Here is a 51,960-nt window from a genome sequence, read left to right as displayed (position 1 = left end):
CTGTAACAGATTTAAAGCTAGAAAACTAACATAAACTAAAACATTAAAAATTGCTCGTATAAGTATTAAAATGTAGAGTTTTAAGGACTAAAACAAAAGATTGGCACACATATAGGGACTAAAGATTAATTAAACCTACTAAAAAAAGGTGTGCAAAAATTATTTTCTACTCTTTAGATTGTTTTGGGCCGACAATGAGGCTAGGCCCGAAGTTAAAATCAGCCTGCTCCAATTCATGATCAGGATCATTGGTTTAGTAAGACTTCTTTCAGTAGGAAATAATTATTGTTGCAAATTTTGTTAATACAAAACTCATATACGAATGACATGGGATAATCACTTTCTCTAATTTAATCCGTCTATGAACTTAAAAGATTGTCCAATGAAAAAGTAAACAAATAAAATTCGTGCAAGTTTGTACTAAAATTTTTGTAACAAATAGTAATGTTGTTCTACCTCAATCACTACTACTTCCCCTCCACGGTTTTAGAATTTTAGTATCATGCTATGAAACAAAAAATCAATAATTATTCAAAATTGACATCCTGCCATGGCAATTCAATGTATACAATGTATCAGTGCTTGCAAAGGCAGAACGCATTAACTCCAAATACATACATATATACTGTTCATTTGTTTGGGAGGGGAACCAATCATTAAACCACATATGAACAAGGCCTCCTCCACATACAAAAGAAGTAATGAGAGAAAAAAATAAAATCAGAGGAAGAAAAAAAAGAGAGAAAATTTTGCTTTTGTTTACAAGAGATATCTATCTTGCTGTAGGCTGTGCAATTGATTCATCAATTGACAGGTAACTCTCAGCTCCACCTAGATCCATTGACCCCATGTTCATGGAAGAATGAAAAGAATTTTTTGACATATCATCTGAGTTGCCTTCTCTTAATGCTTCTGCCTGTCTCTCAATAGATATTGCATCTTGGATCTCCTTTAGAGCTTCTGAAATTGATGGTCGCATATGTCCGTGGGGCTGAACACACATCAATGCTTTCTCTGCTATTTTCCACATCGATTGAAGGTCATAGTCATTCCGCAACAAGGGATCGATAATACCTTGTATATCTCCACTCTCAATGTGTAATTTTGCCTATGAAAAACATCGATGCAGGCAACCAAAATTTAGTTTTAGATAATTTAACATATATAGTTTAAAAATATTGCTAGGTTAATTTTAGAAAAGAAGCATATAGCTTGCCAATTTCATAAATTTACACATGCATTCTTGTGCATGTTAAATGTTAATATGACTTACTTTTTTCAGTCTTGCAAATTAAATACTATACAAATCATTTGAGGGGAAAAAAACTAAGATGGCTTTCTTTATACTCTTAAAAAATTTATGTTGCAGAGAAATCAAAACTTACCCATTGAACTATGTTTCGGCAATTTACACCGAAGCTTTCATTTGATATTGCTTCTTGACCAGATATGAGTTCAAGAAGAATTACACCAAAACTATAAACATCACTCTTGTCGGTCAGCTGCTGGGAAATATAGTACCTGTCAAGAAAAGATTTCAAGGACAAATTTGAGGTTACTGAGGCAAAGGCGATTTGAGCTTAGTCATCCAACTAAGATCAAGGCACAAAAACATTGTTTGCTTAAACACATAAATTCACTAAAATTAGATAAAGGCCTTACTCAGGATCCAGATATCCTACTGTTCCTCGAACTATACTTGAAACATGGGAAACTCCATCAACAGCAAGTTTTGAAAGACCAAAATCTGAGACCTTGGCTCTCATGTGCTTGTCGAGAAGAATATTGCTGCTTTTTAAGTCTCTGTGGATAACGACAGGAACACAACCCGTGTGAAGATATTCAATCCCTGAACAAGCATGCGAATATATTATAGTGTGATTGATCATAAGAGAAGGGACATTCAATCAGAAAATTAGAGAAAAAATAATTATATATTCTTAAATGCATTAGCTTAATAATTCAAAAATCATAAACCTTTGGCAGCATCTTCTGCAATCTCAAGGCGCTTAATCCAATTGATACTCCGTCCATGCACTAATGGGCCTACAAGAAGTTTGACATAATTATGAACATATGGATTTCTGCTCCTTGATTCAAATCATGCAGGCTTACCATAAAGATGTTCCTTTAGAGTGCCATTATGCATGAACTCATAAACAAGCATACTATTCTCTTCATCTCGACAATAACCAAGCAGCTGCACCAAATTTCTGTGGTGTATTCTTGAAAGAAGAGTAACCTGGATCAAAGAAAAACATCAATTCAATTACAATAGAATTTAGTAAGAAAATTGCAACTATTTTATCTACTTTATGCTTTATTTAGAAACAAAAGAGGGCAGGCAAAAAAATAGAAAGAAATGGTAAATGATGAGAAAACTGCAAACCTATAAATTCACCTGTGAAATAATTATCTAAAAATATCACAAACTCATTTTTTATTTTCTCTCAACTCTTTCTCTTTTTTGGAGAGGTAGTATTTTATGGAACTAATGCAAAATGCCACCCCCATTTCGTTTGATCTCATTTTCTTATCTTTTCAAACAATGTAATCAGACTTTCAACCTAAATTTTATTCCTCCTTTGTCAATTCCTTTCCTCCCATCATCCCAAACAAGCTCGGAGAGGCCATTCTAAATTCATTGGTGATTGATAGGTTTAAGAAGAAAACTTGAAGTTTAACTGCAGAATAGATTGTGGATACCAAATAACTTAATGGTACCACTTTGTTCTAGTCCATAAGCCAAAGCTCTGTAATGCAGATCTAAGTTTAGAATAGTGCACTAGAAATGTTTGGTAATGATGTCTATCCTCCAGTTTGTGTCAATAATTGACCTGTAAAATAAAGGTTTCTGGAAGACAGATGGGTTATTTTAAAGTTCTCTGCACAATTTCAGTCATTATAAATTTACTCATGCAACATTGTAAAACATGTTTCCACTTTGGGACAACAGTTGAACTTAGATGATAAATACCCAAAAAATATGCTACAATTTTCTGCAAGGGCAACTTTCTGTCCTGTTCAAGAACATGGTTTTACTCAAGGTTTTTATTTATTTTTAAATAAGCTGTTTTAAGATGATTAGTGTATGAGTAATGGCCAGAGTATATTCATTCATTTGTTCTTTTAAATTAGATTAAAAACATTTTTGCCAATTAGCCACAACCTACTTTTATTTCTCAAGGGATTGCTGCAAGAAATTTCCGTTGGTCCATGCATTATTTCAATTATTGACAAATATGTTTTACATCCATGAAACAAAGCAAAATCTCAAAGATCATAAAAAGAAAATGCCACACGCAAAATAATAAGTTACAGTGCAATGCTGGAATACTTCGAGAGGTTTATTAAATGCAGGTTACCTCGTTTGAGAACTCTCGCTTGCCTTGATAGGAATTACTGGTTAAAACTTTAACTGCTATCTCTTTTCCATCTTTTAGCTTCCCATAGTATACAACTCCAAAACCACCAGAACCAATTTTTTTCTCAAAGTTATTTGTAGCATTTTCAATTTCAGAATAACTGAAGCAGTGAGCAGCTTCTGCAGGATCATCGCTCTTCCAAGAAGCCAGCCTTTGTGTAGGGAGAGAATCAATGCAGCCTATAAAAGTGTAAACATATAAACCATGTTTTATCATCTCAAATATCTAACAGACACGATAAATAACTGTTTAGAATTCTACCTTGCTCATGATATCTTCTCTTCCCTTTATGCATATATAAGCAAGATATAATAGTAGCCAAAAGTAGAACAGAAGCTCCAACTGATGAACCAATGATAACATACATGTGTCCCTTTATTCTACTTTCTCTGTGAAGATTTATATTTCCAGAGTAGCTGTTCAGAAAAAAGAGTAGTGGTTATCACATAAATATGGTGAAGAGATAATTAGAAAATTTGCAACAAAAGAATAAACAATGATTTACAAGAAATATATTTTCAACTAGATTTGAAGTAATTTCATTCTGAGAGAAAAAAATTCAAGCATACTAAAGTAGCATCCAATATTACTAAGAAGATTAGCTCATAGATACTAAATGTTTATCTAAGCAATATGACATTCAGCTGAAAGTCCAAAAGATTAAACGAGAATCATCTAAAAGAAAGAGACAAGGATAAATATGAAAGAACAAAATACAGGAAGAGTAGGGGAAGAAAGTATGATTGGATATTAGCCCATTGACATGAAACTTTCTTTTAAAACACACACACACACACACTCTAGGCCTTTCTCCTAAATAATCTTCACCTTAATGGATCAAACTTGGCTTGTTACTTTTTCTAGTTACATAGCAGCCAAATTTGTTTCATGTTGTTACAGATATCAACACTAAGCATGAACCAGGAAAAGATTATAACATCTAGAAGAAAATAGTTAACAAGATAGAAATGTTTATCAATTATCCTCTAAGATGAGACCTGCCAATACTTTCCTCCATTTTCTATTATAGTAATGTTGCATGGTCCCAACTTATGCTTAAGATACAATGTTGAAACTGTACTCACTTCAAAACCAAATCTTTGCTTAGAAGTTCTGATGGTATTGTTCCAGATAACATATTATTTTGCACATACCTGCAAATATCATAAGCATTGCATAATTATCTCAAAATAAAGCAAAAAGTATAAATCATAATAACTTAAGTATTATTTTAAACATGACTACAGTCACCAGGGTCATCAACAGAGGTATATATTCTATTTAAGATCATAACTGGATGTATCAGAAGTATAAATGTTTCCAATTTGATAAAACGACTGATATATAAGTTTTAGAAGGCTTACAGTTCCCTCAAGCTAGGAAGGTTTGTCAAAGAGGTTGGGAGCACACCTGTCAATTGATTGTTTTCAAGATGACTGCAAAGGAAAAAATTGCACTTAGGTAACTATTACATACACCATAACATGACAAGCGGAAGAAATTATCAGGGATTACATGATCTTTAAGTCCATGCATCCAGTAAAATCTGGAAATGGACCGGTCAACATATTTCCATCAAGCCATCTGCATTAAAGGATTAAATCATATAATGGATCAAACATGAAACATTGACAGCTAAGTACCAAAAATATTATAAATTAAGATGATGAAACTTACAGTTCAACCAAACCAACCAATTTGGTGATATCCAAAGGAATATTTCCAGTTAAGTTTTTATTGGATAACAAGCTGTCACCACCATGAAAACAAATTAACTATAAGATCACTTGCACTTCTCTATCAAGTTTTAAAACATATATAAACTGAACTTATCCTTTCTCTTTTCCTTTTTGGGCTAGAGAAGGAAACCATACATAAGCAAGACTATAACCTAAAAAAAATTAACCTTTACATTGAAACTATTCTTGGCTGTGGATCAGAGTTACATCGAACCCATGACCATGGAACAGGCAGACATGGATCACCACCTTCTTGGAGCCAGTCTGCTGCAGAGTAGTGTGAAAGTATATTGGAAATTGTTGCTCCTACAAAAAATCCCATTCACATAGTACATAAATTAATCCACATGGTACAACAAATTTTCTAAATAGTTATTCTACATTGTTGCGAGTTAGTTAAAAAAACACACACATGTAGTTTCTTATTAAAGAACTAACCATCTAGAGAGCCATCATTTTTCTCCAAATACATATTTATCTCCATGGCATTTAGGAGAGGTCCCCTAGAAGAATCATATGTCTTGCCAAATCTAAAAGAGAGCACAAAGGGTAAAGATATATTGGTAAATCCTGGTTCATAGAGGCGATATTTCCCTTGAGCATTTTCTTCAATATTTACAACAGCCTTGCTAATATCTGGCTGACCCGGAAGTACTAGCCTGAATTTTCTAGACTCATCGGGATCCAAATCTTCAATCTCTGCAAAATAGGTGAATGCCCAACCAGTACCCGGAAAACCATCCAAGTTCAACCGGTAAGTTAGAGATCCATTAGTACCCACTACAGCTGTTTGCATCACTTTCACTGGAGGCATTTCATCTCTGTTGACATCAATTGGTACTGTTGTAGAAATTTTCTCAGTTCCAGCAGCAACATCAACAAGATAATTAGCTTTCTTCACAGAATCTGACTCCCAAATTCTATCAAAAGGGTCATCAGGATACCTGAAATGACAAAGTTGTGAAGTTCTGAAACGAAAGGAAAGTTCTATGATTTTACCTAGTCGGCTAGTCAAGAGGGATATCAATATGTAAGGGACGTGTACATGTTTAACAATATGGTTTGTTGACCCTGTAATACTCTTACATACTCAATCCATCAAAATTAATCCATATCCACACACTTATAAAAAATTCTTTCAAATGTTAATGAGTAGGAGAACAGATTATGAAGCAACATATAGAATGACTTAAGTACCTAATTGGAGCATCACTCTCTGCACCAAAATTTATCCTTGCAGAGACACTAAGGTAGAAGTGTTGCTCAAATTGTGTATAGTAAACCGAACCGTTGAACTGCCGAAGTTCTAGTGTAGATATAAATGGTTGTCCTGTTGTTGCATTCGATAAGCATACACTTACTGTAGGACTCGAAGCCAAAAATATAAGCTCTCGCATTTCTATGCTATTAGCATCAGATATAACGATAGTAGACCAATGCGTAGCCCCAACAGAAATGTCAAATTTCGGATAAACATTGTTATTGTCAAAGTTCCCGTATAAGAAGCTTGCCCTCAATAGGTATCTCGTCCTGCTAACAACTTCAAGAGTGTAGCAGTATTTCCTGGAATCAGCGGGAAAGTGTCGAAGTGTTGTGTATTGCTTCCGTGTCTCGTTTGCAACTGATATAGTGCTTATTTGTCCATACGTAAGCTTATCATCAGGAGTCCAATGAAGACCAAGTTCATCAGTAAATTTTTCTGTACCTCCACAGTCCAAACTTACAAAACCTGCTTAAAATGACATATTTTGTAATTCATAGCAGCCTAAATAAATAGAATTAATTCCAAACTCTACCAAAAATATTGCAGACAAAGTCCAGGAGATTAACCATCATAAAAGTTTTCTAAACAGAAACAAACAAAGCTTCATATAAAGATTCATTAACCATTATAAAACTCGATCTTAACCGATGATCTCATATCCAACCGAACCAGTATGAATCAATTTATCAACTGTCATCGAGGCTTAGATCTTAGTATTTTTTTTTTCCTATTCTGTTTATTGTTAATGTATACACTGCGCAAAAGCATCAATAATCACCGCTATCTCTCTAAAACAGGATGGTAAATAGTAAATAAATTTATTTTGCTCCATAGGATCCAAAGTATAAACCAGAAAGACATTAATTTTTTTAGAGAAATATTGATAAAAGCAACTGCTAAGGAGTTCTCAGAATTCAGATTTTCATCCAAAGAAGAACACCTTCGGGCACAGCACAGACGCGGAGAAAAATAAGGAAGAAAATAAAAAGCAGAAATATTAACAAACCGATAAGCAGAGGCAGAGAACTACAACAACTGCTAAAACAAGACGTCATTTGCAGAGTAAATAAAAGTGGTGGAGCTGGAAAAGATTTGGTGTTGAGAAAAGACAAGAAGAGAATTGAATGAAGAAAGAAAGAAAGATACCTTGCATGATCTGAGCAGAGGAAAAAGAAGGTGAGTGGAGTAGGAGTGAGAGGGAGAGTGCAAACTTGAAGGAGGAGAGGAAGATACTCTCCATTTTTTTCTAGGGTGTGTGGCTTTGCTAAAATGAAACCATAGAAATGTGAGAAACCAATACAGAAAGTGAACTACTCTCTCAGTTTGTTTCTAGGCAGAAGAAGAAGAAGAACATACCAGAATAGAAGTTGGTATCGCTTTTCGCTGTTAGTCGCATTCTACTACACTAAAATTAAATAATAGATGTTGATTCTTCATAGTGTACAGATGAAAAGAAAGTGTTTTTCTAAATTGGTTAAGAATTTTTTTTATAAAAAATATTTATTATCAAAATCATAGATAAATGTTAAAAAAATCATAAATAATTTTATATATTTCAATAAAATAATTTTTTTAATTTTTTAACTAAAATTCTTTGGACATTTGTTAAAAAGAAAATAGATATTGATAACAAGAAAAACTCTTCCATGCCCTTTGGGCATTCGCAATGTACAGCCCGAAAAGTGAGAGATATTTAAAAAAATCATTTATTTTAAAAAATTGGTGTGTCATGCATTTAAAAGACTAAAATATTTTACCAATAAATACCAAAAAAAGAAAATCAATACCAATAACGACAAAAAAAAACTTGTATAGATATTACATTTATTTTTTTATTTAAAGGGTTTGGATAAATAAAAATTTGTTCAGAATCTCATATTAATATTATGATGATAATGTTTTTAGAATGGTAACTTCAGAGAAGTTTTATTTAGTTAATGCCCTCCATCATCTGTGGATTAATAATTTAATATCACAGTTTTATTTGTGAAGATTTTTGGTCATAGACAAAAAAATTATTAAAAGAAAAAGATAACTTGCAAATTTTATAACTTATAATAATATTATTTAATCAATTATTACATTATTTTCCATGCACAATAAATTATTAAAAAATTCATCATTAGTTTTTTATCGTAAATAAATTTTAATTTGGAATCTTTGTTAATGTTTTGTCTATGAAGGTAATAGTTAAGAGTTTCAATTTTCATTAAAAAAAATGAAATTAAATTTTAGTATATTTTCATTTCATAAAAGAATGTATTATTTATTTTGGTCAACCAAAAACTATATAATACTTTGTTTTCTTTTGTAAGTTTAAAGTACATTCCGCGAGTATTCTAAATTTCTAGTATAATGATTTATGAAAGAGAATTTGGGAATTGGGATAGTGGTACTCTGGTGGTAGTAGCGTTAGCACGGATAGGGATAACAGGTTTCACTTTTCAGTGTCGTATTTGTGCTTAGTGGTGCGTGGGTCCCACAGCTTGACGACAGAGTGTCATATGAGGACCCATGTCGTATGATGAAGTGCGAGACTAGCCTAAGTCAAGAAGATCGCATGAGTCGTTTACACTGTCACATGATCGTGTTTTTTTTTTTTTACATGGACTTTACCCTTTCTTATTCAATATTTACTCTTTTTCTCTTTTAATTTTTTTCTCGATTCTTTAATGAGGATTTCATTGCACTATTTTGATAGTAATGTATCTCCCTTATAGAGGAGCTAAATAATTCATCCTATGTTTGTTTTTGAAAAAAATTAAGTTAAATAAAACAAAATGTAGAAGAAAAAAAATTCTTCATTTTATCTTTCATTTAGTATAAGTGTATGAATATCGAGTGTGTGGAAAATTAGCGTGAAATTTTTTCAATTTAATTAAAAATTTCATATTCAAAATTTGGATATATAATTACATTAAATATTCAAAGATTTTTTTTATCATTTATGATGATTATATTCGGAGTAAAATTATTTCTAATAAAAAATAATATAATTTAGAAAAAAAATAATTAAGTGTATGACATTTCTTTTTACAGCACAATAAGTGTATGGTAATAAGTGTTTTTGTGTGTAACTACGTAAAAAAACATCTAGTCAAGTTAGGGACTTTATGTAAAAAAAACAATTCTTTGTTTTTATTTTTATTTTTTTCCCCTCTTTTTTTCACGGAGTTCATGATTTTTTCATTCTTATTTTTATATAAAAATGGAAATGTTTTTACACATTTTTTTTATATCTTTTTATTCACTCTTCTACTCATTTAAATAAGGTGAACTGAAGAATTTTGTTTTCATTATGTCTTATTTTTATTGGTCTAAACAATATATTGTTTTTTATTCCTATTTTTTATGTCGAAACAAAAAGCTTAGGTAGTGAAAAAATAAATTCAAATGGTATCTTCCCATAAGGCACTAATAATTAATAAGGTTTTAATATTACTATTTTCTTATATATATATAAAGTTAAATAAAATAAATTATTTACTTTATTATTATGACAAATTATAATGTTTAATTGGAAAGGCGCGGTACTTACATTTCATATTCAACTTGTTAATTAAATAAAGTAACTGATAATAAATTATAAAGTTTAGAGTTATATAAGAGATACTGAGGGGCCAAAGCCCGCCACACAAATGATACCAGTTTTTCTAATATCATACTAATTATTAATATGAGTTTGTAAAAAAATAAAAATACTGTAATAAGGCATGGTATTCTCTTATTTTATTTACATTTACCACCAGTACACTACAGTCACAATATGTTAAATAATGTTTTATATTTTTGCTCCTTAGTCCTTAATTACAACGTGGGATAACCCATGAGTAACCACTTGACATATAGTTATCATAATTCATAGGCCTCCCAAAGTCCAAACTTTGTGATAGAACCACAGAAGTGAAAAAGAAAAGCCATAAGTTGAAAGAGAAAGTGGGTCATTTTGGTGTTGCCCGAATCTACATCTCGATCCTGTGAGTCTCTGACACTTTTAATGTTGATTTATGGAAGGTCCAGCGACCAATATCACTCAATTTGATCATTTCAATGTCATCATCATAAGAGGATGGAAGAACAATATCCAAGTGTCAAAATAAAATGTTGAACTAGTTGCCAACATGAAATGAACTAAATAAATTGATGGGTGAAGTATATATTATGTTATGTCTACCTGAGTTCTTACTATTATAATTTTGATTAATTGGTCTTTTTCGTTTTTTAATCTTTTAGCTATATTGATTTGTCTTTTTTATTTTAATAGCAATTTGGGTTCCTTTTAATTTTTTATTCACACTTTTACTTTTAGTCTCCATATTTTTTTCCTATGATTTTAGTTCTTAAATGTTAGAAAATTCATTATTTATTCCCATAACCAACTTTGCTTACGTTGATTGTTTGACTTAATAATTGACTATTGATATGTCAGTATTCTAATAATGTGTAAATTAACATTTAATAATTAAAATTAATTAATTAAAATATAAAAAAGAAAAGAAATAAATTTACGTAAAATTGTGGATTGGAAAATTTTTGTAGATTTTTTAAAATCTGATAATATAAATTGTAAAAGAAAAAAAATCAAAATTCCAAATAAGAAATTAAAGAATGATAAAAAAAAAACTATTTATATATAATTAAATATATATTTTTAATTTCTCATAACAGTCTCAGTCTCAGACTCTCACTCCATACTCCTATTTATCACGTATAAGGTTTAATAATACTGATCACTATAATTCATAGGTTGAGGTGGATTACTGAATAGTACCAAATTTTGAGCATTTTTCAAATGCATGTTGTTACTCAAAAGTTAATTAACTTAAGCCTTAACACATGTTATATTGACGGATTTAATTTATCTAAAGTGGACAATTCACTTTAAAAATCAATAATTAATATTATTATAATATTTCTATGATTAATTATATATACACATAATATTAATAATTGTTTTTCTTATTAACAACTAAAGTTAATTACTTTATTTTATAAAATAAATTAGTCACTTTTAAAGTATCCGGATGTAAAATTGTGAATCCCACATAAATAAAGTGCATTGAAGTATTGATTGCAAATCATAATGTTACCGGTACGGGCATTAGGAATAGTGGAAGACATTTGATTACTTTGAATGCTCGCACCTCGAGGACAAGTTTGGCCAGAACTATTTTTCCAAGGTCCAAGTAAATTGGACAAGTTTGATCCACAATTGCTTAAAAATATTTTTATTTTCCTCTATTAAATTTGAACAACTTTTTTCTCATGTCACTTTCTCATAATTGTTAAAATATATTCTTTATATGTCACCTGCCACATAAGAGGAATCCACAACTAAATCTGAAAATATAAGATTGATGGAATAATTAAAAAGGAAAAAATAATAATAAATTTGATTTTTCGTATTAATAAATTAATTATTAACATTTGGATAAAAAAAAAAACACTAAACCCATACAATTTATTTCCATGTTATGTTAACATCAATGCATCAAACATGCTTTGAAAATAAACTTAACCCTTAAGTCACAGAAAGCCAAAGTGGACAATAATTTTGAAACATATCTAAAAGTATTTGACTTCCATTGCAGTATTATACTTTTCATTGTCAAAATGAATCAATTAACAAAGTTTTATAAACAAACAGCATACGTTATATTGTATGTTTCTTAATTTACACGCTGACATTATAATAAAGAAAAAAGATTCAATGGCAAATGGATGGTTTGCACAATTGCATCTTGCAAGTTTACGTGACGAACAGAAGGAAGATGCGGGGAATGAAACAAAATGGTCACTAAAATTTAAAGATCCCCACATACCTTAATTCTATCGTGTTTAGTCACTTTGGTTGGTGACTTTCTGAAAAGCACGATCGATCCATTTTCTTCTTTTATTGACAAAACTAAGAACAATTGAATTTGATATATGAGCACGGCCTTTAGCTTTCAAAAAGATGACAGAATTATAATGGTTTTCAGTGGCCTTCACCTTTTCCACTTTTGCTTTTGGACTTTCGATGGAATCAAAAACATATTAGAGGCACGTATTTTTTTTTATTTCTAAAATACTAGCTGGTCGCTTTTGCGTTTTCCTTTTGGTTTAGGATTTCAAATGGTAATTCCAACGAATATTATTACTATATATTTTGGTCAAATGTGATTTTATTTTTGATAAATGTGATTAAATATCGCTTTTATTGTTTGATTTTTTTTATTGATTTTGTTTTTTTTAATTAAAATTTAATAAATGAATTTTACATTTTTTACCGCTACTTACTAATGATATAAAATGCATGCTAGACAAGACACATTATACGTTATATCAGGATAGTTACTAATTGGTATGACTAGATGGCTGCATCACTATTACGTAAAGACATGATTTTTTAAAAAAGTTATTAAGAAATTGATAAATAAAATTAAATGACTAAAAATAAATTTAATCATATCTACAAGAATTAATAATATGCTTAAATTTTACAAGAATTAAAAAAATATTTAAATTGATATCTTTAATAATAATTAAAATTCCTTAAAATTAAGTAAGTATAGAGAGAAACCTTTTTTAATTTTAATTTTTAAACGTTTTTACTAACTATTTTTCTTAAAGACAATTGTCAAAGAATAAATAAAATAATTGTTGCCAACCAATTAAATTGTACCAGTTTAGTTTCACCTAATCTTTAACCAACATAAAGCAACACCTTCAACTGGTGTCGCTGGTCGCTGCCATTGGATTCTTATGATAAAAGTCAGGGGCTTTAACCATTTTTATTGGTCAAACAATTATGTTCCCTTTTTTTTTACAGAATTATGTTCCCTTTTTAAATTTATAAAATCTGATTCATATATTGTATCAGTTTACTTCCACGTAACTTTTAACCAACACAAAGTAACAGCTTGAAGCATTTCAATTGGTCCTTCATTAATCAATTCCCCACTGCCATTGGATTCTTATGATAAAAGGTAGGGGCTTTAACAAAAAAAAATTGGTCAAACAAATTTGTTCCCTTTTTAATTTTATAAAATCTTATTTATGTTCTTATCTCCTTATTCAAAAACACATGTTTGCGGAATTGCGGTGTTATTTAAAAAAAAAAAATCGACACTTCAATTGTTGGAAGTGTAAATTTATTTATGGCAATATTTTGTCAATTGATACTCTTATATGGTTCGAACTTGGAGTCTTATTTTGTTTGTAGTTGTTGGAAAATGGAGGGGTACTAGGGAGATCTCCAACCCAAGACTTAAAACTCAAAGGTATGAAGTTTAATACCAATTGTTGGTAGGGTGTTGGTGAGTCAATTTTGATCAAATTTAGGATTTAATTTAATCAAATTTGATCGATTTGGTTTAGTTTAGTTTTCAATTTTTTTTTTGAAACTCAACCTAATTCAATCCATTCATAAACGGTTCGGTTCAGTTGAGGTCAATGAGTTACTTATTTAAATTTTTTTTTTCTTAGAACTACTACTTTATATCATGATTCATCCAAATATTAATAAAATTAACATAATATTATCAAATATTTAAAAATAATAAAATTGATTCATTTAATGTCATCAACATAATATTCTAAAATAAACTAATACAAACTAAAATAAAATATTCTTTAATGAGATCTACTACAATAATCTAAATCACAATTATTGTCTACAAACTAATTTATTGTAATAAGTTTTGTTGTAATAAGATTTGTTGCATATAGATTTGCTGAATAAAATATGATTCAGAAAAAAAAAATATTTAAAAAAGATGAAACAAATAATAATGTATATAAAAGTAATATAAGAAGGTCTGATACTAGGAATTCTAACACGTACAGTTCTAATACTTGGAGTCTCAATATTAACAGTATTTAAAGTCTAAAAATTTTGGTCAATTTGATTCGATCTTAATCAGATTTATAAATCTAAATCCGTAATTCAACCCATACATGAAAGGTTTTGATCGGTTTAATTTGGTTTTGACCCAAATACATAAACGACCTAACCCAAATTGTTCGAATCAATTTGGGTCAATTCGAATTTGCGGGTGACCCGTAAACACCCCTAATTGTTGGTGAATTGAAGGGTAAAATATTAGAGATATCTTCACCAATGAATCATAAATACATTATATAAGTGAACTTAACATTACCTTAAATTTAAAATCTTAAAAAATCAGGTTTGTTGTCTTTCTCACTTGCTTAACTTGTTCATTTTTCTTCAAAATAAGATTTCACCTTCACACTTAATTCCAATAGTTTTGATTCAATTTAAGGGAGATTATTGATATGTTGGAGATTTTCAAGTTTTCTTGTGAAAGTACAAAAACATAAATAATGAGAAAAATAAGAAGAAAAATGTACTTTCACAATATCTTAAATTTATCTTTGTTATAAATACAAAATTTAAGTGTAACAAAGATAAATAGCAAAAAAAAAATGGAACTGAAAATATTTTGAAAAAAGCAACTAAATATGATGTACAAAGTAAAATGATATATGTTTTATAATTATTGATAAGGGTCTAAAAATGTAATTTATGAAAAAAAATAAACATGACATTTAACTAGACTATTTGATGATGTGAAAAGTAATTAGACTATCATCACTGTTACACCACCAGTTAACTTAGTGACTAAAAGTTTAAAAACTTTCATTGATTAAAAGTTAAATTAGTGACTAAAAACATAAATCCAAAAAAATAGTAAACCCAACAAAATATATAAAACTAATGTTATCCAGGTCTTCCCTAATGAAAAAATAGTCTTTCTTTTTTTGCATTTCTTTCTTTGCACCTTGTTTTCTTTTCTTTTTCTTTTTCTCATTTACATATAAGTTCTTTCCCCCCTATTTTTTTCTGTTTCATTTTTTTCCAAGGATATTTCACATATGCCTTAATAACAGAATGTTGAGTTGTTCTTACAGGGAAATCTGCTCGGTGCTCAGACTTATCATGTTTCACTTTATTTCTTAGTGTTCTAATTGATCATCTTGTGTGATTTTGTCGACTTTTTTCTTCCTTTTTAGATAATGCATCTTTGTCAACCGCATAATTCTACACCTTGAAGTATGGCTTTTGTTTTATTTGCGGTGGTGAATGGTGGTAACTGATAAGGGAGAAACCTAACTTCTGTTTCTCATAAGGATGTGTAGTTTTACCTGGTGAAGTTTTGATGCCAAATATCTCCAAATTAATAAAATGTGATAGAAGGACACACTAGGTTCAGGACTTCAGGTTTGATGTTCTGTCCTTTGAACATGAAAAATTTCCTGTTTTCTTCAAGGGGTGAATTCTGTAAACATGTTGTACCCTCCGGTCCCCATTGGGTTGAGTCCATTGGATTAAGTCATTTGGACGAGTTCAATGGATTAACAACTTAATATTTTAGACTTTTCATATTTCATAATTGGGCCTGAGAGACCGTGTCCTGTCTGATTTTCATTGGGTCGAGCCCAATTAACTGAGTCATTGGTCGAGTCCCAATAAGCAATCACATCTAGCCCACTAGGCATTGGGCCGATCATTACAAATGTATGTTATCTTATCACCATATCTTATCATGTATTAAACATATCTTAATTACATTTGAGCATATCTTTTCCCAGTTATATCTTATCTCTGTGATTTATGGAGATAATATAATTAGAGAACTTTATACAAATCATGTCTCACCTAAGAGTAAAGGTAGAATACATTTTTATACTCTAGAGTAGGAGGTCTCTAATATAAGGAGAAATCCTATTACGCAACACATGTATTACTTCAGAATTATATTTCAGAATGTGTTTGAACTAACAACATATTTATTTTATTTATCATTTATGATTTTGCTGTGGTGGTAAGATATTTTTTGTCAACAATTTAAGTTTCAAGCTACTGTGCATTGCCTCTATTTCTTCACTACCTGTTTTCTTTAAATATTTTCAGATGTCAGAGCAATTCCATCAGGACTTATTGATAAGCTTCTTATGAATTTGTATGACGTCAACCGACTAACATAGAAGAAATCTAGCAATGAGTCTCTAATTGCACGACTTTCCTGTAATGTTAAGGCTGAAACTGATTCACTGATTGTTTACAACTGTTCCACGAAAGAAAGAAAATTGTATGAACCCATGCATTGACCACTTGTAGGAAGGTTGTGCAGAAATAGCTGAAGGTTGTAACTCCTTTTTTTCTTGTGTCTCATGTTCCACTGCAATATACTAAAGCATCCATCTATCAGCAAATCGGGCTAAGTTTCTGCACAAGTGTGGTTGGTTAAATTACACTCCATATAATGGTGGATGCTTTTTGCTTCCTTCTATGATGCTTTCCCGCTTGAATGAAATCATATTTTTTGACCTCAAAATAAAGTTGCACATGACTGAACAGTTCTTGATCATCTCTTGATTTATTAGTAAATTGTTTTACTTGTATTTTCCAAATTTCTTCTACTAAAAATCATTTAGAATGTTAATGCAAGTATGCAACTATGGTGTTTTATATATATGAACTCATATGCTTTAACTGTTACCAATGTCTTTGCAAATATTGATTTTACTATGACATCAGTTTCCATCAACTGCAACAATACAAGTCATATGGCAGTGGCCAAAACTGCACATCTTGGCTGCCAAGTGGATAGTGAATGACAACCAATTGGTTCAGTAAATAGCTATAAAAAATAGAATATTTGGCTGTTTTATTTTCTAAAAAAGTTCAATCTACTAAAAAACTTTAATCTACTAATTTTTCATTTAATTTTTATTAATAAATACTTGTAAACAATAATATTTTAAACATGTAAGATTTTTGACACCCGTGTAACACGAGTCAGTATTACTGGTTTGGATGTTAAAGGAGTAGAGTCCAACAAAATATTGTATCAGTGCTGCAAATAATTTGCATTGGTGTTTAGGGAATGTTATGCCTCGCCCACAAGATGATCCTAGAAATATGTTGTGAGCCTCCGAACTAGTTTAAAAAATTTCTTTAGATGTATGTTCAATTTAAATCACTTTCTTTGGCAAACTCGTTCGTTCCAAGGTTATGTGTTCTTGCAGTTTTCTGATTTGTTCACTAGATATGTATCCTTTTAGGTATTAGGCAGTGAGCTAACATTTATTAACCTCGAGTGTTTATTTTATCGAGACAGAAAATTGAGAACAAGATGAAGGGATCTTGTTGAGGTAATCAGGTTGTGAGTTCTAAAGTAACTCCTGCAGTAACCTAGTGGCACGTAACTATGGTGGTGATCCAGCACTAGTTTTATGTTGTGACTTTCTGAATGATGAAATTTTAGGTATTCTGTAATAAGGTTATGCGTGTGTGCACTTCCTCCAAAAACAAGTCTATCATATTCTGAAAATTGGCCAATAGAAAAATTGTTATCTAACGTTCCACAGGTTCTTGTGCTTGTAGTTGCTAGCACTGAAAGGTCTGTTCTTGATATGGGAAGATCAGGGGAAGTTGAAAATAGTTCTGAAATGCATTTTGGTGGTGTGTTCGTACCTCCAATGTTGAACAAGCTAGCATTACATTGATGGAAATTCTCAAACATTGGACTCAAATGTTGCCGAAGTTGTTGTGGAGAAACTTCCTTCCGCTGCACTGTCTAACTGTGAAACTTCTCTAGGAGCCTTTACGGGCAATAATCAAGATATGGTAGCACCTATTGTGAGCACTAGCTTGCCAAAACTCTCCAAGCCACACTAATGACACTATGATTTCAATATTAACAAAACGGTTGGACCTAATTCAAATTAGGATGTTCTGGACTAATGTGCACAGTTATCATCTATTAGCAAGTGTGACCTTGAAGGTTCTTATTCTATTCCTGATTGAGACATTACAGTTTATTCATAACTCAGTAAATTCACTATGGCATTCTGGATTTCTGGTTATCCTTTGCCTCTTAAGTTTCTGTAATGCTATTTTCTCTTCCATTTTTCTCCCTTTCTTCAAATGGTTGAACATAGAGAAACATGGTATTTGTGCACTTCTACTTAATGAATGGCTCTTTGCTGGTTCCTTCAATTCGATCTTTAAGTAGTAGTGTCTAGTAATGCCCGCTTCATTAGTTGACTTTCCGTTTAATAACCCCCCCTTTTTTGGTTATTTTTATCATTCATGTATGTATTTGTATGATCACTTGGACTATGTTGTTGGTCTGGTCATCCATTTTAGTCCAACATTCTTACATCTCAAGCCCCCTTCCCTTCCATTAAATGAAAACAATTAAATCTTATAGTATGCCACTCTTTCATTGCTGTTGTTTTTATTGACAATGGGTACAAGTTTGGTGAAACTGATGTTTATGCCGAAGCCCTCCAGGATTTTCAATATCCAGCAGAATACTTCCCTTTTTTTAAGAGACCATAGGAATCTTCTACGAGAGCCAATGCTACTCGAACTGAGTGTTGCACACAATAAAGCTCTACCATAGTTACGTATTCAAGATTCAAACTTGAAACTAATGTCAAGCTGAAAAATCTTATGCCTGTTGATCCGTGATGGTTCTTGGCTTTGTGTGGGATCGAGTGAAGAACATGTGAAAGCATTATTTAAAATAACGTTTAATTTGGTCTGCCTCAATGGTTTAAACTTTAATGTTTTATTCTACGTCATTTTTTTTTTATTTCCTTGTGTTCCCCTTTCTAACTTCCTCAACTTCATTGTACTTCTCATAATATTGTTTTTGTCCAGTGAAACATTTGCAACCAAAGAATGCCCCTCCTGAAAATATTGGCAGGAGCAGGATAAGAAATGTTCAATTTAATGATCTCGAAATATTAAGTTGGTAAGGGGGATGCTGGTAGATAGGCTAGATAATGCTTTTTTGACATGAGATGAACTTTACTTCCTCAACTAACATTGCATAATATTGTTTTTCCTCAGTGAAACATTTGCAACCAAAGAATATCCCTCCTGGAAATATTGGCACTTTGCCAGGATAGTATATGTTCAAATTAATGATCTTGCAATTTTGGAAGTTAGTAAGGAGATGCTGCCATGCTGGTATAGAAAGACTAATGCTTCTTTTGACATGGGAGGAACTTTCCTTCCTCAATTTAGTCCTGGCGAAGATGGTGTGGCATAGAAAAACTGTTAATGCAATAATCCATAACTTAGGTTTGTTGATCAATTTCAACCTAACAATCCATTAGCTTACGAACAATTACATTCCCCACAGTTCAGTCGTAATGTTTTAACATTAAATAGTCAGTGGGGTGTTTGGCATGATGCCAAGAACTAAAGTGGCCGGCCTGTGTGCCAAATATTATTGAATAATGAGAGAAAGGAATTTAACAATTTCATGCAATAGTTCTGAGAAGAGAAATATTATTTGACCAACAAATTTGACAAAAAAATTTACAATTAAGAGAGAAGTTTGAGACGTACGAGTCATTATATTGATCGCGCACGGCCATTGACAATTTCTGAAATGTCATGATTCCTTGATTGTTTTTTTATGGGGAGGGATTGAGAGTTGTTTTTGAATTAAGGAACAAGGCTACCTTTTAAGTTCGTTGCAATCAAATGGACCATGGAACTTCACCGGCAAGAGCTGGAATCAGCTGGCAAATGATCTGAGAGGTGTGGGAACTAGTTTGGTCTTGGTGCTATGCATTTAACATATATGCCAGAGTGGGGCAGGACCAATAGTAAGGCCCAAACTCCTGTATTCATATTTTTTGAATTCTAAGATTCTTTCTTAACAATTCAGGGAACTTGGTACACAGTAGGGGTGTTCATAAACTCCCCAATCCAATGTGGATAAAAAAAAAACAGATTCAAAAGAACTGAAGATCGAATAAATAAAAAATTAAACGGATTAAAAACAATTTTTTTATTGGATCGGATTTGATTTTTTATTTAATTTTAAAAATTGATTCAAACAAAAACTTGTATATATATTCATAAATTTATAGTATCACTTATTTCTATTTTCATTTTTTAATATATTTATAAAATTATCATATAGGTTATATCTATTTATGAAAAATATAATTAATTAATTAAAGATATTTTTACTAATTATTTGAGTTAAAATGTGTATATATTCATTATTAATTATATAATCACATATAAATAAAATATTTGATATTTTAAATTAATTTTTATTATATATCTTATTTTTTATTTAGTATTTTTAAAAAAATTAAAAATAAGATTAATACCAAAAATGGATCCTATCCAAAATATTTTAGATTGGATCAGATCATATTGGATTAAAAATTTAAATTAAATCCCTTAAATAATCAATAACAAAACTGAAATAATTGATTGGATCCAATGATTTTTCTCTTCAAAATCAATCAAATTCAATCCACAACACCCCTCAAACGTGGGCTCATTTTCTACTATCGTGACCCTGGTATTCTTTATCCGCTAGCCGGATTTTCAGGTAATATGAGCATGTAAGAGTATCTCTAATGTTAATATCAACAATCTAATTTATGTATTTCTAACTTTAAGCAATTTAAATAATTTTCTTTTAAATGGGTATTTTTATTAACAAGTTATTTAATTCATAAATATTCTATTATTTTTCTCTTATATTTAATATAAAATCAAATAATTAATGAGTAATAATTTTCTTTAATTTTAAGCAACTCAAAATTAGATATAATATAAAAAAATAATAACATTTTTTTGTTAAACAACGCATTGAGCAACGTAGATGCTCTAATGTAACTAATTGAGAAGGGTTCAAAACTTGAAATTAATTACACCCGAAAAAAACAGAGAAGGGCTGAAAAGCGTTCGAGAATAACGAATGTATGTTTATAATTTTATCATTTTATGTTTATCTATTTTTTTTAGTAATATTAAGATGTGCTGACAATTTTTTTTATAAATTTATTTAACTCGTTAAATAAATAATCCATAATGATATTTTTGGAGAAAAATAAAAACTTAATTCTAAAAACTATATATATGTGTGTGTGATCATTATTTTTTAGGAGAATAAATCTTATATATAGTATGTTTAATTTATTTTATCAGTTCAAATCAATTGTCTTGAGTTATATAATTAATCTATAACGCTGGCTTTGGTGATCCTCTTGGGGACTCTACTAATGGATGTATTTGCGGGTTTCATGGAAATATTGGAGTAACTGATAACATTTGTACGCAGAGCTACTCACTTTGGTTACTAAGGGGCATCAAATTGTCACAGATATAACTTTGTCTTTATGGTTTGAATCGTTTAATTGCTTGAAATTGGACTGTTTCTGCGTTCTATAGAGCACACTTTGCGTGAGGGTAACAATTGTGCTGATTTTGTTTTTGGCAAGGTTAGGTGTTGCTTCGAGTGACAGATTTGCAAGCTGCTTCACTCTCCTCCCCAGGTGGATGCTATGGGTGTATAGCTCATTAAATTACATAATTATAGTTTTTTTATTATTAATTATCTGCTTTTCATTTTACCAGAAAAAATATAAGTGTGCTTAGGTTAGTTTATTTTATATTAAAATGTCTATAATTAAATTTAATCTTAGGATAAAATTTTGAAAAATATATATGGGAAAAATTCATCCTATTATAGTTTTACGCCTAATGTTTATATAAGAGAGGAAATATTCGATTTGATCTACTAGTTAATCTTTACTAATTATATACAAAATTATTTGATTTTGAAAATCTTATATTTGAAACGTGTTTAACAATTAAACTTTTATACACAAGATTTATATATATATATATATATATATATATATTATTTAAGTATTTTTATGGTAGTCATTTTTTTTATTTATGGCATGTAATCACATCAAAGTGGATTGTAGAAATATAAGATGAGTTGGATCGGAGGAGGAAAAAATAAAATATCAAGTATTCAATCATTCCCCTAACAAAATTAAGAGTATTTTTTACTAACAAATCCATTAAAATTTCTCTTCTATTTTTTTTAATAATATTCCACATTTTCCTAAAATGACACATCATATTTCTTTTACTTTAAAAATCCAACCAAAAAAACTTACTAAAATTTCTTAAAATAACCCCACAATATATTTTTAAAGTCACATCGATCTCTTCATGTATTTAATAAAATATAATGCAAATTAAAGGGAAATTATACACCAAAGTAATTTTTTAAATGGGACCTATCAAGTTGCTCTCCAATAGAAAGAGAAACTACACCGATTTTTTTTACTAATGTGGGCGTCAAAAGTAGCAACTTCCGTTGGATTTGCTCTAACAATAAAAAAAATATATTAAAGTGCATTATACACCAAAGTAATCATAGATAGTAAAAAAAAAATCATAAATAGATAGATACGTGTATATTAAAAGGGAAATTTTGTACAAATTTGTTCAAGAAATTTTATGAAAATAGTTTTAGATAATTATTAAAGAATTATATTTAAATTTAAAGACATATTTTTTCAAAAGTACTGTAAAAACATAAATTATTGTTTACATATTAACAAATTTTGTTGTTATATATATAAATTGAGTTTAATAGTTACGTATTATGTCCTCTAATTATAATTTATTTTTAATATGATTTTTAAAATAATTATTATAATAATTTAATAAATTATTATATATAATAAATTGTGATTGAATCATCTTATAAATTTTTTTATTAGAAGTATATTAGTCTTTTTCTCATATAAATTACATAAAAATGTAAAAGTTATTCTAAAGTACTAAGTTATTGGAAAATCTTATATAATAGTTTGGTAAGAAGAAAGTAGGGTTAACGGTAAGTCCTGGGTAAGTCTCAGCATTTCCGAACACATTTTGCTTTTGATAGCAAAACACGACGAAAAATGGCTAAACCTAAACCATGTAAAAGAATGTAGTATGGATTTGCGTGGTGCGAAAGCAGCGTCCTTTGGTATGCTTATTATGCTGGGTGCTGTGCGATATACATGGCAGCAGACAAAACCTGCTTCCTGAAGCCACACTTGTGTACGTACTGAGCAAGGTTGAACGTAATGGTTTGGCTTGGTTCACTGGTTCTGCCCCTCAAATTAAATCAAATAAATAAGTACAAGTAGCACGTAACGTTTAACTTCAAGAAGGGAATCGTGCGAGTTTACTTCAACATTATCAAGTTACTGAATTCTAATTTTCTCCCAAATTGTTTTTAAAATGATAGATATGGACACCGCCATCTATTTTAGCAGATATTTTAAGAGAGAGAAATAAATAAAAGAGATAAAAGTGTGATAAATATATAGTATAATGTATCAAAAAGAGACAAAGAAAAATGACGAGGTCTATGTTGATTTAAATATGTTTTTGATTTAGGGTAAGTTGGTATATTTTTCAATTTTGATTATTGTAAATTTTTTTGTTTATTTTTAATTCTTATAAATTATAAGTTTATGCTTTTTTAATTTTGGTTTTAATAAAGTATTTTGTTATTTTTAATCTAGTAAGTTTGTATTTTTTTTATTTTAATTTATGCACATGCAAGTTTATGTGAATTATAAATAAATATATAAATAAATTAAAATTCAAAAATATAAATTTATAAGGACTATAAATAAATAAAAAAATTACAAGAACTAAAATTAAAAAAAATATCAACTTATCAAAACAAAAATTAAAAAATAAACTTAGAGACATTTGAAATTAAAAAAAAATCTAATAGAAAAAAACATATCTTGTTAGAATGTCTAAAACATATTACTACTTTCAAATTCTGTTGTATGGTCAAACTTCTGTCTTCCACACAGCCTTAGAAATTTAGAAAAGAGGAAAAAAAACACTTGTTTTATGCTTCAATACTAGCTAGGACATAACTAATATTTAAAATTTACGGTGTAATTAACAGTCTTAAGAGATCTAATTTTTAGGTAATTAAGAGTAACAAAACACAAAGCCAATGCTTAAAAGTATACTAGCTACGATGTAAAGCCCAATGGTTAACCGTAGGAATCACGTTCTAGCTTGAACAAAGGCAAAACGCTTCTAATTCTAACAACTCTCTCACGGCAGAACAATATGCCTAAGTTGAACGTGGAAGATAAGTTTATGGATATTGCAGTAAGTCAGTAACTAGGCATGGTTGTAGCACCATATTGGTGATTGAATTTTGACAATTCAATGGCCATGTTTGGCTTGAAAGGGAGAGAGAGAGGAGAAGAGAAGCTCACAGAGAAATAGTAGAAGGCAAAAGGGGAGATGTTTCCAAATGACATGACATCACATGCAAGGTGTGTCCTACATATCCAACAACAACGCATTTCGACACGACAGGGATGGAACCCCCCAACCTTAACCCCTTCAATGTCTTTCCTATGTGTATTCTACCATAAGGCTGCAAAAGAATTGAGGGCTAGCTATTGTTTTGGAAAAGGACTTAATTGAATTTTAAAGCTTTCGTTTTACCTATGATACGGTGGTTTAATTTGGTTGGACATTTGAATGTTCACCGCATCTGCATGCTTTGCTGTGTTTGGAATAGTTGTTTGTAGCATATATATATACACACTGATTCATTCTTCCCTGAATACTGAATACAACCTGAGCCGCAAGGTGCGGTACTAATCATATAGAAGTTTTAGATTTGTTTCCTTTTGAGTTTTGATGTTTCAGTTACTAGCAATGGACTTGGAATCTAGGACTTTATTTGTGGGAAATATACACATATGAAGACACCTTGATATTTGTTTCATTATGATTTGGTTAAATTATTCACTTAGTTTTAATACTTGCTTTTTAAGTTTTAGTTTTAATATGAAAAAGTTGTAAATTTTATTGACAAGAAAAGGTGATCTAATTGGTAAACATCATACTCATATCTATCTATAAAAAGATGAGTTCAAATCTCCTCACACATGACCTAACCTAAACTTTGTCAAAAGAAACCTAAAATTATTCTCTACACATGTATAAAAATTAAAATTTGATTACTGGAGATTTTTGTTTCAGTATAAAATCATTACAAAATTTTTCTAATGGCAATAAAATGCTACAAAGATTTGTGTATACGGACTAAAATTCACAGTTTTCTCATATAAGATAGAGGAAACTTAAAATGAGGACAATAACTGTAGATACCAAACGAATAGTTTAACATGTTGAAATGTGTTTCCCCTAGCTAAGTCCAACGTCCAAGTGTGTGTTTGGTTGTCGGTCCAACTTGTTATCATACAAATTTCGAGATAAATTTAACGGCCCGATGTAAAACTGCAAAAGAAAAGGTTTAGACACTTAATTTTGTCAACGTGTTTGCAAACACATGAATGCACAAACATACTCCAAAATGGTGAAGAATTTTGAGTGTCCATTTTACAGCAGTCACAGGATTTGGGATTTCTTTTTGTGCCCTCCCGAAATTGAGAAAGGATCAAGATTGCATCCTTTCACGTTGAAATTACATAGAATTAGTTATGTTAAATTTTTGTATATAATATCTTTCTATAGATATTAATTAAATAGGATTTTGTGAGAAAATGTAAATATTAATGAAGAGCAATAGACACAAAGTTAATATGATCGAATCATGTAAAATTTGAATATGAAAAACTAGCTAGAGAAGTATTAAACCGTTCATGAGATTACATGTAACCAATGCCGTCTTCAAATAAGAAAAAAGTTACAACTATTTTTGCTATTTCTATGGTTGTAAAATGTACGTGGTTCAATCATAATAAACGAGAGAGAACGATTTATTTATTTTTTGATTAAGAGAACGAATTTATTTTCTCTGCTAAAAACTACAAAAATAATTTTTTGAGATGGGTTGGTAACTACTTACTATTCGTGTAATGTAACTATCAGAACAGGTCGCTTTCAATGCATGTTAAGGATTGGTTGTCTCCCAATTCTAATGTAATAATGAAGGCCAATAATGCCCAACTAATATATATATATATCCGTACAAAAATTATTTTATATAAAAGGTGATTAAAAGATAAATTTTGACTGTATAATTATATATAAATTTAATATTACTTTTTTTAAAAGTTATATATAGAAAACATTTTAATTAGTTGAAAATGTAAAAATCTCATAATCATAATGTATGAAAATTAAATTTTATTGATATGTGCGTGTGAGAGATAGAAAGCATCAACATATAGCAAACTACATTTACTGTAATCAATAACTTTGTATAAAATTTATTTCTCCATTTATATAATTAACCATTAAATTATAGTTATAATATGTTATTTAATTATTCATGCCAAATTTTATAAAAAAAATAATGTTAATGAAAAAATAGAATTATTCTTAATTTTATATATTTTATATTAATTTTATGTATATGAACGAGGTATTAAATAATTATAAGTTAATCTAGAATTCTACAAAAATAATTTCTACAATAAAAACGTTTAATTCAATGATGAATTTAAATAAAATTAATCAATATAAATTATTAAAAGTGTATAGATAGTTATAACCACTCATTAACAAAGATTGAGTCTACCGGTATAAAAACAAATTAAGATTGAGTTTACTGAAAAGGACGTAATGTGATGAATCAATATTTAAATTTTTACCAAACGAGGTATATATATTTAATACAAATATTATTTTGCACACAATTATCTTTAAAAGAAAATAGTTGTAAGAAATTAAAATAATAAATATAACTCATATCGGATCCATATAATTTATTTCTTATGTGAATGGGATGAGATGTCTTGTCAAAGTAACTGACTGAATTAAGATGGCTTCATTAGTGTGTATTAGGAGTGTGAAGCATAAAGCGTCAGAACGGTAAAACTTACTATCTAGGATAAAAATCACCTAGTAGGGGCCAACTTAGGATAGGTATAATAACCTAGTTTTTGAGCTCATTAGCTACTGTTGAATACATTAAAATCTCACATTTCTTCTGTTTTACTACTGAATGGACAAAACACAGTAATCATAAGCTTAGTGAATGGACTTTTCATAGGAAACAAATTTTAAAGGGCACACTCATTCTCCTTAGGTTTATGATTTACTTATTTATTTTAATTCAAATCCTCTGAATCAACTGTTACGTCCACCGCGCGTGCCCTAAACAACCATCCCTAGACCCAAGTTGTAGATTATGAATAAATATTGGTCCATATTCATAATTCATACCATATCAATTAAACTTAACCTGGAATTATTTTTTTCTATTAAATTGCTTTATACTCTCCCTCACCAAAAATTCTGTCCTTCCCCAACATTTTGTCAAAAGGAGCCGTGCACTGAGATGCTTGTCCATAAAAGTTAAACCTTAAAATAAAGGACGCTGCTATGGTGAAGTCCGGGAATACTTCCTCACATGTGGAACACAGAACATAACCCGCAATTGAAAGTTACTTACCGGGAAAAAAAACAGTAAAAAATATATTAAAATCATTAAAAATTTAACTTTAAAATAATAAATAAAGATTCTTAATTTTATATATTGAAGAAAAGCTAGAAGAAGAAACGACGGCGGGTGACGGTCTCGTCGACCTCCTCCATCTCTTCCCTGACCTTCATCAACTGCGAGACGACTTCGACACCTTTGAAACCTCCGTGAAAGGTTCTCCCTCTCTCCTTTGCCTCGCTGACGGCGACGACAACGTTTGTTTTTTTATTTATTGTACGTTTTCTGATTTGGTGAATTGAAGAAATCAGTAGCATGATTTGTTCAGTTTTTGTTTTCTTTTATTTGTTGGATTTTGGTTACTTTGTTTTGCTGATCAATCATGAAGTTGCTTGATTTTTTATTTTTTTTGTTCTTTCTTGAATCTCAGTTGCTCTCAATTGATTTGGAGGATTTGAAATTTGGGATGAATTGGTTGTTTATTTTTGTGAGAGATTTTTAATTTTAAATTAGTAATTTGAGGTTTTGAAATTCTGAATTGGTATTTGGAATGAACGAAAGAAGTCACCAGGAGAAAACGAACGGTGGTGGGGAAGAGCTGACGAGATTAAAAAAAAAAAGGAAAAATATTTATTATAAGGAAAAAAACTTCAAATGTATTAAAAAAATTACCGGTTGAACAAGTATTCCTTCTTTGATTTCAAACCTGATACCTGATAAACTGGTAACCTTTCTCCATCAGAATATAATTTATCTTTTTTATTTTTGTGTGATGTTTATTTCTTTATGATTATTTTTCTTCCAGTAAATAACCTGTTATTACAGGTAAATTTAAATGTTCTACAGGTGAGGAAGGATTCCCAGACTTCACCTTAGCCGCGTCCTAAAATAAGACAATAAAATTGTCCATTTTTTTAGAAGCACCTGTATGTGACAAGGGAAATGTTACTCGTCCATCTCAATAAATTTGGGTGGATTTGGATGGATAGAGGAAAAAGTAAGAGAGAAAAAGACAAATTAAAAAGAATAAATACGAAATATGATTTGATACAAAATAAGAAGATAGATATAAATTAAGAAAAAAAATGAGGTAAAAATGAGTTATAAAAGACTGACTGAGGGAGATGAATATCATTATCTGTATAATTATTACATTTTCCATATATTTAGATTAAAATCTAATAACTTTGTTTGTTTTGGGCAATTTTTCTCAAGATATTTTAGCATATAAGATCTAAGTATATATAATTAAATAAAACTGCTTACAGGTCGGTGGAATAATCTTTTACGTGAGTTTCTATTAACAGCTTTAGCATACCATGGATGTTTTGGTCAATAGTATTAAAAGTACCACTTCATTTATCCCTTTAATGAAAAAAAGCATGTATACATAAAATAAAATAAGAATTTAATTAAAATACATTAACAACATATATAGTAAGATAGTTGATTTTTGTAATAGTAATTATTTTAAAAATTATAATTTAGATAGTTGAATTGAAAACATAACTTTTTTGAGTTTAATAGACATACAATTTCAGTATTAACTTTTTTATACTCTCAATTAATTGAAAATGATTTTTCCTGTAGTTTATAAGAAAAATTTATAAAGGTTTTAATTGACCAAAGCAACACAAAGAATCAGAGTTAATCCAAATATATGAGACTGCAAATCTGGTGGTGATTGATTGTGGGCAGAGGCGGTAAATTTAGTTGTTTCTATATGTTTAGGTTAAAAAAAACACAGGGAAATAGAACAAGATTTGTAATTATGGGCAGGGATAATGATGTCGGCAGTTGAGATGGATGTGAATGAAGAAATTGATGAGGCCAGGTTCAAGTGAAGTGGTGTGTGTAGATAGGAATAACTTGGCAATGCAATAGAGCCCAACAAACAAAGGGAAAAACCAAATTTAGAGAGTTAGATTAGGTCATTCATTGGCAACCTTCAAGTTTGGAGAGAGGGCAATTTAAAAGTGACAGAGAGATAGGGTCAGTAACTTGGTACGGATTTGATAGGTCACCTACTTTTGAGAGCAAAGAGTGGCCCCTGCCAGAATAATCAACTTTTTACTATTCACATATAGAAAGTACAGTACAGTGTGGCCAACAGGCTTTTCATGCTGCTCATGATACATACATACAGCTAGCTGCATGAATCATGCCATTCATTGCCCCCCACACCCACACTCTCATCCTCACCTCTTGTTAATTCTTATTTCTTGGAGATCCCATATCAGTCAACATAACTCTTATTCGCCACTTTTATATATAAATAAATTTAACTATCAACACATAGAATAGGAATAAATAAGTTACAGAAAATAACATTTTATTAAATGAATGACATAATATTAAATAAGATAAAAGTTAAGTATTATTTCTTTATATTTAAATTTTAAATTATTTTTTTTACTGTTTATATCTATGTGTGGAGGGAGTAAGCCAATTTGATGAGAATGTGTTAGATTCATATTCACATTAAAATAGTATTCAATTTAGTAAATCTTCAACATGAAAAAGTGTGTTAGATATTTATAATATATAAATAGAAATAACCTGTATTTTATAAGTAATTATACAGTTTTTTTATTTCTCTTTCTTTATCATATTATTAATTTTATTATATTTATATATTTGTTTGTCTGAAGATATTAGATAGCATTTAGATATTAAAAAAAAAAGTTAAATTAGGTTGATAGTTACATTTAAAGATTTATTAAGGTCATTTAATTAATTTGGTTTGGTGAGGGGTTTCTTACTCTTTATTACAGGGAAGGCAGATTGACGTACAAGTGAGTGACTGAGTCCTAATCCTAAGGTTGTGGCAAAAACCGGCGAATGCGGAATTGCTTTAATCCAGGGAAAGGGACGGGACATAGCGAGCCCCTATTTCGACACGTGGCCGAAAATTATCATGCCATGCGACAAAATCCCCCAAACAAATCATTTTCAATCTCGTACCTCTTGTCCTTTTGGCATCTGCCATGCCTCAATTGTAATTCTTTCTCTTCATGTCAGGCCTATTTTTACCTTTTATTTTACTTTACATGTCAATTATATTTTATTCTTGCCTAATTTCTTCAACTTTAATTAATAAAACTAAGAATTTGCTTGATTGATTTAAAAGAAATACAATATAATTAATTAAGATTAAAACTTTAAATTATAATAGAGTATAAAAATATGAATTTTATCTTATTTTATTTTTTTTTTATCTTTTTTATCTACAAACAAATGAGCTTTAAAAGATTTTTCGACTCAAACTTCAAATATGTTGCGCATTATAAAATTAAGAGTCCCTTTAACATAAGGAATAAAAATTGTAGAGCAATATTCTAAGTTCAATTTTAATTTATTCAAAATTAAAATTAGTTTCAATCATATTTTTATATTTAAATTTTACAAAGGATTAAAGTAGAAAATTATTTTTTTATTAAATTTCAATTTCTAGTAAGAATATTCATCAGCAAAATTACATCATATTTGATAAAAAAATATTTAATTTATAAGTGACAATGGCACTAGCTATAAAAATAGAAATGATAATGGAGGTTACAGTAGTGACTATGGGATAAGGAGGTAGTGGGTTGGGTGAGGGAATTAGTTGCAGTAGCAACAATTATGAAAGCAAAGGATATAGGTAACAATAATGGTGATAGAAGTAACAAAAATAAGGAAAGTATATATATATATATATATATATAATGTTACGAGTTGGTAAGTAATTTCAATTGCATTAAATTATAGGGAATCAGATTTTGACGAAAAAAAATATCGTTTACGTATAAAAATAGTCTCATAGTACAATTATGTTTGACATACTTTTTGGTAAAATTACGTTTATTTTCAAACACGATTTTGACTATTTTTTTGGGTGAAGGATATAAGTAGTTTGAATCATACGTTGGTCCAGCCACAAATTAATGAATCTATAACATTTTCAACATCGAAGTAACACTTTGTCGCTTTCGCATTAAGGAAAAAAAAATCCTTATTGTGCATATTAACAAATATTTTTTCTTATATATAATTTAGTATTACATCATTTAATATTTGTTATGGAACTCATCCTTTTTAATAATTTCACATTCTCAGCTTCAAAAGTGATTTTAATTTATAGCAGCCAAATAACATTCATTTTGTCGGATATCACATTTGAAACATAAGTTTCCAGACATAAATTACACTATTATAGACTCAACAGAATTAAGTTAATAAATCATGATTCACAAATTCAAATTTACAAACTCTAATCTAAGCACTATGTAGTTCCTATAATCAGCACCTGTTGAGTCCAATTTAACATTTGAAACTAAATCTACCTCATTTTAACATTTTTCTACGAAAAATTCTGTCACTTCAAATCTTCTACAACATTTCTTTTGCTTTCAAAATCTCCGACCATACATTACATTCTCTCCTTCCTATTGTGAAATGAGAATTTTAATTTTCGAATCTGATTTATTAACTATACTTTGACCTTTTCTTTTTTAAAAAAGTCTGTACATATAAAGATGCATCAGCAATAAAAAATTAAAAATATAGGAAATCGTGTTTGTCTGGTTTGCGTTAATATTATTTATTATAAAGCTTGTAAAGCGTCGGCATTGATGCATCGGCAGTTTGGTTATAACTTCTTTCACTATCTTCTCGGACAGTGTTTCCGAACTCTCTGACGATGATGCTTATTACGCACTACTATAGATCTTTGTTTGTGAGAGGAGTAGAAATTTAAAAAAATGTGAAAGGAGCAAGGAGTGTGTATACAATGTACATAGGAATGGGACATAAAGTGACTTGGACGTCCTACCGTGCGCACAAAATCAATGCATAAACTTCGACCTAGGTTAGGGGGAGGAATCATTAACAAAGACCATAAGACAGCTTTGCTGTTCCTTAAATATAAGAATAACCATGTGATGGGATTCAAGCCAAAATTTGTGAATAGTGTTATGTCGGCAATAATAAACACTGGCTAGTGGCGACTAACTAACGGAAGCAAAGAAAATTCACGACAATGACCCACAAATATGGATTGAACTTACCATGCGTTCAAATATGTACAAATTCCGTCTCTTCAAAAAGATCAAACTCATCTTTTCAAGTATTTTCTAGATAGAAAAGCACCGAGATTGAATGTTGGAGATACCAAAGTAAACGCTTAGTCTCAAAAATCAGTAAAAGCAGAGTTCAAGAAGCCATCGGGGCATGGCATTTCTTTACATATATTGAAGAAAACTAGTAGAATGGCAAATAGTAAAAGCTGTAGAACCAAGCAAATTCAATTGCTACTTGTAACTAGTCCTACTAGTTTGTCAACCATATGGTGAAATCAAGAAGATTTGCAATTGCTTTGGTCTACCTAGCAATGCATTCAGCTACCGAAGAAGAAAGGGGATATGGTGCCGGAGTTAGTGATTGATGATGGAAAATGCGAGTGGAGGAATGTCATGTTTGGAAAACGAATTTGAGTATCCGCAGCTGATGGTATTATTGTTGAAGGGAATCCTGATGATGCTGCAGTAGAGAAGGGTGGAGCAAGAGTTGCCCTGCCATAAGGACCTTGGACTTGCCATGCCCAATTTGGCACGGGAGCAGCTTCCATCCTCTTCTCTATTGCTGTTTCCTGTAAATATAAAACGAAAATGAATGATCAGTGAGCACTAAAATAAGTAGACGGAAGAAATTGGGTAAAGAAATTGCTATGAGAATGTATGGCAATCACCTCGTAGATAGGAAAGAAATTGCTACCATTCCAGACGGAAGGATGTTGCCCAGATGCTATGGAGAAGCCATGATGAGGTGGCTGAATGGTCCGTGATCTTGATCCAGAGTGCTCAAACTATTACGCGAAGTAAAAAAATACAAACTGCTAATTCAGAAACAAATGAAAAATGCAGACTCAAAGAATAATTGAATCCAACCATATGGGCCATCATACAACACTCCTCAACCTTACCATAACTCGCTTATCGAGAGGGATATCATCCCAGCTCTGCGGAGCTATCATACCACTCCCGTTGCTGGGTGTGTTCTTGATTTGACCATCAGAGTAAGAAGGGGGAGCTATGCCCAAGTTCAGATCAAGACTTTGCTTGGTATCTGAAATAGTGTCGCAGTGAAGGTGGCGTTAAATGTTTTAATCCATAACTTTATAGATCAATCAATAAGCAGATTATGAAACAATGGAAATAAATAAATAAGTGGTACCTTCATTATCAGACTGGGAAATTACCTCCCCTTCATACAAGCTGGGCTCGAAGTTTGTAACTGCTTCCCTTCCATTGCATTTTATAGCTGCCTTATCATACGCTCTGGAATTATGTATATACACAGCAAGTAAAAAATAACACATCAAGTGTGTGTCTGTATATATGTATATATACAGAATCCAAAATGTTAAGGAATTTAGGCTGAGATATTCAATTAATTGGTAAAACCTTGCAGCCTCTAATTCACTGTCGAATAGCCCAAGATATATATACCTGCAAGCAAGCAATAAACCCTGGCCAACTTAAATTCTGATTTATCACGAGCAAAGGAATCCACATAATCTCGCATATTAATGCACATGGAAATAGAAAACTGAAAAAACTTTATTCAACCAAATAGTTTTGTTTTCTCACTTTTTACCAAGAAACTGCCCCATACGAGCTTCCCATCGCCCGCACTTATGCAGAGTAACTCCCCTGTATTTGGAGCTTCCCCTCGAAAAACCAGTGCTCTGTCGCCGCAAAATGTGCACAAACTCCTCCTTCGTGAAGTTACTCATCTGCACAACACAATAACCGAAAATCAAATCCACAATCACAAATTCCATTCAAGTATCTAAAACAAATTAAAAAAACCAAGAAATTAAAGCCATCAGTGCACAGTTCAAAACCTGCTTTATATCTTCATCGTAATCGCTAACGTTAAAATTGATATCCGCATCAACGCCACGGAACTTGATCGCAGCTCGATCATAAGCCCTGAAAAAAAAAATTAATTAATAAAATAATAAAAACAGCACGCTTAAACAAAAACCAAAAACACTTAATCACGAAAATCAAATTACCTTGCCGCAACATGCGCGGTGTCAAATCCACCTAAAAGAAAAAAAGAAAAAGAAAGCGATATTAAAGAAAACTGAAGCAGTTAATATAAAACGAATCTTCTACTTGCGTTGCGTCCTCACCCAAGTACACTTGTTTCCCACAGTCCCTGCACAAAACAAAACCACACAGTGGATTCACTAACGGTAGCGTGTTAATACCAAAATTACTGGGCATCATCGATTACTAAGTACTAACCAAATGTGCGATTCCCATCTTCCGGTTCTGCGATAGAAAGTAACGCCGCGATACTGCGAGCTTCGCGACCGCGGTCCTCTTCGGCTCTTCTTCACCTGCTGTTGCCGGGGAGTGATCCTCTGCTCCGGCGGAGCACCGTGCTGATCCACCTTCGACGAGAAATCAAGCCACGCCGCCGCCGAGGCTCCCGAATCGGCCGCCGGAAAGAGCTGGATGGTGCGAACGGACGGTTCTCCGGCGGCGCCGAGGGGAAGCCCGTCGGAGGTGGCGGCGTTGTTGAGGATGGCAAAGTTGTAGGCAACGGCGTCGCCGTAGGAGCAGGAGTCGTCGGTGTCGGCGGCATTGACGACGGAGGAATTGAAGCTGCCGGAGCTCTCCATTTGCAAGTCGGAGGCGGAATCGGCGTTGAGGTTGAGATCCAACATCGCGGCGTGAGTTTGTTTGGTAGAAGCTGTTAGGGACCGTTTGGAGGGAAAAGTAACGTTAGTTACAACGGAAGTGAGTCTGCGAGAGAGTGGGATCCAATTTGCAACGGCAACAACAACGAATTCACATCATTTGTTCAATGCGCGCGTGTGTGTGTGAGTGAGCGAGTGAATGAACGAAACCCCTAACAATATAGGAGGGAATTTCATGCAGCGAGAAGAGTGAAGAGTGAAGAGTGAGATTAAAAAAAAAAAACACAAGAGAGTGTGTGGGTTTTGTTCTTGTATGAAACAAGCACCACAGTCAATGCTGGGACTCCTTTTCTTTTCAATTTTTTTTTCTTCTACTCAAACGGCTTTTAGCAAGGGGAGATATTTTTGGTTTTATGGGAATCATAGGTTAGTTACAAACTATTGATATGTATTTTTAAAAAAATAATATTTTTGGAAAGATGTTTTTTAATTATTTTTTTTAAAAAAATATATAAAAGAGATAAAAAAAATTATTTTTTAGTTTAATTTTTCTTTTACTATAGGAAAAATATGAAAATATAATATTCTTTATTAAATTATATAATAAGATAAATAATTAAAATAATCATTAAAAATATGCATAACATGTTTTTTGATTTTTAACAAACTTATTGAAAGATTCTAAATAATTAACTAAATATATTTTTAAGAAATATAATTTTCAAAATTTATAATTTTCATCGATCATTATTCTGAGAATAAAAAAGCTTTTCTATCGTCAAACATGCCTTTTGAAGTCTTGCCACACATTTATTTGTAATTTTTTTTTTCTCTTTCCACCCTTCCCCAGCGAAACTTTGTTTCCTTTCCCAAGTTGGGAAATTTTTTAATACCGTTGGATGAAAGATGTTTTTAATAGAATGGTTAGAAATAGAGTTTGTTTGTAGACTGTTTAAAAGTTAATTAGAATAATTAAGGACAAAATTAATGTATATTAAAGGTCACCTCCATTGAAAAGGTCACCTTCGGGCGATTGCCGACGTGGTATCGACAAGGCAAGGTTCCGCCGGAGACGCCGCAACGCCATGAACCACTCCCCGTTCAGGCTCTGAGGATCGGGGGAGGACTAAGAGAGTAGCTTCGAGCTATACTATGGTGGCTTTGACAATAAGGGGCCGCTGTCGTCGAGGATGTCGGAGTTTCTGCTCGGATCGGGATTCGACGGACTGCTACAGTATGTTTCGTAGATTGAGATCAACAACTTGGGTAAGGTGGAGAATCTGCCGGTGTTGAATGTGGCGCTAGAGTCAATGCCAACGGTGGAAATTACTGAGTCTCTGGTTGCGACGGAGACGCACAGCGCCGTGTGCAAGGAACATTGGCGCGCGAGATGTCGTGCAAGCACCTCTACCACTCTAATTGCTTGTGTCCAGTGTGCTGCCGTCGAAGTAGGCCATGTCGAAAAAGAGAGTCGTCGGTGAGGTCGAGGAGGAGTTGGTAGGGTTGAGCATATAGAGGTTGACGAGCGACAGATTCGCCGTCGGGAGGTTTGCCGACGAGAATCACTTGTAGGAGGTGTACACTTGTTTTAGTTGGGATACATGTGATTTTGTCCTTAACTATCCTAATTAACGCTTAAACAGTATGCAAACAAATTATATTTCCAACTGTTAGATTAAAACCATCTTCATCCAACAGTATTCAAGTGTTTTGTAACTTGAAAAATGAAAGAAAGTTTCCCAGTCTTCTTTACCTGGGAGAAACAATTTGTTCTGCCAAACTTTGCTTCCATTATTTCCTTTTTGTTTATCAGATTTACTTCTTCTAAAATAAGGAGAAGATCTGTTGAGCGGAAAATAGAATTAGCCACTAGTAGAAGAACCAAAAATAATATTAGAGTGACGCATGCTTGTAATTAATAAATGATTTATTATTAATCAACTTGCATGGTGTATTAAATTACCGATCGAATTAGAGATGTGGGTTCATTCTGCCGAGGGCTGACGATGTCATTTAATCAGTGAACTTTTCAGTTTTGTCCACGATTTCTTTTTATCTTGTACTAATACAATAATACTACTTTGTGAGAAAAACAGGATTAGGAGACACTTAAATATATTTATTTGTTGATACAATAGATTATATACTGATATATAAAATAAATTTATACGATTATCTAATAATCATGAATAATTATATAAAATAAGTTTGTTAACTTTTTATAATAATTATATTAAAAATCATATATTGATAATTACTTATTGATCGATGATATATTTTTTTTCATCTTTATAACTAATACAAAATAAAATAAATATCTAAATTGTTTAAGAAAAATTAAAGAGCAAACAATATATATATATATATATACCATGTTGATGACACTATGTGTCCCTCAATCTATATAATTATTCTATAAAAATACTAATAAATAAATAGTGATCAAATTAATCATTAAATATTTCTTAAGAACATTAATTACAACGTGACAGTTTAAAGAGTGTCTAAAAGTAAGTAAAAATAGAAGTATTAAAAGTCTGTAAAATTATGTGCATGGAATTATTAAAAGTTTATATCACATAATAATCTAAGAGCTCCAAGGAACATAAAAAATATAATATTAAAATTTATTGCTCTAATGTGAATGACTTAAAACTTTTTTGTCAATGTCTGTACTACAATTTGTGGTTATTACTCGACAACCTAAAGTAATAAAAATGTTTACCAAAACAAAGTAATAAAATTGATACCAAAGTACATGTACATATGTGTTGGTATTCTTGTGTAAATAACAAGCAAAGTTTGCAGTCAAAAAATTAAACAAGTAGAGTTTGTTTCTCATCCATGAGCATACCGCCCATATGTATTGTTAACGCATGTCTAGAGTTTACATTTATTAGTAGAACAAAAATTACAAATTTCTTATGCTTTTGACCGTATATGGATTATGTATATTTATGTTTTATTTTAAGATCGACATTGTTCATGAACACGACATAAATCAAAATAATATTGTTTAAGTATCACTTATTAATCTTTTTTAATCAACAACTATAACTTCTAATTAAGTTTAATTAAGGATACCGGTTAAGAAATTCAAAACATAAAATTTTAATTAAAACTTACCTTTAAAGTACATTAAAAATCACTGTAAAAGTGCATGAATGACATTTTTTAATTAAAAAATTGTTTTGAATTTCTTAGGACTGGTTAGCATTTTTTATTAATTCTTTCAAATCTCATGGTAATTAAAGCCACAGGATAGTGAGTTTAGTCACAAATTTATACGTTGCAAGTAATACATTAATGAAGTTGATATATAACAAACACGAGATAAATAAAATCCCAGTACGATGCCCAGGCTTTCTATGGAGATACAATAATAGTGAGTAGCTAGCTGAATGATCATATTTATTGACATCAGGTACGAATAAAGAAGAAACTAGAAATGGAGAATCCAAACATTGTAATTGCTGAGTTTGATAGGCTATTTATGGGTGTGCTAGCTGCACATTGTACAAATGAATGCAATAAAACATCATAGTATATATGAAGAGATTGTTAAATAATTAGACTACCAGATATTTGGTGCGCATATAAGTAAGTGGCATTGATAGTTATAAGACTACACTCTTGTACCCAATTTGCCATGTCCCATGACTCACGCCATTCAAATTGGCCATGTCTACAACCAATCAAACAGTTTCCGTAGCTAGGGTTTGGTGATGTAGAATTAAAGAACCTAAATTGGACGACACAAATTGTAGTGCCAAGCATTTTTGGCAACGAACAAACGCAACGTGTAAAACGTGCTAAGAGCACAAGTTTGGGCATGAATTGGCTTATTATACACCATGGACGGTGATTTTTAAGATTGTCCAATATCTTAAAGAATATTAGTTAAAAAATTTAAAGTAAAAATATTTTTATTGAAAGATAAAAAATTACGTTATTTATCATTTTCATTACACTCTTATATGATTTACATAATAATAATTATTTCTTTTAGTTTCTTAGAATAAGGCCCTTTTGTTTAATTAGAAATGAACATTTGGAATTGATGATTTTGAAATTTATTGTGTTTTGGTTGTAGTTAAACTTCAAATTGCTAGGTTTATAGGTTCTAGCTAGGATCAAAGGTGATCAGTGTCGGTACAACAACAGTAGCTTTGCAGAACATCAAATGCGGTCCAAGCGGTGGCTTCAATGGCGCACACACACAGGGAGAGGCTTCGAATAAGAGACAGGGTCGGGTTGGAAACTGGAAATAGCTATGCATGGCCCTGTATTTATTACAGGGTAGGGTTTAGATTATTTGTCATTTGATCTTAATTAGTTAATTTGAATTTGGTATGCTACTTTTGATATTATTTTAATCTTACGAGTCTTAAGTTGGTTAAAATGTTTATCTGTGATGTTACTTTCATTATTTTCATATATGTTCTATTTGAAAATTTTATATTTTAAAAAAATTCCTATATCGTTAAATTCATTTATAGATCTTTATAATTTTATTAAATTTCGGGGATAAGTTCTTATAATTTAACAAATTAGTGAGTTTAAGGATATGCACTGTTAATGTAATTTTTTTTACATAATGTCTATCTTCTTGAAAATAATTAGATCTCCATAGTTTTGAAATTTTGTAAGTGAGTCCTTAAAAATAACACCTTCAAATCTCTGTTAAGTGTTAGTTTTTGAAATTGTTAACATATTCTCGCGCTAGTGGTGCTGTTGGATTTTTTATTTAGAAAGCTTAGTCTCTCTTTCCACTTTTTTTCTTTCTTTCTTTCTAGCAAGCATGCTCTCTCTTTCCACTTTCTTCTACTTTCATTTCTTGCCCACTGGGGTATTAAAATTTATAAACACTACTTTGTTGAGCTTACAAACTTAATAACCGATAGACTTACCTAGAGCAAGAAAGGGTGGGGCAAGAGGATAGGACTTGAACCAAAACCATGTTGAGTTACTATATAGCTTCTTAATTAGTTGTATTTAGTATGGTTATTTTTTTCATAGACTTTTATTCTTTAAAGTGAATAAAGGAAAATATATATAGTAACAATTGATAAAAAATATCAACGGGTTATATTCTAGTATATAATATACTATTAATAGTAAATTTTTCATCAATACTATAATTACTTACTTTACCTTGTAAAATAAGTTTTTAGAATAAGTTCTCCATCATTTATCTTTTTTGGTGCAAAGCAGTACACAAACAGTGTTTGAATTTGGTAAGGGAATGGTTCTCAAATATCAACCTCCTAAATGATGATAACGTGTCTCTTTCTGTATCCACAATAAATTCCAAAATACCCCCTAAAATGAGAAACCGACCTCCAATGAATTAACTTCCGTTAACAGAAACTTAACAGTGTTAAGTTAGCAAGAGCTTGATTACAGAATTTTAAAGTACATAGACTTAATTAAAAAATTAATAAAATATAGAGATTTATAGATTAATCTAATCTTATTAAGTTTTATATAGTGTTCTAAAAATTAGACAGGACAGTCTGAGTAGAACATCAGCCAACCGATCAAGTGTTTGGTCTAAATAAATAGAGAAAAATCAGTTAAAGAACTGAAAGAAAATCTATTTTAGTTTTTAATGTTATAATTTTATGGTATCATGTATATTTAATCTTATTTTATGTATTATTCATTATCATTATTTTGTTTCAATTGAATCATTGAATATTTAACTACATTTAGAAAAAAAATTCAATCTTTAGCTGGTATCATGAGTGGTTTAATAATCAATTTAATTTTAAAATATTAATTTTATGAGAAAATTTTTGATGTACAAATAATTTAAAGAATTATAAATAGTCATCCAATCATAATCTATTATGTGATAAATTTAATAATTTTTAAATAATTATTTCAATGTAACTTAAATTAAATTATAATTTGTCATTGATAATATAAAATTAGTCTACATTATGAATCTATAAAAATTTTACTCTAATCTTATTTATTCTGAATAAATATCTGTTTCCGTACAAAAATGTAATAAGAAGCCAGAATGGATGCATAATTATTTTGCCTCCACCAGACAGCCTGATCTTTTAGATGCAATCTGATGGCCCTCCTAAATGTGTTGTCTAATTTAATTTGTCTCAGATTTGGCGTATGATAGTCTAATTCGTCGCTAGTTTTTTGTTTTTGCTTTAGACTACGGTGCTACGTCGTTGATCATTATCATATACAACATACCAAACTTTAATCCTATCAAATATCAATAGCTAGAGTTAGAGGGGAATAATGATAATGAAGTTTGTTGAATAACAATAATAACTTCTTATGAATGTGAATCGAATATTTCTAAACACCAACGGCGGTTTCAACTTTCAAGTACGGAAGCACATATTTTACGGTACTTGCGGTTTTAGTTACTGCTTTTCGCCCTCACCACCGCAAATAAATAGATTAGGGTATGTCTTATTTTATTTTAATAAAAATGATATTAATAAGAGTTTTTAATAAAAAAAATACTATATTGAAAATGAAAATAAAAATAATCACTTTTTTTGAATGTGAGGATATCGCTTTTTTACACCTGTAAAAAGCAAATAAATAAAGAATAAATACCCTGAACATATTTCTTAAGATTTATCTACGAATATATCAACAATTATCTCCTTTCGTCTGATAAAATCATTTGATAAGCGCGGCGCGTGTGACATTTTTAAATGTGTGAAACATATTGCATATCAAGGGGGTAAAAAAAGACTATGATAAAGTTGTTGAGGTGGGATACTCCAAACAATTGGACAATGTCCATATGTTAAGATCCCACTAATATTTAATATTTTAATGCATAAAGTCGAAGGTACTGTATAATTTGGGATGGGATTAAGACACAACACAAAACATATTATGCATTGAATCTATATGTACACCAGGAACCACTTTGGCTTACTTTATTAGATAGTAAAGCCAATTAAGAGCCAAGTGGAGGGGTCTCGTAATTTCGATCTCAAATTAATTCGCTGACGTAATTAGAACTTATGATAAATTTCCGTAGCATTATTCAATGTCAGTGCAGTGAAGTTTCTTTGGAGGGTACATTTGTTAGTGCAAGTTTCTATTTGTTGATGTGGTCCATTTTCACCTTTTGTTTTCGAGAATTTATAGGTTCGCACCAGGGTTTCCCTTTATGGACGAAAACCAAGTTGTTAGAAAAAGCCCAATTTGCGTTCCACGTAATGGAAGCAGGTCAGCCCAACAGATGAAAGCGAACCTCACTTTGCAATTTGTGATACCATGGTTGAAAAAGCAACTTGGATCAGTGACGAACTAATTCTAGGTTAGTGGTTCAGTGACCAATCATAGTTGCATATCTCTGTGGAGTGATATACCATGCTGTATATCATGCTCTATGATGTTTTTCAATTTGTCTCTATATCTATATTAAGTTACTCTGCTTACATTAAAACAGATCCCATTATAATAAAAAATATTATTTATACTATTATTAATAAATTATAATTTTTGTATATATGAATTTTGAAATAATTATTTAAAAAAAAATCAAACTTATGATATATGGATTTATAATTAACTAAAGTGTAAAAAAATGTTATTGGTTTTAATAAAAATAGTACAACTTGAAAAAGCGTATGGGCTTTAACTTATAAGGCTCACATGAAACATCCATGCATTCATAATGAAACACAACTTTGTCTCTTTTTCATCTTGTTGGCCCGAAATAGGAAAATGTATACTTGTATTAGTTGTATAAACCTGTACGTACTATTTGGTAAAGTTAGACTTATCTGTATTTATTTTACATTTATTATGATTAATGCGTGATTTTGATCTCTTAATAATATAATATTTTACTCAAAAATTAGTCATTTAATTTGTAATTATTAAATCAAGTTTTTTTATTACTAGAGTCAAATCCGTAAACATTTTTTATCAGCTTAAAACACTTAAATTATCTTCTTTTTTTTCCATCAAAATCTCCATCAGTTAAACTTATTAAACCATTTTAAACCTTCTTCTATGTAAAACTAGTTCAGTATCTGTATGGGTATTAATTTTATAATTTATAATTTCTTTATAAATTATAAATTTTTAGTGTATTATTTAATTATATTTTAATTAATAAAAATATATACTTAGTGTAAAATAAAATATTAAATTTTATAGCTTAATATAAATTGCCTACAAAAGATATAATATTAACTAAAAATACTAAAAAGAAATGAAATAAACTCATCGATCTATTTTGTAGTAAATTATTAAATAATATTAAAATCGTTATAAAAAAATGCTAAAAGAGGAATGAAATAATTGATTAAGAATAAAAATTCTAAAAATATATATTTTTGCATTTAATAAAATAATAATTGAATATAATTTTAATAGAATGAATAATAAATTTATTATATATATATATATATATATATATATATATATATATATATATATATATATATATTCATCATTCAAGACGATATATTTTACTCAAGAATTTAGACTAAAAAAATTCCAAAATTTGTCTTTTACAAAATCTTTATCTCTGCCATTTTCGCTTTACAGAATCCTTATTTTAAAATTTGGTCATTCTTTTTGTCATCTCAAATTCATCCTAAATCTCTAATTATTTGAGTAGACAATAAGGATTAGAAAATATTAAATAAGAATAAGTGATAGAAGGGCTTTAAGAGACAAGAAAAGAATGCAAGTAAAGCAAATTATGTTTCAACGTCAATTGATTTCAAGTAATCCTACCTTATCTAGGATACAATTATTGTTAGTACAGTGGTAGAATCTGGACAGTCCTCTTTCGACGATGGAGAGGGATTTAGTTTGAATCAAAACTGAACGTTGTTTTATTGCGATATGTATTTAATCCACATATACACATCAACATGGAAGCTATGTACGATGTCTTTTGACGGTGTGTCGATCTATTGTTTTCGTATGATAGCTATGTATAAATTACAATTACAGCTGGGTATATTTGTTGGGGCATGTGATTAGTCTGTTTAGCTTACAGCTTGCACGGATGTGAATTCGGCAATATCTAACTTATTTAAATGCAATTCTATACAGATTTATTCGTTTAACGGCTTTAATTTGTGGGTTTACGGATAAACTATTTTTTTTGGGTACATGGATAGTTTTTTTTATCTCTAGAGGAGACCAGTTTAAACCCATCTCTTTAGAAATTACAAATCTAGCAAAAATTGGATTCTTTTAGTCACATTTTTCCTTACACCGTAATTCAACTAAGATAGAAGTATTTTAACGACAGGGAGCTCAATTCATAGGAAAAGGGAGTAGGAGTTCAATCCAGATATGATGTTCCAATCGTATTGCTTCAAATAACATTGAAAATGCGCGTAACATTTTTTTTGTTTACTTTGAAAATCAAATTTTAAAATTATGCAAAACCAATGCATGTTTTCCTCATCAAACTGACAATGAAAAGAATGTACACTCAAGAGAGCCAAAGCAAAAATCCATCCTAAGAATCGCAACTTTTCCTCCAAAATAAAATTTACCGTATCAAAACTGCAAAGAATGTAACAAAACAAAACCTTAATACTCAAACTTTTACTGGGAAACACCTAGCCACTTAGAGAAGTTGTCAAAATCTGCATAATCAGAGTCAGACACCATAGTTTGATACCACGATTTTCCAGCAGACTTGATAGCAGAAGCCTCCTCCTAACAAAGGAATAGAACCACCAGTGTCAGTTCAAACCAACATCAATGAACTAAATACACAAATTAAAATGAAGTAAATCCAAACATACACAAACTCACATAACACGCGAAAATGAAGATAATTTGGTAAATGATAAAAGTAACTAACCTTGGAGACAATGTTGCGCTTCTTATCAAGCTTCTCCTTCTTTGCCACAATGCGCTGCTTCTCAGCGAGAAGAGCCATTCTCTTAGCGGTCTTGGCATAGGGATTGAGCTTCAACATCGCATTGAGGTTGGTGAGAGGGTTCTTCTTGAGAGGAGCTCTCTTAACATCTTTCTTAATGGGCCTGACCACGGACTGGACCTCATCGGAGTTAATGATGCGGGCCAAGTCCGAGTTAACCATTCTGGGCCTAGGAAGCAGGTAGCCCTTTTTCTTCTCAGAAGCCTTATGGAAGGATCCATAGATAGAGTCCAATTTCTCAAACGCGGACTTGGTCCAAATAATGAACCTCCCGAGGTGGCCTCCGGGTGCCAGCTTCAGAAGGTTGAGCCTATCAACATTTGCCACCTCAACACCAGGAATGTTCCTGAAGGCTTTAACGACCTTAGCACCTTCTGTTCCGTACACGATAAGAGGACCCTTCCGTGAAATGTGCCTGCGGTTCCTCATTTTTCCCTTCCCGGGACGAATTCCGTGGCTCAGTTTCGCTTTCTCCGCGTCGGGGAATGCGCCGATTTTCTGGAGAATTTTCACGGCTTCTTTGGATTTCTCGACGCTTTCGACGGTGTCGCTGACGACGAGGGGGAGTTCAGGGACGGACTCGATGCGGTGGCCGCGAGCCTGGACCAGGGAGGGGATTGCGGAGGCGGCAATGGCGGAGACGACGGCGTGGCGCTTCTGCTGGACGTTGATCTTGCGGTGCCAGCGGCGCCAGATCTTGGTCGGGGCGAACATGCGGCCGCCGCGGCACATGTTTCCGAAGGCTCCCTGGCCGGCACGGTGGGTTCCTCCGCCGGGGACTCGCGGAATACGTGAGACGGCGCGGCCGGTGCCCCAGGACTCGGCGGAGGTTTGGTGGCCGGCGCGCTTGCTGACGGCGTAGGGTTGGCGGCTGTTGCGAGAAATGTTGGAATGAACGAAATTGACGATGTCAGGACGAATGGAGGCCTTCATGACGTCGGGGAGAGGGACGGTGGGGGCTGCATCGCCCTCTAGGGTTTGGACGGAGACGAGAGGGCGAGCTGCTGCTGCCATGGGTGTGGTATTCACAAAACTAGGGTTTAAGGGTTTGGGGTTTGAGACGTTGAATATAAATATATTTACTTGTCCAGGCCCGTCCATGTTTGGGCTAATAGTTTCAATGAAATGAAGGACTCATAATAAATTCTTATTATAAACTTTTAATTATAAAATTTATTGAAATAAGTTTAAAAATTTGTAAAAAAACCATTATCTATGTTGACAGGTTGAATTATGGAATCTCATTAAATCATTACATAATTAATAGTATATTGTTATTTGATATTAAATAAATTATTGTGCGACACTAGTGTTTTATAGTTAGAGTAATGTAGATGGAGCTAATTGGATTAGTCTATATTACTTATATTATATTGACAAAGTTCTTAGGCCTACAACACAATTTCTATCTCTTGATGAGCAGAGGAATTAGTTAAATTACCTTTATGACAAATTAATTGATGTTGGTTGTGGCTTTAACACCTTTGGGTGTATTTTTTTTTTTCTTTCGAATTTATCAACCAGAGGCTTTTTTTTTTAATTATTATCTATTTTAGGATAAGTCATAACACCGAATTTTATGTTAAAAATCATAATATTCATTATTATTTTTTTAACTGTAAATTTTAGTTTTTTTTATAATTTACGACTTTAAAGTTATAATTTTTTTTTACATTTATGACTTTGAAGTAGTAAATGTTTCTTTTTATATATGTAGACTTTGAAGTTGTAAATGTCTTTTTTTTTTTTACTTTTTTACCTTAATTTTTTAAAAAAATTTGTAAGTATTTTTTAAAGTTAATTTTTTTAAAAAAATTATAAATATTTTTTTTTACTTTTTTCAGTTTTATTTAAAATTTTGTATATTTTTTAAATATTAGTTTATTTAATATATTTTTCATATTTAATATTTAATATTTTTTTTTACTAATATTAAGGAATTTGATTTGTTTTGTAAATGAAAAAAATAATATAAAATACTTAAATCAAATAATGAAAAATAACATAATAAATTAATATAAAATGAATAATATAAAAAAGAAAAATATAATACATAATTTAGTAACGAATAATATTATTTTTACTTTTTATGTTTCTCTTTAGTTTATATTCTTCATTTTATATTTAATGTATTATGTTGTTTTTATTACTAAATTATTATATATTTTTAATATTAAATTCATTTATACAATAAAATTAACATTATTTAATAAATTATAAGTTACTATTAGTAGCAAAATATTTTAATATTTTGCTTTAAATTTTAGTCAACTTATATTAACATATTATGTTGTCTTTTTTATGTTTCTCTTTAGTCTTTTTAAATTTAAGTGTTTTGTATTATTTTTTTCATTTACAAAACAAATAATTTTTTTTAATATTAGTAAAAAAATATATAAAATATTAAATATAAAAAATATATTAAATAAAAGAATATTAAAAAACATATATAAAATATAAAATAAAATCACATATATACAAAATATTAAATAAAACAAAAAAGTAAAAAATATTTATTTATTAAATAATTAAATAAAAATAATTATTTACATTTTTCTTAAAAAAATTAATGTAAAGAAAAAGAGATGTATGACTTCAAAGTCAAAAGTATATATATAAAAAAAAAACTTTACGCTTTAGTGTCATAAATTATAAAAAAAAATTTACAATCTCAGTTACAAAAAATCATAACGAATGTTATAATTTCGAACACATAAGTCGTAAAACGACTTACTCAAAATGAATAATAATTCAAAAATACCTACAATTGATGAATTCGAAAAAAAAATTATACCCAAACAATATTAAAGCCGTTGGTTGCTCTAAGAATAATGTCAGGCACACACATCACTTGATAATTCCACGCTTATCCCCATCTTGTTATAATTCTGCATTGTTGTACTTTTTTTTTGCCCGTGCATTACTATACTTGCATTTTGCCATCTTCGGATAATGCTTTCCCAAGTGATGCGAAACAAGCATTTTATTGTTATAAGAAAAGAAATGCTTAACTGCTCAAGTGAGGTATGCTGCATCAATTTTGTAACCGAGTACTAATAAGTAACAAGTGAAGATCTGTCAAAGGAGGATTCTCTCTTTACGGTTCTTAATTGGTATTCTGACTACTGCAAGAAATTCTTTTTAGTAGAAAAAACTTGATAGTGAAATTCTTTCTAGTAAGCAGATATGAAAGTACAAAATGACGGTTACAAAGTCAAATTTTCTCTTCATATCTTCCCTCATGTATTATTGTCATGAAATACACGGTTTGTTAAATTTCAAACTTTCTGGTTTTTGCACAATAAAATTCGTACTAACCATAAAGCTTACTGTTCTCCTTTCTACTGCATAATCCAGTGGTTGCCGGTTAGGCTTTGATAACCGATATTTCATTTTCATGTCAAATAATTGGAGCTACAACTTTTATCTAAAAGACTAAAACACACCAATTATGTCTCTAGTAAAATTAATTTTAAATCGTTAAATATAATTAAACGTGTCTAATTTAAGATTTTTTTATTAAAGTATCTGTATACTATAGGAAATTAATTTTTGATGTAAAACAAAGACACTATATTGAGCTGCTTTCTTGTTAACTTCACAATTGCATTCCAATTATTGATGCTAAAAAAAAAAGTAAGTAGAATTAGAAATTGGGACCACTTCCTGTTATGATGCTCTTTATGATTTACATTGAAAGTTAGGCCACATTGATATAAGCTACTATGACTAGCCCCCCACCTCTCCAATTAATACACCTGAGCCATCAAACTTATCTTACAGTTAGACCCATGTGTCTACTTGAAAACCACATTCCATAAATAAGTACTAGAATCACTGCAATACTACAAAACCTTGTGCACCTTAGAATTACCCGATGAATATATTTTTGGCTTTGCTAGCACTTCCATTAAAACAAACTCTCCTGGTTGTGGTTACATAGGCTGATGGTTTGGTTGCATTTTCAAGTTTCACAACGAGTTAATGTGAATGCATTGCTAATGCTGCTGGTTGGGCAAAACCTCGGTCTTCCATCCAAATTTGATAACTGTAATAGGAGACGTTACAATGCAAACGGATATGGGAAACCAAAGTAAGGTACAAAACATGAGAGGAAAAAACACTTACTAAGTTCAATTAATGGTTGTCAAGCTGTTTGACATGATAGATCATTTGTCTGCTTCTTGACGTCAATTCCTGCGGTAACTCCTACTGTTTTTGTATGGACATCGTATGATGACATGACCTCCCTCTATACAAAACCAATAAAGAAGAACTGTTATAAATCTCACATTCAACTTTCAAAGACAAAGGCACAAAGTTTTCATCCAAGTTAAAAAAAAAAAAACTTCAGGAGCATGCCTTACTTCTTTCTACAAAAATGAAGCAGATGACATTAGCATTCAATAGTCATCACAACTCACAAGGAATTTTATCTCGTCGTATTACTTTTAGTTCTGTTATAATGAATACAGGGCAAGGACATCAATCTTCTAGCAGGTACAGTTTATTTTTTTATTTTTTAACCAAAGCAAGGATCATGTCATAAGTTCATATAATATGAAATGAAAAGGGTAGCATGTGGCACAGATAGCAAAGCCAGATGAGTAAGATATATTGATTTGGAGAAATCATTAAATAATCCAGGACCACCATGTGTATGGTCCCAATTACATGTCATATATAATGAGAATATGGTGGTCTCTGACCATCTAATAATTTACTGAAGTGCAAATAGTGCAGATCCTGTATATATTGCATATAATCATGATTGAGATTTATTTTGATACTTACAACGGGCTCAAAGTCAGGACTAGACAAATTGACAGTGAGGTTTTTCATTAACAACAAAACCTGCAGAACACCAAATATATGTAAGTCAATTTTCAGTCAACAGATAACAACAAGTTTATAATTGGTAAACTCATTAGTCCCTTTTGAGCCTCATTTAGCTTTTGTAGTACGTTCAAACATGGGGGAGGAGAGGGGATATGAGTTGGGGAACAGGAGGACCAATCTATTATGTAAGAAATTGTAACAACTCTTATGAAGATTGAAGCCAGATCCAGAAACGGAAGGGTGTTTCGTACTTTTGATCTTGAAATGTTACGAGAGAACAAGAACAATGCTCTACTAGTTCGCAACTAAAAGAGATCATAAAAAGCAGCCAGTGCATTATTTATCCCTGTGAATGTGATTTGGATGATTATACTAAATGTGAACAAAAACCTGCCTGGTTCATGCAAAGCTCAAGCCCTTTCTCATTTCAAACTAAGTTATGACAACCACTCAAAAATCTTACCAGAAGAATTTTTATTTTTTTCAATGGTTTCTTGGAAAACAGAACCAAAAGGATCTTTTATGGTATAGCCTTTTATGGTACCACAAATGCATATAATGATTATCTTCCCTAAAATGATCTTTGCTTTATTGAACTCACAGTGATAAGTTTTATTGAAATAAAATGCATATTGATATGTTTTATTGAACTCACAGTTTCAAAATTTATAGGATCCATTTCCTTCAGCTTCTGGACATGGCCTTCTGTGTCTGGATCAAAAACACTTCCAATGAAGCTGTAAACATCAGCAAAATCTGGCAAACCTGTGAAATTTGGTCAAGATGAGACAATCACCACCAGTTACTAATGATTTCACTATGAACACGAATGTAAAAAATAAAAAAAATGCATGTAAGATCATTACCATGAATAACCTGAGCCTGTTTCCCTTGTTTTGGCATCTCAGTAGCAGGCAGATTTCTAGTAGAGTTCCCAACACCACTAAGACTGCTGTGGTCAATTCGTGTTATCCCCTTTGATCCAATATCAGCTGAATCAGTAACGTCATATAACATAATTAAGTGGTGGAAAAGTTCCATTTAGTACAGCCATCACAGACTCTTCATATCAAACAAGCAATTGAACCAACAAATATAAGAACTAAAAGAAGTGTGCGTGCCTTCATTTCCAAGAAGATTGGCGAGCTCATCCTTACAAGGCACTGATTTGTTGGATCCAGAATTCATGAGCAAGGAATTTTCATCCCATGTGACATACCCTGGTGGAAGGGTACTAGTGGAAGAAACATAAACCATGGAAGCTGGCATTGGCAACAAAACTGCCAAACCATAAAACAGCATGTCAACAATATGCATTCTGTGATTTTAAGGAACAGAACATCATTGTGTTAAATAGAATCAAACCATTTTTGGATGCCTTTTGTGGATAAGGATGAGAAGCTTTGCGCTTAGGCCGAGGAGGAGGCACATGTGCTACTGTCCCGCTCTTTTGAACTTTCAAGAAGTACTTCTGGGCATGACTTCTAATCTGAAGAAAACTCATGGTGAGACTGTGAGAGATACAACATAATGGCATAACAGAAGATAGAAATTAGAACACATAGCTGAAGAGCTTTTTCCTAACCTGAATAACTGATTTTGAACCAACAAAATCTTCAATTTTCTTCCAATCTCTGTCAAATCTGAATAGCAAAAACATAAAGTCAGTAATTCAATAGCAGAACGTGTTTGATACTTCTCTCGAACATTCAAAAGCAAAGAGGCTTCATATCTAGGACTAAAAAGAACTGAACCAGCAAGATGACCAACGAATTTGTTAAGTTGTGCACCTTTTCTATCCAAAAGTTGAAAACAATCAACATAAACAAATGAAACTCAATCTAGAAT

The 51,960-nt window shown here is 31.0% G+C and overlaps 4 protein-coding genes across 6 annotated transcripts in view; all 4 read right to left on the bottom strand.

The window, feature by feature from the left end:
* Nucleotides 1–498: 498 nt before the first annotated feature.
* LOC114400787 (probable LRR receptor-like serine/threonine-protein kinase At1g67720) lies at nt 499–7,864 on the bottom strand. 2 transcript variants are annotated; one of them, XM_028363423.1, is made up of 16 exons: nt 7,785–7,864; nt 7,575–7,692; nt 6,362–6,893; nt 5,603–6,108; nt 5,338–5,470; nt 5,103–5,174; nt 4,941–5,009; nt 4,790–4,861; nt 4,511–4,579; nt 3,687–3,841; nt 3,366–3,604; nt 2,116–2,242; nt 1,978–2,046; nt 1,663–1,849; nt 1,386–1,521; nt 499–1,108 (listed from the first exon to the last, which is right to left on the bottom strand). In XM_028363423.1, the coding sequence occupies exons 2-16, from the start codon at nt 7,666–7,668 to the stop codon at nt 773–775; spliced, it is 2,796 nt and encodes a 931-aa protein (XP_028219224.1). In that variant the 5' UTR covers nt 7,669–7,692; nt 7,785–7,864; the 3' UTR covers nt 499–772. The 2 variants fall into 2 exon arrangements, with proteins under 2 accessions (XP_028219224.1, XP_028219223.1); XM_028363422.1 differs by lacking the exon at nt 7,785–7,864 and having other exon boundaries at nt 7,575–7,778.
* A 24,814-nt stretch (nt 7,865–32,678) lies between these two features.
* Nucleotides 32,679–37,156, bottom strand: LOC114398413 (APETALA2-like protein 3). Of its 2 annotated transcripts, none has more exons than XM_028360599.1 (11): nt 36,366–37,156; nt 34,963–35,413; nt 34,848–34,873; nt 34,728–34,758; nt 34,554–34,641; nt 34,297–34,442; nt 34,111–34,155; nt 33,881–33,984; nt 33,630–33,772; nt 33,396–33,512; nt 32,679–33,296 (listed from the first exon to the last, which is right to left on the bottom strand). In XM_028360599.1, exons 1-11 carry the CDS (start codon nt 36,445–36,447, stop codon nt 33,045–33,047), a joined length of 1,485 nt encoding a protein of 494 aa, XP_028216400.1. In that variant the 5' UTR covers nt 36,448–37,156; the 3' UTR covers nt 32,679–33,044. The 2 variants fall into 2 exon arrangements, with proteins under 2 accessions (XP_028216400.1, XP_028216401.1); XM_028360600.1 differs by having other exon boundaries at nt 36,384–37,155.
* Nucleotides 37,157–44,752: 7,596 nt separating this feature from the next.
* Nucleotides 44,753–46,464, bottom strand: LOC114398202 (60S ribosomal protein L4-like). Its single transcript, XM_028360369.1, has 2 exons — nt 45,196–46,464; nt 44,753–45,047 (listed from the first exon to the last, which is right to left on the bottom strand). The coding sequence occupies exons 1-2, from the start codon at nt 46,372–46,374 to the stop codon at nt 44,934–44,936; spliced, it is 1,293 nt and encodes a 430-aa protein (XP_028216170.1). The 5' UTR covers nt 46,375–46,464; the 3' UTR covers nt 44,753–44,933.
* A 2,391-nt stretch (nt 46,465–48,855) lies between these two features.
* LOC114399530 (protein REVEILLE 8-like) overlaps nt 48,856–51,960 on the bottom strand; it is a 3,741-nt gene continuing 636 nt past the window's right edge. Inside the window, exons 3-10 of the mRNA XM_028361728.1 lie at nt 51,698–51,755; nt 51,478–51,601; nt 51,234–51,392; nt 50,979–51,104; nt 50,768–50,877; nt 50,068–50,127; nt 49,402–49,525; nt 48,856–49,321 (exon numbers count right to left, since the gene is read on the bottom strand). Coding sequence (XP_028217529.1) covers nt 49,421–49,525; nt 50,068–50,127; nt 50,768–50,877; nt 50,979–51,104; nt 51,234–51,392; nt 51,478–51,601; nt 51,698–51,755 — 742 coding nt within the window. The 3' untranslated portion in view covers nt 48,856–49,321; nt 49,402–49,420. The remainder of the gene's footprint in view (nt 49,322–49,401; nt 49,526–50,067; nt 50,128–50,767; nt 50,878–50,978; nt 51,105–51,233; nt 51,393–51,477; nt 51,602–51,697; nt 51,756–51,960) is intronic.

The sequence above is a fragment of the Glycine soja genome, chromosome 19 (genome assembly GCF_004193775.1).
Source record: "Glycine soja cultivar W05 chromosome 19, ASM419377v2, whole genome shotgun sequence".
NCBI classification, from domain to species: Eukaryota; Viridiplantae; Streptophyta; class Magnoliopsida; order Fabales; family Fabaceae; genus Glycine; species Glycine soja.
The sequence above is the reverse complement of the archived record's forward strand: the minus strand, read 5'-3'. Positions and strand labels throughout refer to the sequence as shown.

What these genes read in the sequence shown, in the direction of transcription:
- LOC114400787 (XM_028363423.1), bottom strand. Translation starts at nt 7,668, where the DNA reads ATGGAGAGTATCTTCCTCTCCTCCTTCAAGTTTGCACTCTCCCTCTCA. An exon ending in TGCATGGACTTAAAGATCAT is followed by an intron (nt 4,862 to 4,940) that starts GTAATCCCTGAT and finishes TTTCCTTTGCAG; the next exon opens with TCATCTTGAAAACAATCAAT. An exon ending in AGCGAGAGTTCTCAAACGAG is followed by an intron (nt 2,243 to 3,365) that starts GTAACCTGCATT and finishes TCTTTGATCCAG; the next exon opens with GTTACTCTTCTTTCAAGAAT.
- LOC114398413 (XM_028360599.1), bottom strand. Translation starts at nt 36,447, where the DNA reads ATGGCGTTGCGGCGTCTCCGGCGGAACCTTGCCTTGTCGATACCACGT. An exon ending in AGATGGGAATCGCACATTTG is followed by an intron (nt 34,874 to 34,962) that starts GTTAGTACTTAG and finishes TGTTTTGTGCAG; the next exon opens with GGACTGTGGGAAACAAGTGT. An exon ending in TTCCCAGTCTGATAATGAAG is followed by an intron (nt 33,773 to 33,880) that starts GTACCACTTATT and finishes ACACTATTTCAG; the next exon opens with ATACCAAGCAAAGTCTTGAT.
- LOC114398202 (XM_028360369.1), bottom strand. Translation starts at nt 46,374, where the DNA reads ATGGACGGGCCTGGACAAGTAAATATATTTATATTCAACGTCTCAAAC. An exon ending in AGCGCAACATTGTCTCCAAG is followed by an intron (nt 45,048 to 45,195) that starts GTTAGTTACTTT and finishes TTCCTTTGTTAG; the next exon opens with GAGGAGGCTTCTGCTATCAA.